Genomic DNA, 72089 nt, shown 5'->3' on the forward strand with positions numbered 1-72089 from the left:
TGAGAAAGTATTTGACAAGATTATAGTTGAAAATTTCCCTAATATGGGAAAGGAAATAGTCAATCAACTCCAAGAAGCACAGAGAGTCCCATACAGGATAAATACAAGGAGAAACACGCCAAGACACATATTAATCAAACTATCAACAATTAAACACAAGAAAAAAATATTAAAAGCAGTAAGGGAAAAACAACAAATAACATACAAGGGAATCCCCATAAGGTAACAGCTGATCTTTCAGTAGAAACTATGCAAGCCAGAGGGACTGCCAGGACATATTTAAAGTGATGAAACGGAAAACCAACAACCAAGATTACTCTACCCAGCAAGGATTTCATTCAGATTCAACAGGGAAATTAAAAGCTTTACAGAAAAGCAAAAGCTAAGAAAATTCAGCACCACCAAGCCAGCTTTACAATAAATGCTAAAGGAACTTCTCTAGGCAGGAAACACAAGAGAAGGAAAAGACCTACAATAACAAACCCAAAACATTGAGAAAATGGTAACAGGAACATAAATATCGATAATTACCTTAAGTATAAATGGATTAAACGCTCCAACCAAAAGACATGGACTGGCTGAATGGATACAAAAACAAGACCCATATATATTACATGCTGTCTACAAGAGACACACTTCAGACCTAGGGACACGTACAGACTGAAAGCGAGGGGATGGAAAAAGATATTCCATGCAAATGGAAATCAAAAGAAAGCTGGAGATGCAATACTCATATCAGGTAAAATAGACTTTAAAATAAAGAATGTTACAAGAGACAAAGAAGGACACTACATAATGATTAGGGGATCAATCCAAGAAGAAGATATAACAATTGTAAGTATTTATGTACCCAACATAGGAGAACCGCAATACATAAGGCAAATGCTAACAGCCATAAAAGGGGAAATTGACAGTAACACCGTAATAACAGACATTAACACTGCACTTACACCAATGGACAGATCATCCAAAATGAAAATAAATACGGAACACAAGCTTTAAATGACACATTAAAAATATGTACTTAATTGATATTATTAGGGCATTCCATCCAAAAACAACAAAATACACTATCTTCTCAAGTGCTCATGGAACATTCTCCCGGATTGATCATATCTTTGGTCACAAATCAAGCCTTGGAAAATTTAAGAAAATTGAAACTGTATCAAATATCCTGCCGACCACAACGCTAAGAGACTATATATCAATTACAGGAAAAAAACTGTAAAAAATACAAACACCTGGAGGCTAAACAATACACTAGTAAATAACCAAAAGATTACTAAAGAAATCAAAGAGGAAATCAAAAAATACCTAGAAACAAATGACAGTGAAAACACAATGACCAAAAAACCTAAGGGATGCAGCAAAAGCAGTTCTAACAGGGAAGTTTATAGCAATACAACGCTACCTCAAGAAACAAGAAACATCTAAAATAAACAACCTTACCTTATACCTAAAGAAGTTAGAGAAAGAAGAGCAAAAAAGAACACAAAGTTAGCAGAAGGAAAGAAATGGTAAAAATCAGATCAGAAATAAATAAAAAAGAAATGAAAGAAACAATGACAAAGACCAATAAAACTAAAAGCTGGTTCTTTGAGAAGATAAACAAAATGGATAAACCATTAGCCAGACTCATCAAGAAAAAAAGGGAAGAGATTCAGATCAACAGAATTAGAAATTAAAAAGGAGAAGTAGGGCTTCCCTGGTGGCACAGTGGTTGAGAGTCTGCCTGCCAATGCAGGGAACACGGGTTCATGTCCCGGTCCAGGAAGATCCCACATGCCGTGGAGTGGCTGGGCCCGTGAGCCATGGCCGCTGAGCCTGCACATCCGGAGCCTGTGCTCCACAACAGGAGAGGCCACAACAGTGAGAGGCCCGCGTACCGTAAAAAAAAAAAAAAGAGAAGTAACAACTGACAAAGCAGAAATACAGAGAATCAGGAAAGACTACTATAAGCAACTATATGCCAATAAAATGGACAACCTGGAAGAAATGGACAAACTCTTAGAAAACCACAGCCTTCTGAGACTGAACCAGGAACAAAGAGAAAATATAAACAGACCAAATCACAAGCACTGAAATTGAAACTGTGATTAAAAATCTTACAACAAACAAAAGCCCAAGACCAGATGGCTTCACAGGTGAATTCTATCAAACATTTTGAGAAGAGCTAACACCCATCCTTCTCAAACTCTTTCAAAATATAGAAGAGGGAGGAACACTCCCAAACTCACTCTACGAGGCCACCATCACCCTGGTACCAAAACCAGACAGAAGTCACAAAAAAGGAAAACTACAGGCCAATATCACTGATGAACACAGATGCAAAAATCCTCAACAAAATACTAGCAAAAATCCAACAGCATATTAAAAGGATCATACAACATGATCAAGTGGGGTTTATCCCAGGAATGCAAGGATTCTTTAATATATGCAAATTGATCAATGTAATACACCATATTAAAAAATTGGAGAAAACATATATGATCACCTCAATAGAAGCAGAAAAAGCTTTTGACAAAATTCAACACTCATCTATGATAAAAAACCCTCCAGAAATAAGGCATACAGGGAACTTACTTCAACATAATAAAGGCCATATATGACAAACACACAGCCAACATCATTCTCAGTGGGGAAAAACTGAAACCATTTCCACTAAGATCAGGAACAAGACAATGGTACCCACTCTCACCACTATTATTCAATATAGTTTTGGAAGTTTTAGCCACAGCAATCAGAGAAGAAAAAGAAATAAAAGGAATCCAAATCGGAAAAGAAGAAGTAAAACTGTCACTGTTTGCAGATGACATAATACTATACACAGAGAATCCTACAGATTCCACCAGAAGACTACTAAAGCTAATCAATGAATTTGGTAATGTGGCAAGATACAAAATTAATGCATAAAATCTCTTACATACCTATACACTAATGATGAAAAATCTGAAAGAGAAATTAAGGAAACACTCCCATTTACTACTGCAACAAAAAGAATAAAATACATAGTAATAAACCTACCTAAAGAGACAAAAGACCTGTATGCAGAAAACTCTAAGACACTGATGAAAGAAATTAAAAATGATACAAAAAGATAGAGAGATATACCATGTTCTTGGATTGGAAGGATCAACATTTTGAAAATGACTATACTACCCAAAGCAATCTACAGATTCAATGCAATCCCTATCAAGCTACCAAGGGCATTTTTCACAGAACTAGAACAAAAAGTTTCACAATTTGTATGGAAACACAAAAGAGCCTGAACAGCCAAAGCAATCTTGAGAAAGAAAAACAGAGCTGAAGGAATCAGGTGCCCTGACTTCAGACTACACTACAAAGCTACAGTAATCAAGACAATATGGTACTGACACAAAAAAAGATATATAGATCAATGGAACAGGATGGAAAGCCCAGAGATAAACCCACATACAGATGGGCACCTTATCTTTGATAAAGGAGGCAAGAATATACAATGAAGAAAAGACAACCTCTTCAATAAGTGGTGCTGAGAAAACTGGACAGCTACATGTAAAAGAGGAAATTAGAACACTCTCTAACACCATACACAAAAATAAACTTAAAATGGATCAAAGACCTATATGTAAGGCCAGATAATATAAAACTCTTAGAGGAAAACATAGGCAGAACACTCTATGACATAAATCACAGCAAGATACTTTTTGACCCACCGCCTGGAGAAAGGGAAATAAAAACAAAAATAAACAAATGGGACCTAATGAAACATAAAAGCTTTTGCACAGCAAAGGAAACCATAACCAAGACGAAAAGACAACCCTCAGAATGCAAGAAGATATTTGCAAATGAAGCAACTTACAAAGGATTAATCTCCAAAATATACAAGCAGCTCATGCAGCTCAATATCAGAAAAACAAACAACCCAAACCAAAAATGGGCAGAAGACCTTAATAGGCATTTCTCCAAAGAAGATATACAGATTGCCAACAAACATATGCAAGGATGCTCAACATCACTAATCATTAGAGAAATGAAAATCAAAACTACAATGAGCTATCACCTCACACGGGTCAGAATGGACATCATCAAAATATCTACAAACAATAAATGCTGGAGAGGGTGTGCAGAAAAGGGAACTCTCTTGCACTACCTGTGGGAAAGTAAATTGATACAGTCACCATGGAGAACAGTATGGAGGTTCCTTACAAAACTAAAAATAGAACTACCATATGACCCAGCCATCCCACTACTGGACATATATCCTGAGAAAACCATAATTCAAAAAGTGACATGTATCACAGTAATCACTGCAGCAGTAATTACAATAGCCAGGACATGGAAGCAACCTAAATGTCCACTGACAGATGAATGGATAAAGAAGATGTGGCACATACATACAATGGAATATTACTAAGCCATAAAAGGAAACAAAATTGAGTTATTTGTAGTGAGGTAGATGGACCTAGAGTCTGTCATACAGAGTGAAGTAAGTCAGAAAGAGAAAAACAAATACTGTATGCTAACACATACATATGGAATCTAAAAAGAAAACAAAAAAAACTGGTCTGAAGAACCTAGGTGCAGGAAGGAATAAAGATGTCGACGTAGAGAATGGACTTGAGGACATGGGGACGGGGACGTGGAAGCTAGGATGAAGTGAGAGAGTGGCATGGACATATATGTACTACCAAATGTAAAATAAATAGCTAGTGGGAAGCAGCCACATAGCACAGGCTGATAAGCTCCATGCTTTTTGACCACCTAGAGGGGTGGGATAGGGAGGGTGGGAGGGAAACACAAGAGGCAGGGGATATGGGGATATATGTATACGTATAGCTGATTCACGTTGTTATACAGCAGAAACTAACACACCATCGTAAAGCAATTATACTCCAATAAGGACGTTAAAAAAAAATTTTAAATACATATTGAAATTATACATCATAATGCATTCCATAAATTCTCAGCAAAATTCCAAGACACGTAATTAGATAGATGGCTATGAACACCTAGAAAAGGAAATGGCAATCACCAAGAGCCACTTTAAGTTCACTAACTTAAATTATAATAAATTATACCAAATTAATTAAATTATTTAGACATAGTGAATCTGCATTACAATGAGGCATTTAATGCAGTGTTTTCTTGATGTTTTTTGGACAAGACAGAGGTGGAGAGGATGTTTGTAAATTATGTGGATATGTGTTAGCTGAACAATTATTCTTAAACCATGATTATTACATGGCTTATTTTTTTAAACTGTTGTGATCCTTATTCACAATTTTGAGCTAAAAAAATGTATGTATACACAGAAAAGTTATGCATCAATTTGCATAAACAGCCAAATATTGAATAAAAGAATATGACTGAAAAATCAGTACTTCTATTTCATTTTAAGGGTTGGAACAATGGATCAAACTGAGCGAGAAGGAATTCTAGAATATGAAGTATAATACTACAGTTTAAAAAGTAAACCTTGCTCCCCCACAACTAGGGCACTTGCCGACTGCTGGTGGGGACCCTCATGCCCCCAAGAGATGGCAGGAACCCCCAAGTGAACCGGTAGGGATGTGGGGAGACTGAGGGGGAAGGAGAAGTGGAGGCCAGACAAGATTAGTGCCCCTGAGGCCGGGGAGATCATGAGAGGCAGGTGGGAGGGACTCTCCAGGAAGAGCGGAGGGCAATCGCACAGACCACTCGGGCCCAGGGAGCCCTAGGCTGGTACCCCCCTCCAAAGACCCTCCAGGCCGGTACCCCCCCTCCAAAGACCCTCCAGGCCACGTGGGTCCTGGGGACATAGGAGGGAGGTAGAGAGATCAGGAGAGGTAGGCAGGAGTGGTGATCCAGGAGTAGTGGAAGAGGAGCGGAAGGCATCTGCCCCGCCCAATCAGGCAGGGGAGACTGCTGAGCTCCCAGGTGAGGTCCCCCACCCTCTGAAACCAGGGGTGGGGGGCACACCTGGGCCTTTCTATTCTGTTGAGCCTAATCCTCACGATCCACAACCCCCAGGGCCTTTTCTAGCCCTGTAGTTCCTAAGCATATGCCCCGCCCTCTGCCCAAACCTCACCCTTGCTTAGGCCCCGCCCTCCACAGCCAAGGCCTTTTCCCCTTTTTTTTTTTTTTCTTCTTTTCTTTCCTCCTTTTTTTACTAGCGTGGTACCATTGTACCTTTCGGTTGTTGATTCATCTATATTTTTATTTTTATATTCTTTCTAACATATCTGTTAGTTTCCTAGTCTAATTTTATGTTTTACTTTGTAATTGTTCTCTTTTTTTCTTTCGCCACCCCACGTGGCTTGTCAGATCTTGGTTCATGAGCCAGGGGTCAGGCCAAAGCTCCTCTGGTGGGAGCTCTGAGTCTGAACCACTGGACTAACAGAGAACCTCAGACACCAAGGAATGTGCATTGGAGTGAGGTCTCACGGAGGTACTCATCCCAGCACCAAGGCCCAGCTTACAAACTATAGTGCTTGAAGCTTCACGCCACACAATCAGTAAGACAGGAACAGAATCTCACTCATTAAAAAAAAAATAAAAAAAAACAGCAAAAAAAATATGTCACAGATGAAGGAGCAAGGTAAAAACATACAAGACCAAATAAATGAAGAGAAAATAGGCAATCTACCTGAAAAAGAATTCAGAGTAACAATAGTAAAGATGACCCAGAATCTCGGAAATGGAATGGAGGCACAGATTGAGAAAATACAAGAAGTGTTTAACAAAGATCTAGAAGAACTAAAGAACAAACGAAGAGAGATGAACATACAATAATTGAAATGAAAAATACACTAGAAGAAAACAATAACAGAATAACTGAGGCAGAAGAACGAATAAGTGAGATGGAAGAAAAATGGTGAAAATAACTGCTGAGGAGCAGAATAAAGATAAAAGAATGAAAAGAATTGAAAACAATCTCAGAGACAACACTAAATGCACGAACATTCAAACTATAGTGGTCCCAGAAGAAGAAGAGAAAAAGACAGGGTCTGAGAAAATATTTGAAGAGATTATAGTTGAAAACTTCCCTAACAAGGGAAAGGAAATAGTAACCAAAGTCCACGAAGCACAGAGAGTCCCATACAGGATAAACCCTAGGAGAAACACACCAATACACATATTAATCAAACTAACAAAAATTAAATTCAAAGAGAAAATATTAAAAGCAGCAAGGGAAAAAAAACAAAAAATAACATACAAAGAAATCCCCATAAGATTATCAGCTGGTTTTTCAGCAGAAACTCTGCAGGCCAGTAGGAACTGGCAGGATATACTTAAAGTGATGAAAGACAAAAACCTACAACCAAGATCACTCTACCCAGCAAGGATCTCATTCATGTTTGATGGAGAAATTGAAAGCTTTTCAGAAAAGCAAAAGCTAAGAGAATTCAGCTCCACCAAACCAGCTTTATAACAAATGCTAAAGGAACTTCCCTAAACAGGAAACACAAGAGAAGGAAAAGACCTACAATAACAAACGCAAAACAATTAAGAAAATGGTCAGAGGAACATACATATGGATAATTACCTTAAATGTAAATGGATTAAATGTCCCAACCAAAAGACACAGACTGGCTGAATGGATACAAAAACAAAACCCATATATATGCTGTCTACAAGAGACCCACTTCAGACCTAGGGACACATACAGACTGAAAGTGAGGGAATAGAAAATGATATTCCGTGAAAATGGAAATCAAAAGAAAGCTGGAGTAGCAATACTCATATCAGATAAAATAGACTTTAGAATAAAGACTGTTTCAAGGGCTTCCATGGTGGCTCAGTGGTTATGAATCCACCTGCCAATGCAGGGAACACGGGTTCGGGCCTGGGTCCGGGAAGATCCCACATGCCGCGGAGCAACTAAGCCCGTGTGCCACAACTACTGAGCCTGCGCTCTAGAACCTGCAAGCCACAGCTACTGAGCCCGCATGACACAATTACTGAAGCCCACGTGCTTACAGCCCGTGCTCTGCAACAAGAGAAGCCACCGCAATGAGAAGCCCGCGCACCACAACAAAGAGTAGCCCCCGTTGCCGCAACTAGAGGAAAGCCCGCGTGTAACAAGGACCCAACGCGGTCAAAAATAAAATAAATAAATAAATAATTTTTTTAAAAAAAAGACTGTTACAAGAGATAAGGAGGGACACTACATAATGATCAAAGTATCAATCCAAGAAGAAGATATAGGAATTTTAAATATTTATGCACCCAAAATAGGGGCACCTCAATACATAAGGCAAATGCTAACAACCATGTAAGGAGAAACAGTAACAGAGTAATAGTAGAGGACTATAACACGCCACTTTCACCAATGGACAGATCATCCAAAAAGAAAATAAATACGGAAACACAAGCTTTAAATGACACAAGAGACCAATAGATTTAATTGATATTTAGAGAACATTCCACCCCAAAGTGGCAGAACACATTTTCTTCTCAAGTGCACAAGGAACATTCTCCAGGGTAGATCACATCTTGGCTCACAAATCAAGCTTCGGAAAATTTTTAAAAATTGAAATCATATCAAGTATCTTTTCTGACCATGATGCTATAAGACTGGAAATCAATATCAGGAAAACAACTGTAAAAAACACAAATACATGGAGACTAAACAGTGAGCTACTAAATAACCAAGAGATCACTGAAGAAATCAAATAAGAAATTTAAAAGTACATAGAAACAAAATGACAATGAAAACATGATGACCCAAAATCTATGGGACACAGCAAAGGCAGTTCTAAGAGGGAAGTTTATAGCAATTTGATCTCACCTCAAGAAACAAGAAAAATCTCAAATAAACAATCTAACACTACACTTACAACCACTAGAGAAAGAAGAACAAAGAAAACTCAAAGTCAGTAGAAGGGAAGAATCATAAAGATCAGAACAGAAATAAATGAAATAAACAACAGCAAAGATCAATAAAACTGAAAGCTGGTTCTTTGAGATGATAAAATTGATAAACCCTTAGCAAGACTCATCAAGAAAAAAAGGGAGAGGACTCAAATCAATAAAATTAGAAATGAAAAAGGAGAAATCACAACTGACATTGAAGAAATACAAAGCATTAAAAGAGACTACTACAAACAACTATATGCCAATAAAATGGACAACCACGAAGAAATTGACAAATTCTTGGAAAGGTACAATTTTCCAAAACAGAACCAGGAAGAATTAGAAAATATAAACAGACCAATCACAAGTAATGAAATTGAAACCATAATTAAAAAGCTTCCAACAAAAAAGGTCCAGGACCAGATGGCTTCACAGGTGAATTCTATCAAACATTTAGAGAAGAGCTAACAGCAATCCTTCTCAAACTCTTCCAAACAACTGCAGAGGGAGAAACACTCCCAAATTCATTCTACAAAGCCACCATCACCCTGATCCCAAAACCAGAAGATATCACAAAAAAAGAATCAGGCTCCCCGACTTCACACTAACCCACAAAGTACAGTAGTCAAGAAAGTATGGTACTGGCACAAAACAGAAATATAGATCAATGGTACACGATAGAATGCCCAGAGATAAATCCACGCACATATGGTCACCTAATTTACGAAAAAGGATGCAAGAACGTACAATGGAGAAAAGACAGTCTCTTCAATAAGGGGTGCTGGGAAAAATGGACAGCTACATGTAAAAGAATGAATTTAGAACACTTCCTAACACCATACACAAAAATAAACTCCAAATGGATTAAATATCTAAATGTAAGACCACACACTATAAAACTATGACCCAGCAATCCCACTACTGGGCATATACCCTGAGAAAACCATAATTCAAAAAGAGTCATGTACCAAAATGTTCGTTGCAGCTCTATTTACAATAGCCCAGAGATGGAAACAACCTAAGTGTCCATCATTGGATGAATGCATAAAGAAGATGTGGCACATATATACAATGGAATATTACTCAGCCATAAAAAGAAACGAAATTGAGTTATTTGTAGTGAGGTGGATGGACCTAGAGTCTGTCATACAGAGTGAAGTAAGTCAGAAAGAGAAAAACAAGTACCATATGCTAACATATATATATGGAATTCAAAAAAAATGGTACTGATGAACCTAGGTGCCGGGCAGGAATAAAGATGTAGACAAAGAGAATGGACTTGAGGAAACGGGGTAGGTAGGGGAAGCTGGGGCAAAGTGAGAGTAGCATGGACATATATACACTACCAAATGTAAAACAACTAGTGGGAAGCAGCAGCATAGCACGGAGAGATCAGGTCAGTGCTTTGCAATGACCTAGAAGGGTGGAATAGGGAGGATTTGAGGGAGGCTCAAGAGGGAGGGAATATGGGGACATATGTATGCATATAGCTGATTCACTTTGGTGTACAACAGAAACTAACACAATATTGTGAAGCTATTATACTCCAAATAAGATTTATTAGAAAAATAATTTAAAAAATTTGAAAATTAAAAGTATATCTCACAGCAAAGACTGTGAATAGGAAAGAAATATCCATGTCCTTTAAGGATTGGGACTATATCTCTTAGTTCAATATTCATAGTTTCTAAGATAATTCCTGGAACAAAAAAGATGCTAAAGTTAGACAATTTTTTAATTAATGAGAGATTTAATATGAGCCAGTAAATAAGTGCTCACTTATATTTACATAAATGCAGTATTTAACAAGGGATTCAACAACATCCTTGTACCTTACTTTGATTAGAACATAAGTGGAGCACTGTGTTTGCTTAGAAGCCATATATTAAGTGGAACACTGATAAATAGTAGTGATTCTGTAAGAAAATAAACAGTACAATAAACAACAACAAGATTCCTGTGTTAGTCAAAGTTCTCCAGAGAAACAGAATGAATAGGATGTATGTAACTATATCTATACCTATACCTATATCCATATCTAATCTATATACAGAGAGAGAGGAAGAGATTTTAAGAAACTGGCTCATACAATCACATGATTGTGGAAACTGCCAAAATCTGCAGAGTAGGCTGGGACTCAGGGCAGAGTTGATGTTGCAGTTCAAGGTGAAGTAAGTCTTCTGGTAGAATTCCCTCTTCCTTGGTGGAGGTCAGTCTTTTTCTTAAGTCCTTCAACTGATTAGATGAGGCCCACCCACTTTATGAAAGGCAATCTGTTTCACTCAAAGTCTACAGACTTAAATGTTAATATCATCTAAAAAATATCTTTAAGCACATGTAGATTAATGTTTGACCAAATATTTAGGTACCATGCCCTAGCAATGTTGACAGATAAAAATAACCAAGCATAATTTCACTGTCATATGACAAATTGTTAAAAGGAAAAGAAAAATTTAACACTGAAAAGAGAAAATTTAGGAAGCTATGTGGCACCTGATTTAAAATATTTCAAATTTTAAAATAAAGTGGGGAATAAATTCAGCCTTTATAATTCTAAAGTGTTATCTTAAGATGCAGGTTAAAAATTACATACAAATCTAGAGAAGAATACTTTTAACAGCTAGACTATCTAATTTAGATGAGAATTAGGATACACATAAAAAATATGTGGCAAGGTCTCAATCCTCAAGGAAATGTATAGTTTAATTGCGAAGAAAAAAATGCAGATATTAATAACACTAATTCTTTCATTGAACGATTTGTTAATTACTTGTGCCAGGTAGTTTTCTACACATTAGCAATACAACAGCAAACAAGAAAATTCCCATGCCCTCATGAAGCTTATTCTGTAGTTAAAATATACAGAAAAATAATTAAAATATATAGTTGTAACCTACAGCATATTAAAAGTGGTAACTTCTAGGGAGATCAAGGAGCTTGGCTCCTGGTTAAAAACCTATGTGCAATTTTTCAGGCCTGACCATAGGCAATTATAAAGGCTTTATCTGGCAGGCCTCAGGGGGAAATCTGCCCTCCCCACCCCAGACTTGGTGTACAGCCAATGCACTGCAATCAGAAAGGAGTTGTAGTCAAGGTCTCAGGTTCCCTTGGCCAGCCATTCTCTTATGCATATTCCCATTCCTAGCCCAGGCACCTTCCTTCAAGGCTTTTTTTTTTGGGAGCCTGCTGCCCAGGCTTTCTCCAGGCTCCTCTGTCTCCTTATGGGAAATGGAGGTAGGTGACTTCAAAGACAATTTTCTTCTCTCTGAATTGGTACTCAGTACTTTTCCAGCCTTAATCTTTTTCTCCCTCACCCCATCTAACCCTCGGGTCCATAAAACTGCAGGAACCTTTTGTTCAGGACTCCCTTAGCAGTGAAACAACCCCCACACATGTGCTGATCTACCTGACCCTAGACTAGTGCATTTTCCATGGGGATGGAACTGGGGGAGTCCATGCTTTCTCCAGTTTAACTTCTTGCTTATGCTATAGCATTAAGTGATTAAAGATTTGACTGTTACTTTCATTTTGGCTTGTAATCTTAGTTGGCTACTCTGCCACCTGACAGCTCAGCTCTCTCCAGATCAGCTGAGCCCCAGAGAGATTATCCAATTTCTATAACAGAATACCATAGACTAGATGGCTTAAATGAAAATATTTATTTCTCATTGTTCTAGAGACTGGAAGTCTGAGATCAGAGTGCCAGCATGATCTGGTGCTTGATAAAGGTCTTCTTCCTCATTTATAGATGGCCATCTTCTTATCGTATCCTAACATGGCAGAGAAAGAAATCACCTCTCCCATGTCTCTTCTTCTAAGGGCACTAATACCATTCATAAGGTCTCCACCCTCATGACCTTATTAACTCCCAAAAGCCACAAAATCTAATATCATCACATTGGAGGTTAGGATTTCAACATATGAATTTTGGAGGGAACACAACATTCAGTCCATAACAGAGACACAATAAAATAATAAAGGAAGATAGGCATGGACAGGGGCTGGGGTACAATAATGTGGTCAAGGACCTAAGAAGGTAATACTTGAAGGTAAATACTGGAAGGAGGTGAAGGAGAAAGCTTGGAGGATACCTGGGACAGAGCACTGTGGGCAGGGGCAACAGCAAAGGTGAAGGCCCTGAGGCGGATACAAGCTCTGCTAGATCCTGTACAGATGTAAAATATTCAACTGTAATGGGATAGCAGAGGTCTTGCTTCCATAATTCTTCCAGTATAGTTAGAAAAAAGAAAAAGGATAGTTAGTTAGAAGCTAAAAAGAACATGCTGGGGCTTCCCTCGTGGCACAGTGGTTGAGAGTCTGCCTGCCAATGCAGGGGACACGAGTTCGTGCCCGGGTCCGGGAAGATCCCACATGCCGCAGAGCGGCTGGGCCCGTGAGCCATGGCCGCTGAGACTGTGCGTCCGGAGCCTGTGCTCCGCAATGGGAGAGGCCACAACAGTGAGAGGTCCGCGCACCGCAAAAAATAATAATAATAAATAACGTTAAAATGAACATGCTGGCATTGGGGAACCAATAATCTTCAGCAGAACTAGAGTGGAGAGTGACTCAAGGAGTAAAATGGTGAAATCAAGAGGTAAGCAGTAATTTATAAAAATTGTTTAAAGTCATGAAAATTTTATTTTTTTTATTTTTTATTTTTTTGGCGGTACGCGGGCCTCTCACGGTTGTGGCCTCTCCCGTTGCAGAGCACAGGCTCCGGACACGCAGGCTCAGTGACCATGGCTCACGGGCCCAGCCGCTCCGCGGCATGTGGGATCTTCCCAGACTGGTGCATGAACCTGTGTCCCCTGCATCGGCAGGCAGACTCTCAACCACTGCGCCACCAGGGAAGCCCCATGAAAATATTTTAAACAAGAAATTAATATGACAAAACCTCTGACAGTCATTATGTGATAAGTGATCATAGGGCAGCAAGGAAAACCAGTTATGAGGCTATTGTGAGACATATCTTCTTGTCTAGGACTAAGGTCTTAAAATAGGGTTGGAAAAAGTAAATTCAGAGATAGCAAAGAGGGTTGGGAGATGATGAAATGTGGATGAGAGTGAAAAAAGTTAAGGATGATTGCCAGGTTTTAATTTAGACACCTGAGGGTGACATTTCTGACACAGGGAACAAAGGAGGACAACTAAATACAGTACACAAGATGATTTCCTTAATTTGGAAGTCACGCACTTGAAGTGCCTGCAAGAAATCCAAGTAGAAAAATAAATGGGATGAAATATTAACACATATAACACAAAAGGGTTCCTTGGTCAGATACATCTGGGAAATACTACATATTCTGTCCAGCTCTTGAATATCTATTCAGTTTTTTATTCATGCAACCTATATTTTGTAGTTCCTACTTTGTACCACGGACTATGTTTCACTCTGGAATACAGAAGTAAGGAAGATGAACATGGTACTTGCCTTCAAGGAGCTTACAACCTATGGGGGATACACAAATTAAACAAATAATTATTTAAATTATAACTGGGATAATTCTACAAATGAGTAGAATAAAGTTCCAGGAGTATGTAAACAGGGGGCCTGAGGAGCCTCCATGTTACTGCCACATTAATGTATTTAAATCCTACCATAGTGAAACCTCGCAAAACTATTTAAATAAGAATTTCCAAGGGCTGTTAGATTTTTTTTTTAAAGCACGGAAGTTGTTCTATTTCCACTGCAAAAATGTCTACTCCATGTAAAGAGCAAACCTTGGAATGCAGTTTAGAAAACTCTTAGGAAGGAACCAAAGGCAAATTTAACAAGTAGTTGAGTCTTCATTGCTAAAATGTAGTTTTCTTTTCTGCAAAGAAAGAACGAGACCAAAGGTATGGAGGCTGGACCTACAAGGCAGTTTTGGAACCCAGGAAGTAGAAGAGCCTGATTAGATAAGCAGCAGGCCCAGCTAAAGTAATTCCAATCAGTTGGGCACTAAGAGAAACTGTAGCTTACTTGGACTTGACCACCCAGGTTGCCTCCATTTCCTACTACACACACTAAAAATGAGGCTATTCATTTTTCTATTTTCCTCCCATTCTAGGGACACAGCAAGGCTGTCATAGCTCTGTTTAATGAATGAAATAATGAATGAACTCTGATCTCTTTCGTATTTGTAATGAATAAAATATTGGTATTAATAATGAAATACAGTTATTTAACATCTAACTGGCACAGATTGAGATTTCATTTCTGATGTGTGGAACTGTGCTTTGAGTCATCAAAGGACTTTAAACCAGTTGAATGTTCAGGCTGAATATATTTATATTATATTTTTTCCTTTTTTTGGTGTGTGCCTCAGCAATATTGGAGCTACAAATATACCCTGGGAGGATGTGAGGTTTAGTGTGCTCTCTCAAATTCTTTCCCTTCCCCTACTGCTCTTGTCCTCCCAAATATATTCTTCTAAATTCTTGGCCAAAATTTTTACAAGACAATTTACTTGGGAGAAATTCTAGATACTGACCATTGGTGGATTCACTAAATAAAGTACAGTAATTAGATAATATACAATGATTAAAAATAATATTGCATTTAATGGTTGTAAGACATTAAAATATTACACATAAAAATATGTATAAAAAGTAAATTCAGTGTAAGCTCCCATTTTTGTTTAAAAAATGAGTATATACAGCATATAGTGTTACTTTCTTATGATTAAAAAAGTTTTCTTTTTTTATTCATCTGTATTTTCAAATTTTTCTATTTTTTAATAAAATATTTGAAAATTAAATTACAAATTTCAAATGCTTTTTAGATAAACATAGTTTGAGGTGATACATATATTTTTATCAATATGAGTTGTGTTGGATTTACAAGAATGTTTGAGTTTTATTCAGTTAGCTTTATGTTCACAAAATTTTTTTCTGACATTTGGTAAATATTCTGCTCAATAATCTTTCCACTACTTTTCCAAACACCCTACTCTCACTAATTTTACTATTCACTAGCAAAGAACAAGCAGCATGGGCCACCATTTGCTAAGTTTTTGTGATTCAGGTAGTTAAGTTCATCAAGAATTATCAGCTGCAGGCTGTACATTCAGAAAGAAACGGTCTTGGTGAAGGATCTAGGTGATGAGCCCTGAGCAGTGGAAGCCAGTTTATATGTGCATATCTAGCACTTACCAGCTCTTGAAAAGGGAGTTGATGAACAAAGCCTTTTTTAATGACTAACTCTGCATTTTTTTGCCAACTATACTTGTTCTATATAAAATAATTCATGTTTGAAAAAAGTGAGACATTAAAGTGCCAAACTAACTCTCATGAATCTATGAAGTCTCATAACGTCATAATAACATTCTGGAATTTTTTAATGAACACTATGTACTAACAAAAGAGAGAGAAAAAATATGTGTTAGGTATGTGGTAAAGGATGAAGTGAAGGATACAATTGGGAATAAAATTATTTCTGCTTCAGAAGTATTTACAAAATAAAAATGGTTACAGACAACAAATCATACCGAAGGTGGAATAAACCAATCTAACCCTTTGAGAATTAATGGGTTTTCAGTGACAGGAAAGAAAGTAGGGAAAAGATATTCCAAGTTCATGAGGACCAAAAGTATGAGGATATGAAAGCGCGTGACATGCTTAGAAAAATGGCTAAAAGTTAAGCTTAATGGAAGAATGCTTTGGGAGATGGTCTGAACAAGCACACTGAAATCAGTTATAGCACGCTATGAATGCCATTTTAGGAAATCTGACTGTATTCCATAGGTAACAGACAATCATCTAAGTTTTTTATTTGAAAAGCGATATGCACTCTAACCTACATTTTCAGAAGCTAATTCTGGAATAAGCATAAAAGGTAGAATACTATATTAAAAGGCCAAAAACAGAGATACCAATTGGAAAGCTAGTAGAATACTTTAGGTGTGAAATGCTGTCACTGCCTGCAGTATAAGAGGAACAATGAAATTAAATGACAAACTGATGAAACACTATTGTACAGGTAGAACAAATAGAACTTAGTAATTTATCAGTGGTAAAGGCGAGGACAGTGAAAGACACAAAGATAACTGAAGTTCCTTTTAGGGACTGGGAAGATGAAGTACCAGCTCTACTGGATTGAGTTTACCTTGGCTTTGAGATATCATGAAAATTCTTGGGAATTAAGGTTAGAATTTCAGGAAAAAAAATGAAAAGTTAATAGTTATTGCCCAGAAGCCAAGGCAGGATATTTCTCAGGAAAAAACAGTGTGTTAAACAATAAAAATACCGAAACCAGAAATATAGGGACAGATTACATATTTGAAGGTTAATCACAGGAAGCAGCAAGTCATATATACATACAAGGCATGAGAAGAAAGATAATAAGATGAAAAAGACTACAGACTTTAAAATCAAGAATAAGAAATTAGAATGATATCACCAAGATGGCAACATAGGTTGTTCCTGACTTCACTCCCCTTCCCAAGGATAAGTAACAAGTGTTCAAGAACAAGATACCACTGAGAAAATACTAGAACACGGGAGTGTGGCTGAGGCACCCCACACACACACCACAGAGACTGAGACAGACTGCCTTAGAAGGTACATGAAGCAGATACACTTTGACTACATTACCTCTCACCCAGGCCAGTGCAGCACCATGAAGAGAGGTCTCCTCTAAGTCTTCAGTTCCTCCAGTGGGAAAAGAGAACCCACAAGGGACAACCAGCTCCCCCAGTGTTGTGGGTCACTTTGAAGGAGCCACTACTCTGATCTCACACCACACGGATTGCAGGGGAATCTGCGGGGCACAACCACTGGGAATCTGCCTGTGACAGAGAAGTGGGGAGGGACTTGCAACAACCAGCACATGGATCTTGGCAGACTGAGTTTATAACTCTAGTGCCCAAGTAGTAATCCCAACTGGAGGTTTTGCTCATTCTGCAGAACGAAGTGGGAGGACACACTCTGACCAGTAAACTCAGAGGTGTGCCCATCTGATGATTCAGATCCTCAAACAGGAGTTTTGCTTAACCTAGAGCCTGGTTTGACCATACAGAGGCAAGGAGCTGAATCATAGCCCTACCCACCATCCTACCCACTATGGATGGTGTCTTTAGCCCCTTTGACCAGAAGGACTAGTGACAACTCCAGGAAGCACTGCAGCCCAGGGATGCTCCAGCTGAGAAGAGGGTGAATAGAGCTGATCGCCCCCAGAGCAAAGCCAGTACCAGGTGTGGAGGCTTTCCCTGCTACACACAGGCAGGGGAATTAATTCATACCAAGGCTGAGAGTACCTCCCAGACCCTCCCAACTAGAGAGCCTATTCAGAAAATTCAGAACTGCTTAGAGAGGCCCCTTCCCCTCCCAATCAGGCAAGGGAGCTAAGCTATAGCCTCAACCACTGTGGAAACTGTCTTCCAGCCCCATGGGACCAGAAGGGCTACAAACAACTCCTGAAAGCTGTGCAGCCCAGTGGCACTAGAGTTGAAAGACAGGCAGAGCCACAGTTTGCAAAGTAAAGTCAGTGGCCTTGTTTAGTCAGGGAACTTGGGGCATGGGTCGGCTCGAGTTAAGACAACACACAAAAAGTTTTACTGGCTTTAGAGTGGGTTCTCACTGAGCCTGGGCAGGGAATCTAATTCATAGCCCTCCTCATTATTGAAGACAGTCTTCAGCCTGTCCAACCAGGGAACCTAAGCAGAGAATACAGAAAGGCACATAGCCCAATGGATAGCTTTATGTAAAGTGGCACCAGAACAGAAAGCAGAGCCTGGGGCTTCTGTCTGCAGAGCAAAACAAATGGCCTCACCTGACTGGGGAATTCAGTGCATACTGTAGACTGATTTGAGTCCTCAAACAATGAGCTGTATAGGATCTGGGTCCTGTCCTGCTACCCTTCCAGGGCAGGAAATCTAATTCATAGTCCCATCTACTACTGCATATAGTACCAAGTCCTATCCATGTAGTAAACCTGATCAGAGAATAGAGGCAACTGTGGAGCCCATCCTACAGCCTCACTTGGGGAGGGAACCAAGCCAACAGTCCTATCCAGCTGCTCTCAGTCAGCGGAACATACCTCTCAACCCATGCTCAAATCCTGAAGTGTTCCCTCACCCAAATATAGACCATATAGCAGACTCAGCTGCTCAAGGACATAACCAGCAGACACAGCTGGAAACCCAACCTGAGCTGACGAGTGAAAAACTATCTCTGTCAAAGCAAACCTATGAAGTCTAAAAGAGGAGCCCCATTTCTCAAATGCATAGATACAAATGTAAGAAATCAAGACTCACAAAAAATAAGGTAAATATGACACCACCAAGGAAACTAATAAAACTCCAATAACTGAGGTTGCAGAAATGAAGATATATGAACTGTCAGACAAGAATTTAGAATAATCCTCTTTAGTAAGCTTAATGAATTACAGGAAAACACAAACAAACAACTAAACTAAATTAGGAAAACATGCATGAACAAAAGAAGTCCAACAAGGAAACACCAACCATAAAAAAAAAATTTTTAATAAAAAATAAAACATCAGAAATCCTTGAGGGGAAAAATACAATATTTGAACTGAAGAATTCAATAGACAGTTTCAAAAGTAGACTCAATCATACAGAAGAAAGAATCAGCAACCTGGATGACAGGACACTAGGAAAATACCCAGTGAGAGGAGCAAAAAAGAAAAAAGGATGAAAAAGATTAAAGAAAGCCTGCAGAAATTATGTGACACATTGAAAATAAACAATATTCACATTATGGTAATTCTAGAAGGAGAAGAGAAAGAGAAAGGGACAGAAGGTATATTTAAAGCAATAATGGCTGAGAACTTCCACAACCTGGGGAAAGAAATGGATATCCACATTCATGAGGTCCCAAAAACCCCAAACAGGTTGAACCTGAATAGGGTTACACCCAGACACATTATAAATTAATTGTCAAAAGTCAAATACAAAGAATTTTAAGAGCAGCAAGAGAAAAGAGGGAAGAAGGAAGTTAGATACTAAGGAACTCCCATAAAATGATTGGCAGATTTCTCAACAGAAACATTTCATTGCAGAAGAGAATGGGATGACATACTCAAAGCTTTCAAAGAAAATAATTGTCAAACAAGAATTTTATACCCAGCACACTGTCATTCAGAAACAAAGATGGGATGAAAATATTCCGGAAAGAACAAAATCTGAGGGAGTTCATAACCACCAGACCTGCCTTACAAGAAATGCTCAGGGGATTCTTTGACTGGAAATAAAGGAACATTAATTAACATCATAAAAACATGAAAAGGTAGTGTTAATCCCTTAGTAATGGTAAATATATAGTCATAGTTGGATTCTGCAATATGGTGAAGTAGCACATAATTCACTTAAAACTCTAGTTTAAAAAAAATTTTAGCAGGTAGTAAAAATAACCATAACTACAATAACCTGCTGTTACATAATATAAAAAAGCATGTAAATGATAATAGCAATCACCTAATATGTGTTGGGGGGAGGAGAATTAATAGTATAAAGTTTATGAATTCTACTGAAGTTAAACTGTTATCAGTTTAAAATAGGGTGTTATAACTTGAAGATATTTTATATAAGCCTCATGATAGCCACAAGAGAAAAAACTGTCATAATCACACAAAAGAACACTATAACTAGTGTTCATCAATGAATCTGAGAAAGTTGCAAGATACAAAATTAATACACAGAAATCTCTTGCATTCCTATACACTAAAAATGAAAAATCAGAAAGGGAAATTAAGGAAACAATCCCATTTACCATCATATCAAAAAGAATAAAATACCTAGGAATAAACCTACCAAAGGAGGCAGAAGACCTATACTCAGAAAACTACAGATACTGATGAAAGATATCAAAAATGACACAAACAGATGGAGAGATATTCCATGTACTTGGATTGGAAGAATCAATATTGTGAAAATGACTACACTACCCAAACTAATCTAGATTCAATGCAATCCTTATCAAACTACTAACAGAATTTTTCACATAATTAGAACAAAAAAATTTTTTAATTTGTATGGAAACACAAAAGACCCCAAATAGCCAAGACAATCTTGAGAAAGAAAAACAAAGCTGGAGGAATCAGGCTCCCTGACTTCAAACTATACTACAAAGCTACAGTCATCAAAACAGTATGGTACTGGCACAGAAACAGAAATACAGACCAATGGAACAGGATAGAAAGTTGAGAGATAAACCCACACACCTATGGTCACCTAATCTAGGTGGCAAGAATATACCAGACAGTCTCTTCAATAAGAGGCGCTAGGAAAACGGGAGAGCTACATGTAAAAGAATGAAATTAGGGGCTTCCCTGGTGGTGCAGTGGTTGCGAGTCTGCCTGCCGATGCAGGGGACATGGGTTCATGCCCCGGTCCAGGAAGATCCCACGTGCCGTGGAGTGGCTGGGCCTGTGAGCCATGGCTACTGAGCCTGTGCATCTGGAGCCTCTGCCCCTCAATGGGAGAGGCCACAATAGTGAGAGGCCCACGTACCACAAAAAAAGAAAAAAAACAAAACAAACAAAAAAAGAATGAAATTAGAACATTCTCTAACACCATACACAAAAATAAACACAAAATGAATTAAAGACCTAAATGTAAGACCAGATACTATAAAGCTGTTAGAGTAAAACATAGGCAGAACACTCTCTGACATGAATTGCAGCAAGACCTTTTACGATCCACCTCCAAGAGTAATGAAAATAACAACAAAAATAAAGAAATGGGACCTAATGAAACATAAAAGCTTTTGCACAGCAAAGGAAGCCATCAAAAAGACAACCCACAGAAAGGAAGAAAATATTTGCAAACAAAGCAACAGACAAGGGATTAATCTCCAAAATATAAAAACCAGTCATGCAACTCAATATCCAAAAGCAAAAAATCCAATCAAAAAATGGGGAGAAGATCTAAATAAACATTTCTCCAAATAAGACATACAGATTGCCAAAAAGCACATGAAAAGATACTCAACATCACTAATTATTAAAGAAATGCAAATCAAAACTACAATGAGGTATCACCTCACACCAGTTAGAATGACCATCATCAAAAAAATCTACAAACAATAAATGCTGGAGAGGGTGCGGAGAAAAGGAAACCTCCTACACTGTTGGTAGGAATGTAAATTGGTACAGCCACTATGGAAAGCATTATGGAGGTTCCTTAAAAAACAATCCAGCAATCCCACTCCTGGGCTTATATCTGGAGAAAACCATAATTCGAAAAGATACATGCACCCCAATGTTCATTGCAGCACTATTTACAATAGCCAGGAAATGGAAGCAACCTAAATGTCCATCGACAGAGGAATGGATAAAGAAGATGTGGTAGGTATATACAATGGAATATTACTCAGCCATAAAAAGGAACGAAATAATGCCATTTGCAGTGACATGGATGGACCTCCAGATTGTCATACTTAGAGAAGTGAGATAGAGAAAGACAAATGTCATATGATATCACTTATATGTGGAATCTAAAAAAGTGGTACAAATGAACCTATTTACAAAACAGAAATAGAGTCACAGATGTAGAAAACAAACTTATGGTTACCACGGGGGGAAATGGGGGAAGAGGTAAATTGGGAGATTGGGATTGACATATACACACTACTACATATAAAATAGTTAACTAATAAGAACCTACTGTATAGCACAGGGAGCTCCATTCAATACTGTGTAATGACCTATATGGAAACAGAATCTAAAAAAAGAGTGGATATATGTATATGTATAACTGACTCACTTTCCTGTACAGCAGAAATTAACACAACACTGAAAATCAACTATACTCCAATAAATAAATGTTTTACCCTTGGAGAAAAAGAACACAATAAAATGTCAAAGCATACTGATGTCAAAAGACATCAGAACATACACAGACAACAAAATAAGAAAAAAGGAACAAGGGATCTACAAAACAATCAGAAAACAATTAACAAAATGCAAACAGTAAGTCCTTATCTATCAATAATTACTTTAAAGGTAACCAGATTAAATTAACCAAGTTATTATTATCTAATGGTAAAAAAAAAGACAAAGCAAGTCATTATTCAATGACAAAAGGGTTAATACATCACGAAGGTATACCAATTGTAAATATTCACGTGCCCAACATTGGATCACCTAAATACGGGAAGCAAAAACTAACAGAGCTAAAAGGAGAAATAAACGATAAATCAATAATAGTTGGGGACTCTAATATCTTATTCTCAATAATGAGTAGATCATCCAGACTGAGAATCAATAAGGAAACAGTGATTTTGAATAATGCTATAGACCAACTGGACTTACAGACATATACAGAACATCCTATCCAACAACTACAGAATACACATTCTTATCAAGCATACACGCAACATTTTCTATAATAGACCATATTTTAGGCCAAAAACAAGTCTTAGAAAATTCAGGACTGAAATCATACCATATAGCTACTCTGACAATACTGGCATGAAACTAGACATCAACACAAGAGGAAAGCTGGAAAATTCACAAACATGGAAATTAAACAACACTCTTCTGAGAACCAACAGATCAAAGAAAAATTAAAGGGGAAATAAAAGGTTTCTTGAGACAAAAATGGAAATACAACATACCAAAACTTGTGAGATGTAGCAAAAGCAGTTCTAAGAGGCAAGTTCATAGCAATAAACAGCCACATTAAGAAGCAAGAAAGATCCCAAATACAGTAAGTCCCCTACATACGAACCTCCAACCTGCGAACTTTCAAAGATGCGAACGTACGTTACATCAGCGTCAGGTGTGAGTGAAATTGCAGTTTACCCTCTGTCTCCTATTGCTGATGATCCTTCAGCTCTACCATTTCCCACCTCCTCTCCCTCCTCATTTCAGTAACTCTTATTTCCTGTTCACTCGATGCCAACCCCTGTATGCCAGCTGTTGTACTGTACTACTGTAATTTTCAAGGTACTGTACCGTAAGATTAAAAATGTTGTCTTTATTTTTGGTGTTTTTTTATGTATTATTTGTGTGAAAAGTATGAACCTATTACAGTACAGTACTATGTAGCTGATTGGGTTAATTGAGTACCTAGGTTAACTTTGTTGGACTTACAAAAAAATTGGACTTACAAATGTGCTCTCAGAACAGAACTCATTCATATGTAGGGGACTAACTATAAACAACCTAACTCTTTGCCTTAAAGAGCCAGAAAAAAAAAGAGCAAACTGAACCCAAAATTGGCAGGAAAAAAAGGGAATAATAAATATTACAGCAAACATAAAGCACAGAACAGAAAAATAGAAAAATTAACCAAACTAAGGCTTGATTTTTTGAAAAGGTAAACAAAATTGACAAACCTTTAGCTAGACTAGCCAAAAAAAAAAAAAGAGAGGATGAAATTAACAAAATTATAAATAAAAAAAGACATTATAATGGAAACCACAGAAATTCAAAGGATCATATAAGAAGCTACCATGAGGGGACTTCCCTGGTGGTGCAGTGGTTAAGAATCAGCCTGCCAATGCAGGGGACACGGGTTCGAGCCCTGGTACAGGAAGATCCCAAATGCCAAGGAACAACTAAGCCCATGCACCACAACTAATGAGCCTGCGCTCTAGAGCCCGCAAGCCACAACAACTGAGCCTGCGTGCCATAACTACTGGAGGCCATGTGCCTAGAGCTCATGCTCCACAACAAGAGAAGCCACCGCAATGAGAAGCCCACTCACTGCAACAAAGAGTAGCCCCCACTTGCTGCAACTAGAGATAGCCAGCACACAGCAACAAAGACTCAACACAGCCAAAAACAAAAATTAATTAATTAATTAATTTTTTAAAAAGAAGCTACTATGTAAAACTACATGCCAATAAACTGGACAACAAGAAGAAATGGAAATATTCTTAGAAGAACAAAATTTACCAAGACTGAATCAGGAAAAAATAGAAAATCTGACTAGACCAATTAATAGTAAGGAGACTGAATCAGTAATCAAACATCTCCCAAGAAGAAAATCCCAGGACCAGATGACTGCACTGGTGAATTACACCAAACATTTAAAGAAGAATTAATACCAATGCTTCTTAAACTCTTCCAAAAACGCAAAGAGGAAGAAACACCCCCATACTAATTTAACAAGGCCAGCTTTATCCTGAAACCAAAACCAGAAAAGGACACTACCAGAAAAGAAAACTATAGGCCAATATCTCTGATGAGTACAAATGCAAAACTTCTCAATGACATACTGGCAGACCAAATTCAGTCGCAAATTAAAAGGATCATTAACCATGACCAAGTGGGAATTATCCCTGGGATGCAAGGATGATTCAACATATGCAAATCAATCACTGTGATACATCACATTAATAAAATGAAAAAAATATCATGATCATCTCAATAGATGCAGAAAAAGCATTAGACAAAATTCAACATCCCTTAATGATAAAAAATTAACAGGCACAGAAGGAACATACTTCAACATAATAAAGGCCATATATGACACATGCACAGCTTACATCACACTCAGGGGTGAAAGTTTGAAAGCTTTTCCTATAAGATCAGGAACAAGACAAGGGTACAAGATCAGGAACAAGACTCTCAGCATTCCTATTCAACCTAGTACCAGAAGCCTAGCTAAACAATTGGGCAAGAAAAAGAAATAAAAAATATCACAACTGGAAAGGAAGTAGTAAAACTCTATTTGAAGATACATGATTTTATATATAGAAAATCCTAAAGCTTCAACAAAAAACTCTTAAATCTAATCAGTGAATTCAGTAAAGTTGCAGGATACAAAATTAACATTCAAAAATCAGTACCACTTTTATACACTAACAACAAATTCTGAAAAAGAAATAAAGAAATTGATCCCATTTACAACAGCATCAAAACTACAAGACATTGATGGAAGAAACTGAAGAAGACAAATAAAAGGACAGGTATCCTGTGTTCATGAACTGGGAGATTTAATACCGTTAAAATGTCAATACTGGGCTTCCCTGGTGGCGCAGTGGTTGAGAGCCCGCCTGCTGATGCAGGGACACGGGTTCATGCCCCGGTCCAGGAAGATCCTACATGCCGCGGATCGGCTGGGCCATGAGCCATGGCTGCTGAGCCTGCACATCCAGAGCCTGTGCTCTGCAACAGGAGAGGCCACAACAGTGAGAAGCCCACATACCGCAAAAAAAAAAAAAAAAAGAAAGAAAAAAGTCAATGCTATCAAAAGCCATCTATAAATTCAATGGAATCTCTATCAATGTTCCAATAGCATTTTTTACAGAAATATAGAAAAACACTCTTAAAATTTATATGGAACCACAGAAGACCCAAATAACCAAGAAATCCTAAAAAAGAAGAACAAAGCAGGAAGCATCACATTTCCTGATTTCAAGCTGTACAATAAAGCTATAATCATCAAAACAGTGTGGTATTGGCATTACAAGAAAAATACACCAATGGAACAGAATCAAGAACCCAAAAATAAACCCACACAAACATGGTCAACTAATGTTTAATAAGGGAGCCAAAAATACTCAATGGGGAAATACTTGTCTCTTCAATAAATGTTTTAAGGAAAACTGGATAAACACAGGCAGAAAAATGAAATTGGATCCTTATATCACACACAGAAATTAACTCAAAATGGATTAAAGACTTAAATGTATGACCTGACATGAGGAAAACTGGATAACCACAGGCAGAAAAATTAAATTGGATCCTTATCTTACATCACCCCCAGAAATTAACTCAAAATGGATTAAAGAATTAAATGTAAGATATGAAACTCCTAGTAAAAAAAAAAACAAAAAAAAAACAGGAATTAAGCTCCTTGACATGGGTCTTGGTAATGATCTTTTGGATATGATGCCTAAAGCATAAGAAACAAAATAAAAAATAAACAAGTGGGATTACATCAATCTAAAACCTTCCATACAGCAAAAGAAACCATCAACAAAATGAAAAGACCACCTAGACAATGGAACAAATGCAAACAATATATATGTCTGATAAGGAGTTAATATCTAAGATACAGAAAGAATTCATACAATTCAATTGCAAAAAAATCAAATAACACAAATAAAAAATGAACAAAGGACTTAGAAACTAAGAGCACTTTTTCTTTAAAGAAAGGACAATAACCAAGACATCACTGAGGAAATCAAAAAATACCTAAAAACAAATGACAATGAAAACACAATGACCCCAAAACCATGGGATACAGCAAATGCAGTTCTAAGAGGGAAGTTTATAGGAATACAATCCTACCTCTAGAAACAAGAACAACCTAATCTTACACATAAAGCAACTAGATAAAGAACAAAAAAAAAACCCCAAAGGTAGCAGAAGGAAAGAAATCATAAAGATCAGATCAGAAATAAATGAAAAACAAATGAGGGAAACAGGAGAAAAGATCAATAAAACTAAAAGCTGGTTCTTTGAGAAGATAAACAAAATTGACAAACCATTAGCCAGACTCATCAAGAAATAAAGGGAGAAGACTCAAATCAACAGAATTAGAAATGAAAAAGGAGAAGTAATAACTGGCACTGCAGAAATACAAAGGATCATGAGAGACTACAACAAGCAACTACATGCCAATAAAATGGACAACTTGGAAGAAATGGACAAATTCTTATAAAAGTACAACCTTCCAAGACTGAACCAGGAAGAAGTAGAAAATATGAACTGACCAATAACAAGCCCTGAAATTGAAACTGTGATTAAAAATCTTCCAAAAAACAAAAGCTCAGGGCCAGATGGCTTCACAGGCAAATTCTATCAAACATTTAGAGAAGAGCTAACACCTATCCTTCTCAAACTCTTCCAAAATATAGCAGAAGGAGGAACACTCCCAAACTTATTCTACAAGGCCACCATCACCCTGATACCAAAACCAGACAAAGATGCCACAAAAAAAGAAAACTACAGGCCAATATCACTGATGAACATAGACATAAATATCCTCAACAAAATACTAACAAACAGAATCCAACAGCACATTAATAGGATCATACACCATGATCAAGTGGGGTTTATCCCAGGAATGCAAGGATCTTCAATATATGCAAATCAATCAATGTGATACACCGTATTAACTAATTGAAGAAGAAAAACCATATGATAATCTCAATAGATGTAAAAAAAAGGTTTTGACAAAATTCAACACCCATTTATGATAAACTCTCCAGAACATGGGCACAGAAGGAACCTACCTCAACATAATAAAGGTCATATATGACAAACCCACAGCCAAATTCATTCTCAGTAGTGAAAAACTGAAACAATTTCTTCTAAGATCAGGAACAAGACAAGGTTGCCCACTCTCACTACTATTATTGAACATAGTTTTGGAAGTTTTCACCAGGGCATTCTGAGAAGAAAAATAAATAAAAGGAATCCAAGTCGGAAAAGAGGAAGTAAAACTGTCACTGTTTACAGATGACATGATACTATACATAGAGAATCCTAAAGATGTTACCAGAAAACTACTAGAGCTAATCAATGAATCTGGTAAATTAGCAGGATACAAAATTAATGCACAGAAATCTCTGTCATTCCTATACACTAACAATGAAAAATCTAAAAGAGAAATTAAGGAAACACTCCTATTTACCACTGCAACAAAAATAATAAAATACCTAGGAATAAACCTACCTAAGGAGACAAAAGACCTGTACTCAGAAAACTATAAGACACTGATGAAAGAAATCAAAGATGTTACAAACAGATGGAGAGATATATACTATGCTCTTGGATTGGAAGAATCAACATTGTGAAAATAACTATACTACCCAAAGCAATCCACAGATTCAATGCAATCCCTATCAAACTACCACTGGCATTTTTCACAGAACTAGAACAAAAAATTTCACAATCTGTATGGAAACACAGAAGACCCCCAAATAGCCAAAGCAGTCTTGAGAAAGAAAAACAGAGCTGGAGGAATCAGGCTCCCTGACTTCAGACTATACTACAAAGTTACAGTCATCAAAACAGTGTGGTACTGGCACAAAAACAGAAAGATAGATCAATGGAACAGGATAGAAAGCCCAGAGATAAACCCATGCACCTATGGTCACCTTATCTTTGATAAAGGAGGCAAGAATATGCAATTGAGAAAAGAGAGCCTCTTCAATAAGTGGTACTGGGAAAACTGGACAGCTACATGTAAAAGAATGAAATTAGAACACTCCATAACAGCATACACAAAAATAGTCATAATGGATTAAAGACCTAAATGTAAGGCCAGATACTGTAAAACTCTTAGAGGAAAACATATGCAGAACACTCTACGACATAAGTCACAGCAAGATCCTTTTTGACCCACGTCCTAGAGTAATGGAAAAAAAAATAAACAAATGGGACCTAATGAAACCAAATCTTTTGCACAGCCACGGAAACCATAAACAAGACAAAAAGACAACCCTCAGAATGGGAGAAAATATTTGCAAATGAAGCAACTGACAAAGGATTAATCTCCAAAATATGCAAGCAGCACATGTAGCTCAATATCAAAAAAACAAACAGCCCAATCCAAAAGTGGGTGGAAGACATAAATTGACATTTCTCCAAAGAAGACGTAGATTGCCAGCAAACATATGAAAGAATGCTCAACATCACTAAACATTAGAGAAATGCAAATCCAAACCAGAAGACGCAGACGTAGAGCATGGATGGACTTGAGGACATGGGGAGGGGGAAGGGTAAGCTGGGTCGAAGTGAGAGAGTAGCACTGACATATATACACTACCAAATGGAAAAGATATAGGTAGTGGGAAGCAGCTGTATCACACAGGGATATCAACTCAGTGCTTTGTGACCACCTAGATGGGATAGAAGGGTGGGAGGGAGACACAAAATGGAGGGGATATGGAGATATATGTATACATATAGCTGATTCACTTTGTTGTACAGCAGAAACTAATACAACAATGTAAAGCAATTATACTCCAATAAAGATTCAAAAAAAAAAAAAGAAGGACAAATTATGTGGAAACCCAGAAACAAATTAGTTTATTGCAAGGGAAGGAAGTTGAGGGCATTATGTTGGGCTGTTTCTTTACTACCAAAGCATACAGCAACCCTATGGCTTAAGATAATACATGGATTTATTTACAACAATTTTGAAACCTCAGAAAGCTTTCGGTGGAGTAACATCTGACATAAATGGGCAGGAAGGGTACAGCTCACAGACGCAGAAGATATATGGAGCCCTAGAAGAACAATTACTGCCACTGCAATTAGGTTTCCTTTGGAAACACCTTTTCATTAAGAAAGTAAAATGAATGTATTTAGTGCCTGAAAAATCTAATGCTACACATGGCTCAGTGAACTGCACAACATTATACCACTACTTTTATGTAAAAACACCAACTGTCTTAGAAAAAGATGGCATCATTTTCTAAGTGAGATGAGCAGCTAGGGAAAATGCCACAGTCTTTCTACTCAGAATGGGACACAACTGGCTAGACTGTGGTCATACTGCCTGGATTCAAAATCCAACTCTGCCACCTTAGGTGTGACCATAAGCACGAGCAAATTAAACAAACTTCTGTGCGTCTTTTTCTTCAACGAGACTAATCTATAGGTTTGTTGTGAGGATGGAAAAACAGTGCATAGTAAGAACCCATAAAACTAGTGCCATTGTCCTCCTCCTCTAGCTGTCTTCTTCCTTCAGCTCCCCTTTCTCTACTTTCTGCTCTGCCTCCTTCTCCTTTATCCTCATCTTTCTTCTACTTCACTCTAAGTATTAATTCCTTCAACATATGTTCACTGAATATTCACTCTGTGTCAGATACTATGGCCTGGAATTACACTGATGAACAAAATACTGGCATACCTCATTTTATTTTACTTCAATTTGTTGTGCTTTGCAGCTAATGCATTTTTCACAAATCGCAGGTCTGTGGCAACCCTGCATCAAGCAAGTCTACTGGCACCATTTTTCCAACAGCATTTGTATACTTCACATCTCTGTGTCACATTTTGGTAACTGCTGCAATATTTCAAACTTTTTCATTATTATTATATTTGCTACGGTGCTCTATGATCAGTGACCTTTGATGTTAATATTGCAAAAAGATTAGGACTTGCTGAAGGCTCAAGTTATGGTTAGCAGTTTTTAGCAATAAAGTATTTTTTAATTAAGGTATGTACATTGCTTTGTTAGACATAATGCTACTGCACACTTAGACTACAATACAGGGTAAACATAACTTTTATATGCACTGAGAAACCAAAAGATTCACGTGACTTGCTTTATTGGGATATTCACTTTACTGAAGTGGTTTAGAAACAGACCACCGCGATATCTCCAAGATACGCCTGTATACATGATTCCTGATCTCTCTGAGTATACTAAAGCACCAAGTTTTGCACAGCTCAAAAGCTCAAAGCTCTAGTTTAGAAGGAAAATGTTGAATAAAAAATATAAATATCTGACAACAAATTGTGAAAATTTTATTGAAAGAAAATAACAAGGGGCAATAAAATAGAATGATGTGAATAATTATTCCAATGTGGTGGTAGGCAAAGGACTCTCTGAAGAACCAACATATAAGCAGAGTTATAAAAATCCCAAAATTTTGAAAGCACAAATATTATTTAATTTTCCAAAAATTGTCATCCAAAATATATTTATTCCCAATCAATTCAAACATTACTATTTTAAGTGCTTACAAATTATATACTTATCAGGATTTCTGTGCTGAAAACAGAAAAATCTTTGCTTGGAGTCTAAGATTGTTTCTATGGGGAAAAAAAGTTAATCAAATAAAAAGTAGTAAATTCCAATTTAAAAAGTCAACAAAATCGAAAAATGGGCAGAAGACCTACAGACATTTCTCCAAAGAAGACATACAGATGGCAAATAGTCACATGAAAATATGCTCATCACCGCTAATTATTAGAGAAACACAAATCAAAACTAAAATGAGGTATCACTTCACACTGGTCAGAATGGTCATCATTAAAAAGTCTACAGATAAGTGTTGGAGAGGGTGTGGAGAAAATGGAACCCTCTTACACTGTTGGTGCAAATGTAAATTGGTGCAGCCATTATGGAAAACAGTATGTAGGTTCCTCAAAACACTAAAAATAGAGTTAATATATGACCCAGCAATCCCACTCCTGGGCATATATCCAGAAAAAAACTATAATTCAAAAAGATACATGCACCCCTATGTTCATAGCAGCACTATTCACAATAGCCAAGACATGGAAACAACCTAAATGTCCATCAACAGATGAATGGATAAAGAAGATGTAGTGTTTATATATACAATGGAATATTACTCAACCATAAAAAAGAATGAGATAATGCCATTTGCAGCAACATGGACTGATCTAGAGCTTATCATACTAAGTGAAGTAAGTCAGAAAGAGAAAGACAAGTACCATATGATATCACTTATATGTGGAATCTAAAATACGACACAAATGAATATATCTACACAACAGAAACAAACTCACAGTCATAGAGAACAGATTTGTGGTTGCCAAGGGGATGAGGGGGTGGGAGGGAAGGATTGGGAGCTTGGGATTAGCAGAAGCAAACTAGTAAATATAGGATGGCTAAACAACAAGGTTCAACTGTACAGCGCAGGGAACTATATTCAATATCCTGTGATAAACCAGAATGGAAAAGAATACAGAAAAGAATATATATATATTGTGTAATTGAGTCACCTTGCTCTACAGCAGAAATTAGCACAACACTATAAATTAACTACACTTCAATAATTTTTTAAAGTCAACCAAAAATTAAAACAGACCTTTAAATGAGTATTACATGTTCTAACCAAATTTGAACTAGTCTGTGAAGAAAATACAACCTAAAGCTAAATTAACCAAATCCTTAACCTTAAGGAAAAAAGATATTATATGAGAATCAAAAGGACAACTAATTATAGTTAATCTGTATAACGTCTGTCGTATAGATAATGTTGTCTGAAATGTCAGGAAAAGGTTCTTAGCAATTCCTGCTGATATAATATGGGGAGGTTAATTATAATTAGTCTATAAGACCTATAGAAACATCATTGTTAAAACATTCAAAGAGAAGAGTTGGAAGACTATGGTGGTTTGAGAACAAGAGGTGAAACAGAAACCAGTAAAAGAAAACAAGTTTGGACAAAACTAGTGGTCAAAATCAATAAAATAAAAAGCAGAGATGTGAGTCTGATAGTTAAGTCAAAAGGACTGATTTCCTTTTACTTAATCAGATTGTCAAAATGTAGGAGTTGGGAGAAGTAAAGCAATAAGCCATGGTTCAGACTCACAGCTTAGACTAGGAAAAGAAGAGATACTTTAGGACCTAACTCTACTTGGTGGATGTCTCCATTGCCATATGACTTGAAATATGCAAGTAAATGCCAACATCATTGGCCTCACCTCACCTGACATTCATGATTACTGGTATATCAAGTTTATGAGATCTCATAAGAGTTAATCTGCTTTTATAAACCTCTTACTTTGATTTTCTAGCAGCTAACATCATTTCATAGAAAACAGTGAAATAGTAAAATTTTGATGGGTATGTTACAGCTAACAATGGAACCGAGGCCACTATCCACAGCAAAGAAAAATATAATTAGGTAATTAATGACTGAGGTCACTTATGATTATGTCATTTATGTATTATCATGTGTAGTTTAAACAAGACACATATTAGCTGTAAAAAGAATATATAAAAATATGCAAGATACTTTTTTCCCTACTATAAAAAGAAAAATATATGCAGTTGAGGTATTCTTGGGGAAACAAATATAAAGACAAGAACCAGTTGCTCTAATCAAAGTAGATATTAGCTTCCAAGTAAAAATGGTTAGCTAAGCAACAAATGTGTGAGGTAGATATACTGAAAATCTCCTTTTCATAAGCTTATAACATTAGCTTGAATTCAATATTCACATGTGATATGCATTTTTCTACAATACAACTATTATCAGTTTATGATTGCCATATGAAAGAAGTAATTTTGGAGTTTTTTTACCTGTACCTACCACCCCTCTTTGCAGGTACTGATTTTTAAATCATGACATCATTTCTTTGGAAAATTTTTAATTACAATTCATAGCTTTAAACAATTTCTATGCACTCCATGAATATTTCACTATGAAAAATTAAGTTGGTGAGAGTTCACTTTGGATGTTGCCATTTTAAACAAGTTATAGGGGATATTTTTTGCTTTTACTAAATGGTATGAGAAACAAAAATTGTTAAAATATTTAACAGATCTAAACTTTTTTCTTTGGGACCTTATACAAACCATATAAAGTTAGTAGAAGGTAAGATTCTCAGGAAAGAAACAATAAATTCAAGATTATAACATTTCTATGTTGAAATTTAGTCTACAGTGATACTACACACATACTGACTTCTCATGGAGATGAATATCAATAAACTGATTGGCCTGGGAGATAAATATTGATTTTTATCAAGCCCAAGGTCTACACTCATATCAGACCATTATTCTTGATATTTCCTAGGATGCAAAATCAATAAATGAATTGAGCTTTTTATATTCTGAATAGTTTCCCAAGTCTGCAGGAAAGTTAGCTTTTCACACTGTTATGGAGAAGTGCTGACCAATTTACATCTATATTCTGTGAGTAATTCCTAAAAATATCCAAATGAAATATCTCTCATATTGTTGCTCTAACATTTGACTCCTTTTAATAACACTGAATATTATTCCAATTCAGTGCTATTTCTCATATTCAATATCTTTTCCATTTTCTAGATTTCTTTTTATATGTCACTACTATATTCAGGCTTCTTTGACAGGAGTCCAGTACATACAGCCTCTGAAGTTAGACCAACAAAAAGTAAAATTAGTTCCTGGAGGATGAAATATTCTGTGCTGATTGTTTGGCAGTAATTAAAATAAGCATACAGATGTTTGCATGATTTGTTTTTAACTTAAGTGAATCAAGGTTCTGGAATTCTATACATAAGCATAAGATTCCTTTCTGCATTAGTGATATTGCATCGTCCTCCATATCACCTAAGTTTTACGGCTTTGGTCTAGTCCAAAGGGACTGACAGCAGCACTAGGAATATGCCTACGTTTTAAAGAGGCATCAAGGCATCTGCTTAAAAGTAAATTCAGAGCCCCGATGATGATAGCCTGAATTTCTAAACCAGGAATTTGTTACTATCAACAGCAAGTCAGCATAGATAGTTAACCTAATATGTGTTTTGAACAGTGCTCCAAAATATTATCCTTTTGTTTCCACCCTAAGTCTTGATTCCAAGGAAGGCAATATACTATATAGTATATATAATATATAGATCTTTCTATCTCAACCTCCTGGAAGAATGTGGTGGTGTAACTGAAGATATATGAAGCTACTACAAATATAGCATATCTTTCTGGAATATCGTTTTACCAGATGGTAGATATATTATATATCTATATATACTTGCTAGGGCTGCCATAACAAAATACCACACACTGGATGACTTAACAGAAATTTATTTCCTCATAATTCTGTAAGCTAGAAGTCTGAGATCAAGCTACCAACAGAGTTAGTTCCTTCTAAGCACCCCTCTCCTTGGCTTGGAGATGACCACTATATTCTTCCAATATTTTCACATGATCATCCCTCTGTGTATCTGCCTATGTCCTAATCTCCTCTTCTTATAAGGACATCAAACTCTATCAAATTAAAGTCCACATCAATGACCTCATTTAACCTTAATTACCTCTTTAAAAACATATCTCCAAATACAGTCACATTCTGAGGAGATTAGAACTTCAACATATGAATTTTGAGGGGGCACAATTCAGCCCATACCAGTAGGTAAGGAAAATAATTGTTTTTGTTTAAAATTAATATGCAAATACTATGAATAGAATACAAAATTTGCATGATTTAAAGGTATACAAGTACTACACTTCTTCAGACCATGCTCCTAGATCTTCAGGGAATAGTATTCTCTGCACTGGGGATGTTGCAATGGAAATATTAAAGGAGTACTAGTAGTGATAAAATAATGAGATTTAAAATTAATTCTTTGTTCAAATACTGACTTCACCACTTGCCCATCTCATATTGTGGCAAATTATTTGTGATATCTAAGCCTCAGTTTTTCCTCTTATAAACATGAATAACGATAAATGATAACAACACCTACTTCATAGAGGTGGTATGATTAAGGGAGATAATATTATAAAAAATAATGAGCATAGTTAGGTAGTTATATAAACATTAAATTTCCGTTCAAAAGTACTTCTATGTCTTTATTCAAAAATAAAATCTTAACATATAATCTTGACCTAAAAGACATTAAGAGGGAAGCTGTATTTGATAACATAGTAAAAGCTGTAAGCATATAAGAACATCTAAAGATGCTTGCTTTAAATCTACATCTATCACAGAACTGCACCTCTGGAAGAAACAATACAGATGAGTGATGACTTATACTATTTTCCTAGCTCCCAATCCAATACGCTTTCCACAAGAGCAAGGTGCTTAGTGAACTGAAATAACTAATTGTACAGATCAAATGTGTTTTTGATGGCTCTCGAATTTCTGAAAAATTATTTGCAAAGATGCTTAATTACTATTTGTGAAACCTATATGCTGTTCTGAGTTCTGAACTCTACCATTTTTCAAGTTTTGTTCCTCTCTTTTTTTTCTGTTTACTTACACTGCCTGCTTTACTTCAGTATGCACAAATATTCCTGAATCTCAAATTAAAGACTATATAACAGATTCCCTGAACCTTTCTTGGAAAGATATTAATGAAAAATAGGATGTCAGTTTAATATAATTTGTCACTATTCACCCCAAATCCTCCTTGGTGGATTCTCATAAGCAATCTTTCATGCACATTTACACATTTTTTTGTCTGGTCTGCTCACCTAACCTTTAGAGAACTTAATTAAGTACTTTTAAAAGTAACAGCATATACTTCACAGAAGTAGAATTTTCTATTAAGAGTTACCAAAACAAATGGTTAAGAACTTGCATAGCTGTAAAGAAAGACAAAGTAAAGATGTCAGCTAAACGGAGATAAAAGATGAAAAGAAAATTACTGTGTCATCAAAAAGATAATGATGTTTAAAAGATGAGACATTTTGTAGGACGTATAAAACAGTTTGACTAGAGCCAATAAAAAAGAAAGAAACTTTGGTGAAGGAAATGTCACTAATTAGATATTGTTAAAGCTGAAATGAACATTTTATGCTTTTATAGGCTAACAAATAAAAAAAGGGTACTTAAACAAGCAATATCAGATTTTTCCACAGATCAGGGTACAGATTGTATAACATTAACTCTACAGGAATACAACCTAATCATGTGGCGCTATGACACCATGAGGCGATGTGAAAACACATTTTGGAAAAGACCTTGAACTTGTGCGCCACATACAGAAGGAAGCAAATGCATTTTTGAATCCCTGGAAAGGATGAAAAGGAAACTGCTAGGATATATGCCTTTGAAAGTAATCTACAAAGAAACAAAAAAAACAATTCTATCCCAGCACTCTAACCCAAGATGAGTCTCATTATCGGCTAAAGTTAAAATAATTGTCATAAGTATATCACCTTATATTTTCAAAACATAATCTTATACTTCAAACAAGTGTAATAACAAGTAATGGTGAGATACCACTGTCATAATCAGAGTGACAAAGGTGAAAATATTACCAATATCTAGAGTAGCTAAGGGTGTGGAGGATACTGTAAGGCAGAGTTGGTGATAGTGCAAAATACGAACATCTTTGTGACAACATGAGTGAAATGTTAAATGTAAATTTACTTTGACCCAACAGCCTTATTCTGAGGAGTTCTTTCTAAGTAGAAATTATATTAAGGATAAAGATATATTTACAGCAGTGTTGTGTCATGTTTCCTGTCTGGCGCCTAGTTTCCAAGCTGTACTCTCAGGCAGGGTTTCTCACCCTTGACACTATTTACATTTTGAGCCAGATAATTCCGTGTTATGGGGCTGTTCCGTGAATTACAGAATGTTTAGAAGCATCCCTGGTCTCTACCCACCAGAAAAGTAGCACTCTTCCAGTTATGACAATGAAAAATGTCTCCAAACATCGCCAAATGTCCTGTAGAGAACAAAATCTGCCCCAGCTGAGAACCACTGTCCTGCTACTTGTAAATATTTTCTCTCATTAATTTTATGTGGTTAATATGCCAAAGTAATACAGAGTGAAGACGTGAAGAGCAGTGTCTGAAGTCAGAGTACCTGGATGAAATCTCCTCTCTTTACCACCTAGAATTTACTTTTGACAACTTATTTAACTCATTTGTAAAATGAGAATGGTAATACCTACCTCAAAGTGTTCATGAGGGAATTCATGTATATGAAGTACCAAGAACAGCATCGTGCTCATTGCACACAATTTTGTAAGGGTACCTCTGTTAATTATTATAGCCCTAATCCCACACCTGGGACATTGAGCTGGTTCTTTGTTGATATATAGAGGACTCTTTTGATTTGCTTCACCAGGTTAACTACATATCAAATCTGAGTATACATATATAATATGAATAGCTATCCTTTGGAGGAAATTGTGGCTGTTTGTAAGCACCATGAGAACAGGAACCAGTTGCATGCGTTCATTCTCCATATCTTCAAGACCCCAGCAGGAGACCTGGTATATAGCAGGCACTCAAGAAAAAGGTGCTGATGTTTAGATCAACTAATGGAGGAATGATGTAGCACATTGGTAATTTCAGGTGTACTGCCTGAGATTCCAAAAAAGCCTAAAATGGGCTCTAGGTCCATCTATCTTGCTGCAAATGGGAAAGACTTATTATATATCTAATACTATCTAATACTTTTATGACAAAAGATACAGAAATTGTATATTAAAAATCATATCCATGCTTGAGAGTTTTACAAGCAAGTGTCTCTGATATCAGTAGTTATGAAAACAACTCCTTAGCCATATTTCTTGCATCACTGAGGAATAAATAAAAGGAATAAAAAATTAATTTGTCTGCTTCTTCAGCCTGCGTCCAACTCTCCACTGTTGACATTAGATGCTTAAACTCCAGTGGAGCTATTCAAATATTCCCTCTCTCTCTTTCTCGCTCTCTCTATCCGTGTGTTGTGTGTGTATGTGTTGTGTATCCTTACCAAACAGCTCAACAAAGGAAAATGGAAAAGCTGAGAGAAGAAACTTGTGAAATATAATTCTCCCAGCAATAAGGATTTTTATTGTCAATCTAAAAACAGCTGACACTCCCTGAAAGTAGGACCATAAAAATAAAATACAGCACACATCCTCCATTTGCCTACACTTGAAGGAAATGAGAAGTTCTCACAATTGTTATGGTAACTAATGTTACCACATTTGGTAGTTTTCAACAAAGGTAAAAGGGGGAAAAAAGATCTCCTGAGCCTTAGGATACTGCCTTGCTTTTCAAATTGAAACAGTCTGAGAAGCTGTACACTGAAAATACATCTTCATGATGAAAATGCAGTTCATATTCTTCACAGTTCTTATTTGACAATCATTTTCTCCTAATTATAGGACCAGAAAACCAATTCCTTCACTAAAATTGTTGGAGTCATTTTCTTTTCTACTTTCAAAACTCAAATTCTTCAGAGCCAAAACTTTTGATTCCCTCTCCTATTGGTCTCCCCAAACATTCCAAACCTTTACCACTCTTCTCAAGACTTCTACTCCTACCTCTGGAGAAACCTTTCTTCCTACTTCCCTGAAAAATACAGTCAACCAGGCATTAAGTGTCTCAATGTTCCTCTTAAAATGTATCTGTATTAAAGATCTTCCCATATTAGCTATATCTGGTCTCATCCCTTTCTTAGGGACAGTGATTCATCAAGTCTTTTTCCTACCCAAACATACATTCTCTCCTTTCTCAATGGACTCTTTTCTTCAGAATACAAATCTGCTCAAATTTTTCTAATCATAAAAAACGTGTACCCTACAGTACCTCTGGCTTCCCTGTGGCTACTGTTCTATTTGTGCATCCCTCTGTAGTTACTATATTAAAAGAATAACCTGTGCTCTTTTTCACTGTTTCAGCTCCAATATGGCTCTACCCATTCTAATGTAGCCTTTGATCCTATTCACTAAATCTATTCTTGGGAAGATCAGCAACAAATCCCACATTTCCACAATCTATATTCCTCATGTGAAAAATCCAAAACAATTAATTTGTAATTAGTTTCAGGCTTTCTTCCTCCCCAAGCAAAGCTTTCTGGTTCTGCCCTCTCTTTTCTCTTACCTTTCCTTTAAAGACAGTTTTCTCTTGCCAAATGGGTTTCTTTGGAATTTTATGATGGAGGGTCAGGAAGAAAGAGGCAAGTGTATAAGGATAAAAAGCAAAGAGCTAAAGATGTTGGAAGAAATTAGGGAGGACGATTTTTAAAAACGTGTCCAAAGAGTTGTTATACTGAGGGAAGTAAATGAGATAGAAAGTGAGAAAGTTAAGAAATTTGAATGTGGTTATAAGTTTCCTCCATAATATTAGACAAAAAAAGGGAAAATTAAGTTGTTTAGAAATTACTATAATACTGCCTAAAAATATGCTTTTTATTATGACATTTCTCAGAGAATAGACAATTGTTACACTTAGTTTACGTGACTTATCATTTTACATGGCTAATTAAACCTTCTTGAAGGTCTCTATTTGCTTCACTCCTATAGCTTTCTTGGACCTCGTTTTATATCTCCAGCACCCTTATTAATATCACACATGAACTTCTCTTTCCTATCCAAGAAAGTCTATGATTGGAGCCTAACCTCAATTCTTTCCTCTCTCTACCAAAGCCATCCCCACCTTGCACTGAGAAGATACTTATGGGCTGAATTGTGTCCCCGCAAAGTTCATATGTTAAGGTCTTAACTCCCAGTACCTCAGAATGTGACTGCATTTGGAGATAAGGTCTTTAAAGAGCTGATTAAGTTAAAATGAGGTCTTCAGGATGCACCTTAATCCAATGTTACTGGTGTTATAAGAAGAGGAAATTAAGACACACAGAGAGACACTAGGACCATGTAACCAGAGGAAAGACCATGGGAGGACACAGCAAGCCAAACAGAGAGGTCTCAGAATGAAACCAAACCTGTTGACAACTTGATCTTGGACTAGCTAGCCTCCAAACTGTGAGAAAATAACATCCGTTGTTTAAGCCACCCAGGCTGTGGCATTTTGTTATAGCAGTCCTAGCAATACAATATTTATTTGTTTTGGTATTAGATCAAATAAAGATTAAGTCCTATTGAAGTCTGGTTCTAATTCTGTATTCTGAAACAGAATCATAGGATATTAAAGCTGGAAATGTCTTAGATATCATTTAGTTGAGTTTTTCATTTTTGTGAGGGTCACCAAATTCCTTTATAAAATTCATGAAGGCCAGAGTCCCTTCCTCAGCAAGGCGAACATGAGAACACATACATAACTTTTGCATATATTTTATTTTATTTCACTAAGAACTGATTTTCTTCACACAGGCAGAATATGTTTTGTTTTTATTTTTAAAAAACCCCTTTGTGAATAAATAATTCTCACCCATTTTTCAGAAAAAAATTAAAAGTCACTTTCTAAAATAAAATAGAAATGAATGGTACTGTGGAAAGAAAAAGAAAACTAATCTAAACTAAATTTACTATTTACTCAATAGTAAATTTCAATGAGAAACATGATTTAAAAGTTTTAACTTACTTTAACATATCAGTATCTTGGATGTTCAATAGATTTGTGACTCTTGTCATTTGGGGCAAGAGGTAGTGAAAAAATCTAGCTTGCTTTATAAGATGGTATTGCCATATTGTACAGAATTAGAATAACCATTACTCTCTTTACCAGTCAAGGATAAGATTGTGTGAAGAAACAAACATTCTCCTAGACCTTTTGGAGAAATTCTAGTCACGTCATTTCCTCCAGTCAATAAGGTCACTTTTGGCAAGTACTGCATCACTGATCCTGCCTATTTCAGCAAGAAAATAAAATAAATCCATATTTCAATGTTAAGGTCATCGTTGCAAACTTAACTTTCAAAAAGTTTTTCACTACTTTGATATAGCCAAAGATTTCTGCCAATGGATAAAATGACAAGAGTGTCATTCTCAACTCTGGGCTTTAGAAGCACTTTGCCTGGAACTGGAATGTGTGTATATTTGTCAGCTCACATCCTCCTCTCACAGAATGAAAACTTGGCCAAAAGAGCTCCTTCTTTTCAACAGCATTCACAGGCAATGGAAGGGCCTTAAATCAGAAGATTTGTCTTATTCATTGGAGCAAAGTACCTGCCAAGTGAGCCAATCCATAAATGGATTTCTCCCTGTCAAGTTTTTCTGTGACCGGGCTTTCCTAGTCTCTCAAAAGAAGTGAAACTTCTGCTTTACAGTGTAGTCAACACTTAAAAAGGCGGCAAAATTCTTGGTATTCAAAAAGTTTGTTACGCTGGAATTTGTGCCAAAACTTCTTGAAAAGACAATGATTTTAAAACCTGACCCTGAGGAAGTTGGTATGTTTCATAACAGGAAACAAAATTCTTTTCAAGATTGCTAGCTAGGTCTCTGACACCAGTGCATCCTCGTGTCAAAAGCAATGAGAAGTCATAATAATGTGACTTCCCTAAAGCAGGAAATCCAGATGGATAGCCATGCCTGTTTATGTTTTATTGGGACACAATAAACTAAGTTGTCGCTTTTCGTCCTCCCAGCCAAAGGCTTCCTCGGTGAAGAAAATTTTCTCCATTTTTAAAGTATCTATGGTCACTGGCATTTCTAAAAGTGACTCAGATATTAAAACATTACTTTTGATAGCTTTAGTGTGCACATAAACCAGGAAAACCAAGGTTTGGCAGCACAGAAAGATAACAGTAGTGTCATCTAGTTGTGTACTGGAAGGAAAATGACACAGTTGTGAATTCCTCCTACTTCAGGGTATTAGAAGAAATGTCAGCAAGTCTGATATATGTGATGTCATTTCTTAAAGACATTGTTTCTATTTTCTTCTGTGGCTTCAATCACAAACTAGCTTAATATTTAATATCCAAAGAATAAGAGGGTGCCAAGTGTCTTCAACTTTATGTAACTTCTTGTGCTTAGCAGTTTAGTAAGTGAAATTTTATCTATAGAAGAAAGCCACAAACCTCATTCCCACATCAAAGAATCGCCAGGAAAGTATCATCAGGAAAGAGACAGCACGTGCTCATTAACAATCTCTTCTCAACCACCATGCAGTATTGGCCATTTTTCCCTCTCTAGATCAGACTCCTGCAGTGTTCAGTGGTAACGGTGTGATAGTGTGGCTTATGCTTATCCAAGTCACGATGCCATTGCCCACACTGTGTGTGATGTCTGCCAGTATGTGCCAATGTGTCTCCTTCCAATCTCAAGGGAAATGATACCTGTACTAACTGGGTTTTTCTGCTGCTGCTGCCACCATATCTTCTGGAGCTTCTCTCCCCCTCACTGCAGAAGCTACTGGCACAGCCAGCAAGCACCAAAAGCAATCCAGGGCAGGGCTGTTTTCTCTGCCAAGGTGAATGAATCCCTTACACCCTTGTTCTAAGTTACATATGTGCTCTCAATACTCAGTATAAGGTGAAGTATATACAGCCTTTCAGCTTTACCTGAACCTCTGGGACTGAGACATAAATACTTGGGGTTGAGATTAGAGAACTATATTCAGTAATACATTACAACATACACAAAATTTGTGCCTCACTCTGCACACATCTGTTCCTCTCCATATAATCTCTCCATATACCTGTCTAGTCCTACGGGCAATACAATTTAGACTCAATAAGGGGTCATGTTATGTTGTTAACCTGGTTTACAGTTTATTCCCTAGTTGACTCCTTCCACGTACCGCTCACAGCTTTTAGTTTAACACTATCAGAAAAATATTCTATAAGGAGCTAGACTTTACTGAACTTAGACAAATGCTTCAGCAATCTCCAAAAACTGACATTAAATAACACAGAATTAGTTCACTGTGTCTGCTATTCACATACACACACACACACACGCACACAGAATCACAGAGGTATCTGCTCTCACAATACCTGTAATTGAACTCAATTCCATATTCTTTAATCACTTTCACCACAATCATTACCTGCTCTACCTCCTAAGGCAATCTTTCAAGGAATGACACCACATCTACTCAGTCAGGAAATTAAAATCCTAGAGCCCCTTGAACAGTATTAGTGGCAGCTTGCATACGATTTTTTTTGAAGTGTAGTAGGTTTCAGCATACAAAGAGATTAAGAGGTCAACTTGGAAAGACTTAAGGCTCCTGGACCCACAGCTTCTATCTGCTAAGTGCCAGAAAACGCAGATCATTCCTCAGTGACTCTAATCAAATTACAGTGCTCCCCACATCCTACACATACACACCACCCCAGCCACCACCATCGCCTCTACACTGTCATGTGGCGCACGGAGATCTCTGCAGGCTGCCCAGGAAGGCACTGTAGGCCTCCATGTATATCATAGGTAACTTCAGGAGAATATTCTGGATAAGCCCCAATAACCTAAAGTGGCTCTTGGAGCAGCAGCAAGTAGTTTTCGAGAGCTTGCACTTCCTGCCAGTGACTTGAGTCAAGTTTTGGAACACCTCCCAAGGGCTTAGAAACCTCTAAGAAAAACCTCCTTGGCATTTGCCAGCTTTGCTTACAATGCATCAATACGCCGTGTATCAATCCACTGTGAATTTGGAGGATACATGTTCATTTTCCATCTTGTTAGTCATTAAATATGCCTTCATTTTGGTTACAAGTTTATATGGCTTCCAGGTTCCAGCCCTGAATAAATTATTGGCTTTATTAACCTTTTTTTTTTTTTTTGGCCATACCACGCGGCATGCGGGATCTTAGTTTCCCCACCAGGGATCGAACCCTCACCCCCTGAAGTGGAAGCGTGGAGTCTTAACCACTGGACCGCCAGGGAAGTCCCTTTATTAACCTATTATTTAGAGCAAATATTTATATCTGTATGTATTACTCAGGGTTCTCACACCTGTACAACACTGATATATTTCTAAGACCTAAGGATTAAAATTCACTTTCATCCAGAATAAATGCACACAGTGCGTTATGTTATTTTACAACATGATGGCATGAGGCAAGAAGAAATTTTGACACTTGACATAATTTATTCCATTGTTTTGCATCCAATCTAGTACTATCAAAAAAGGTATGGTTTCATTTTTCCAAAAAATGTCAATTTCCCTGCCTTTATTTTACTTTTTTTAAACTTAAAAAATTAAATTGACAGAAAAGTTGCAGGAACTGCCATATATCCTTCACCCAGAAGCCCCATTCAACTTTCATCAACTGTTCCCAATAATATCCTCTGTGAAATGGTCCAGTACAAAATCACACAATGCACCCAACTGTCATGTCTCTTCAATCTCCTTCAGTCCAGCATGGCTGGTGTGGGCTGCTTCCCTAGTCAGTCACCTTCCTCATGAGGGTCCCTGTTGTGTCATGCCCTTCAATCACCTTCTTCCTCTGAAGGAAGACCTGACATGGGACCACCTCTTTGTTCAAGCCCTGATTCCTCCTGGTTCCACAGCTACCTTCCTCACTCCAAACAACCTCATGAATTTGGATTGAACTGTTTGTATTATATTATCTCCCTTTAAAGGGTATTGAGTTCTGATCTGGCTGCCAGTTAAACTAATGGCAAGGCTTCTTGATCCTTTAGGGTTTCTTTTATGCTTTATTAAAGAGGGTCTATTTTGATATTGTCCTTGGTTCTAGAATGTGGCCCTTACTTTATTTCCTAGCACTTATTCCTAAAACATGACCTTCCTGGAGAACCAGCTAAAAGGCTGAGTTATTCATCAAGGCCTCCCTGTCCTACCTGGCCCTGAACACAAACATCCCCAGCACTGCGTGACCTCTGATACCTCCCTTTAGCTATCAGCCTTGCAGCAGGTGCTCTCTGCTAGGCCTCACAGTCTTGCCCTGCACAAGAGGCAGCAGTGTCCCCACAGAGAAACCCATGCAGATTTCTGGAGCTTCCCTCCATAAAGCTCCTCTTCTCCTAACAAATGCCAGCCACTTGAGCCATCCTAACTCTGCTCTCTACCTATTCAGCTTAGTGGTACTGTGGCTCTGCTAGGGGAACCTGTCCCTGCTCTGCAGTGCCCAAGGCACAGTGAAACTGGGGTGCACTTTGCAGATTCCCCTTCTTTCAAAGATCTGCATAGTCTTTGGTCCAATCCCAGAAAACAGGTGCATTATATATTTTGTTCAGTTTTGTGGTTGTTTACAACAGAAGAGTAATTTTGCCACCAGTTATTCTGTCATGGCTGGAAGAGGAATCAAGTCTGTTTTTAAAGGTAAGATTAATTTAACGTGTGAAAATACAGTCAGATACACTGAACATAAATTAAATTGAAGTGCACGTTTGGAATTTTTTAAAGGGTCTTAGAAAGCAAAATGGATGAGAAAAGTTTTTTTTTTAATAATTTAGCACAGCTACCTAGTTATGGTTCTTTATAACACTGATCGTCCAGTAGGGCAGAATTTGCTCTCCTGCAAATAAATGTTTAGCCCCTTTACTGCACTTTCCTCCATTTTCTCTTTATTTTGTTTACCCCAGAAAGGTCCCTTTCAGTGTTATTACATCCTGTTACCTGAAGAAACTGATTATTTTACAAAGAATTAGCAATCATGGGTTACAGTATGGGTTGTACTAAAATGCCAGTTTTACTATGAGTCTAGCAAGTGAATTCTCAGATTGAGGTAAATCATATGCCAACCCTAGCAAAATCTACCATTAGAACAGTTCTAAAGCATATGGAAACATAAAGTCACCAACCAATAAACACCTTATTGTATGCCGATTAATTTGAATAAATGATGTTGGGGATGCAATCCCTAGGGACTGTGCCAAGTTGACTGTGATAGCATTGATTCATTTAACACTGCCATCTCCTGGAAGGCATTCACAGTGCTAAGCTTGGTACAAATGGATTATTAGTAACGTATATGTTACTCTAAAATAATATAATCTTTAAAGTCTATTCGATTTTTACTTGAAGTGTGCTTAAGAAAGATAGTACAACTTATGGAGATTGATCACAATATCAGATTGTTATATACCTTATAATACATGCACAATTAGCGGTTTTTAAACATCAGTTTAATCCTATGCCATAACTGAAATGAATATTCTTGAGGCCTACCATTAGAAGAGAGTGCTAAGGACTGGAAAAGTGATGCTGGGTGGTTGCCCTAATTTAGCAAGGGGTGAGACATATATGTCCTCTTGCATACATATCCCCTGAGATTTTTCACAATGCAAGAAGAAATTCTCCATCTACAGCTCTGATTACCCACATACTAGAGAAAACAGAAAACATTAAGGCAGGAAGGTCACTTTTCCCACATAACCACTTAGGACTCTCAACTAATTGCAAGTTTTCAGTAGGATGAAAGGGATCAAAACCACTGTTCTTTCAAGAAACACAGATATTACTACAGGCTTTTCACTGAGACCTAGATTGGCAAAGAAATCTTTGTCACTCAGCAGTGTACAATGTAAGCAAAACGCAAAGAAGTCTCCTTAGAGACTTGAGAGGACATCTCAGTTGGGAATTACGTTCAGCAGTATTTAATGAAAATCTGATTAAGGTGACTTACCAAAATACAGAATGATTTTTCTCATGTAACTGAGGTACATAAAAAGGAAATACAGTGTTGATTCAGCTGCTCAAGAAAGTGTTCATGACTTGTAGTAACGATGTTTATAAGAGAATTCCTGTGTGCTATAAAGAGAGGGGTTTTTGTAAGTGAAGGGATATGGTTGCCATTCTGTAATTCATTTAGAGAAGTGTTTAAAAACACATGGAATATTATTCAGGGATAAAAAGAAATAAAGTACTGATCAACGGTTCAAAATGGATTTAAAAAAAAAGAAAAGGGGCTTTCCTGGTGGAGCAGTGGCTGAGAGTCTGCCTGCCGATGCAGGGGACACGGGTTCGAGCCCTGGTCTGGGAGGCTCCCACATGCCGCGGAGCAACTAGGCCGTGAGCCACAACTACTGAGCCTGCACATCTGGAGCCTGTGCTCCGCAACGAGAGGCCGCGATAGTGAGAGGCCCACACACCGCAATGAAGAGGGGCCCCTGCTTGCCGCAACTGGAGAAAGCCCTCGCACAGAAACGAAGACCCAACACAGCCAAAAATAAATAAATAAATTTAAAAATATATATATATTAAAAAAAAGAAAGAAAAAAAGAAACAATTACAAAAACACATGTATTAACAATGGTTATATGATTGTCCTGTGCAAGGTACTTTGACAACAGTGTTATTTCAGGGAATAGATGTGATAGCTCTTCTATAATGTATTTAGAGTAGTATTTTAAAACACATGTAGTAAAGATGTTTATAAGAGTTGTATGTGCAAGATATTTGAGAAGTGTCTTATTTCAGGGAATGAATGTGATAGCTCTTCTGTAATGCATTTAGAGAAGTGTTTAAAACCACATTAAAGTTTCTATAAAGAAAATATTCCTTGCCCTAGGGTCTCTTCTCATACGAAAATATGGCTACTCCACTTCCCAGGATATGTGTTTTCTAAGCTGGAAGAAAGTGGAAGAATAAAGGCCAAAAAAGCAAGCAGACCTGTCCCTTTTAAAGCACTTCCTCAGAAACCTCTTCTCCTAAACACAGAAACTTCTGAATGTATCTCACTGTCAGAATTATATCATGTCAACACCCCTAATGGCAAGGGAAGTTGAACGATAAGTATTTAATTATATTGGATTCTGTTATTAAGCACTGGGAGAATAGTTATTGGATAGAAAACAAGCAATGTCTGTCCAAAGGTCTTTTAAATTGTTTTGCATTCCATTGGCTGTGTCTGGTTTAATCTTACTTATCTCTGCAAGATCAATTGAGATCTTGAATTTTATTGACTCCCTATATACTTCAAATGAAATCTTGAATTTTACTGACTCCCTATCTACCTCAAGTTCCAAACTGGATATTACTTTGCCTCCTTACTTGGCAGACTAGAAAATAAAGATAAATTAAAAGCTATATATGACACAAAGTTTTATATTTAAATAGGTCTGACAATTATTAATAATAATAGTATTATTATTACTATTAGAACACTAATCATTAATGGTTTAATGATTATTAAAAGAATACTGTTGGTTTTTAAAACTATAGACTTTGTACATTAGCTATAAAATCATCGAAGCAAGATAAGCCTTAAAAGAGTGGTTCAAAACTTATAGATACCCATATTGAACAAAGTAAAATCATAGTATCCATTCCACTGTTATAATACAGTGTATGTGAGCACTGCCACAGGAATTAAAAACTCCATGACATAAAAGATTAATGAGATTGTTCTGAGGAGAGCATGCCCAAGACTTTAACTAGACAAGAAACAACTAACTATGGCTGGATCCTCTGAGGAAGCTCCTCTGTATTGCATCAAATTATTTTTGGAAAGGATTACTGCAAGCGAAAGAGATGAGAAATACTGGTTCCTGAGTTTATGGAAGCCTATATCTCTCAATTCATGTTGACCAATAGCTGTAGACCCTACACTACACGTCGTAGACACTGGATTATTTGCTTACTCCTTTCTCTTACTCCAGTGATTTTAAAGCTACCTGTCTCATGTCTTTTTCTAGTGAAATGTAGGTGTTAAGTGACCGGCAGTAAATTTTAAGCAATTAAAATAAAATAAAATAAAACAGTTTGTGACATGATGGCACATGATGGTAAAAGTCTATTCTCAAAGAGTATCATCTAGCACCACAATTCTATTGATGCATTTCAGCTACAGAGTTTATTCAGGCTAAGGACTGTTTAAGAGTTCTTAAGAAAAACATCTGGAAATTATATAAAAAATTACACTTATCCAATTAAAATACTATTAAATCTGGACAATAAGTACTTACTCACTTGTCTAAATTCTAAAATGAATCCAAACATACCCAGAGGAATTCAGATGGGACAGGTAGCTAAAATGTAAGTCTACTTTGCTTTTTTTTTTTTTGCACTACGTGGGCCTCTCACTGTTGTGGCCTCTCCCATTGCAGAGCATAGGCTCAGCGAGCGGGCTCCGCAGCATGTGGGATCTTCCCGGACCGGGGCACGAACCCATGTCCCCTGCATCGGCAGGCAGACTCTCAACCACTGTGCCACCAGGGAAGCCCTACTTTGCTTTATTTTTAATTTAATTTCCAAGGGAGTCTGTGGTGAGAAGTATAAAAGTCTTGATTTATTAACCACATATAAAAACTTATGATACATTTATAGATGGGGAAAAAAGATTAAAACTGTCTGTGAAAGGATGATACCAATGAGAATCAACTTGATTCTTATTTTGATAGAAAATCTCATTTTGATAGCAAAATCCTGGAAAAGCTCATGATTTTGAAGCACTAGATATCTCTGAAAGCCAGACTGAAGTGTGAGTTTGAAACCAAGAGGTGTGATTTGTTTCAGAAGTTCGAAACTAGATCCCCTCTCTCTTTCTGAAACTGCTGCTCCCTCACCTAGGAGGAACAGATCAGAGCTACGGACCTAGAGACATAGGGAAAAATTGCAGGCCAACGTGTGACCATACTCAAAGCAAAGGAATTCATGGAATCCTCCATTCTGAACAAGAGACCCCACTGTGAGGTCCCAATCTACTGACAGCCAAACAAACCCCCAGAAGAAAGAATGGAAGCTTTGTCTATAAAAAATAATCAACCCAAGAGAAAAGACATACACGTACTAACATTTAGAGATTCCCCAACGTGAGAGTCTACTTTTCACCCAATAACCCTATATTGCAGCTATATAATGACAAGCCTCAGCCATACACACAAATTGCAAACAACTCTTCAGTGCCTCACTCTTAAAATTAAAATTATCAATTTAGTATCATTAGATATTCAAGGAAAAACTCTAACATGAAAAAACAGACTAAAATAAACAAAAGGCAAAAGGAACTTTAAGGAAGAAATAAAAATATAAGCAACTAATGACATCAGAGAGATCATAAAAACACTGAATCAAGAAAATGATATCAGGAGGATATAAGAAAAGAAAATATAAAAGATCAACAAAATAAGAGCTGCTAGAAATTACCACTATCAAAAAAAGAAATTTTAAAAATTTACTAGAAGAGCTTGAAGATGAATTCAAGCTAATCTCCTGGAAAATAAAAAAAGAGAGAGATTTTTGTTTTTAAACAAAAAGATTCAAAAAATGGAAAATAAGAAAGAAATTATAAGAAAAACAGAAGGTCAGTTCAGGAAATCTAACCTCCCTCTCATGGAAGTTCCACAAAGAGAACAGATAAAACAAAGAAAAAAGAATTTTTGAAGAAACAATACAAGAAAATGATTTAGAACTAAGAAAATAAAGTTTCTGAGTGAAAAAATGAGATAAGAAAAAAACAATGAAAAAAGATGCATAAAGCACAGTGCTGTAAAATTTCTAAATAAAAAGGAGATAGAAAAGACACTAAAAGTTTGTAGAGGTAACAAGGTCACATACAAAGACTCAGCCTTCAGAATAAAATCACTCTCAGCAGCAGCAATATTGAAGATTGAAGACATTGGAACAATGCCTTCAAAATTCTAAGGCAAAATTATTCCTAACCTATAATTAGTTACCTAGCTGAAATATCACATAAAAACAGAAGTCAGAATTATCATGTTTAGCCATGCAAGATATAAAAAATTGCTATCTTTATGTACCTACCCATTCTTTTCTTTTCCTTTTGCAGCTAATGCATTTTGCTTTACAAAAATTTTTCTATATTTCCAGTAGCTCTGAAGCATAAATTCTGCAATGCTCAACAGGCTTTAAGGAATACAAGGGGTAGGGGTAGAGACAGAGTTGATGTCAAAATTCCTATCAGGATAATTTCCCCAAACAAGATTCCTAAGACAAGTAGAAAAATAGAAAAAGGCATAGGCTCCAGGAAAAAGATGATGCAAACCAGAAATTAGGCAAAGGGAATTCAATGTAAGATGGTAAATGAAATCCAAGGATAATGGTTGTGCAACAAGCCCAAAAAACAACAGTCCAAATTGGAGCAAAAGCCACAAGCTTCCAGGAAGTTTTTCTCAAAACAGGAAACAGTAGGAGGACTGATGTACTTAACAGGGTAAAAGAAGCGTTCTATTGATTAGTATGGGTTGAATGTGTGCCTGAAAAGGAATAAAACAAAGAGATTATTATGTGGCAGACTTTAAGGTGGCCCCCATGATCCCTGCCTCCTGGTATTTATACCTTTGTGTAATTCCCTCCCCTTGAGTTTGGGTGGGACATGTAACCTGCGTCTCACCAAAAGAATATGGCAAAGACGTTGGGATGTCACTCCTGTCATTACATTTTGTAAGATTCTGTCTTGCTAGCTGACTTGCTCTCCCTCTCCTGCTGGCCTTAAAGAAGCAATAGAAAACATATAATAGAAAAACATAAAATAGAAATTAAAAAACAGTGATAGGAAACATTAACTCTAGGGGGAAAAAAGTTGCACAAGACAATAAATGTATAGTACACTATGCAACTTAGCCATGAATAATATTTATCATCATAATAATGTACGTTCTGAACGTTGACTCTACAAAAATTCTGAACTGAAAATGAGGGGAAAAGCATGTATTGGTAGAAAGGAGATTTATTTAAAAACCTAATTCCTCATCTTCGTTGTATAGTAATAACAAAATCAATTTTGAGATTTCCATACACTGTGCCAAGCACAAGATACATTATTGCATACATTGATCAGCAGCTTTATTCACGCTTCTCAGCTTTCTGAGCAGTCCTTCCTCTGGCTCTCTTCCCTACCTTCCCATCCACCATTCCTGACACTCTCTTACCCACTCCAGTCCTTTTTAACTACTCAGCTCCTGTAACTCCCCTGACCACACCCCTATCTTCCTTTACGAAAAACGCTGTACATGGACATGCTAAGTGAAGCCCTCTGGAGAGAACTAATCTCCCCAGTGAGAAGGAAAGGATTTAGACCACAGGTAACACCAACCCTCCTGGGTTATCTGAAAGAGAAATCAAAACTGCTGCTATTTAGAGCAGAGTATAAAGCAAAGGGCTTTTCCTGAGGTGGAGGTGTACAAAGTTCTACACAGGGCAGTTCAACACAGTTGCAGCTGCTGAAATTCTCCCCCATATTCCAGCCATATCAAAATTAATTCTAAAGACATGATTGGAGGGGGAAGAGAGGAGAGAGCTGAAATCAAAGAATGTCATAGGAACATAGGGAGCAGAGATACATTTTATAAAATATATATGGATATTGATACTTAAAGTGTTTTACTTTCATTCATTAATCTTAGTTTATAAAGTCTGAACATTTTTACCAGTTTTATTTTTTCAAAAACATGCTCAGGCTTCACGGACTGAAATACTAAGCAAAATAAATATTGAAATGCCAGTATTGTCATTGTGCTTAAGGAGTGTAATCAATACATAGCAGGAAGCCAATAGATACTATCTAAAATTTTATAATAAAGAAATAGCCACAGAAACACATTATTTCATATAGAGGCAAATACCAGAAGGATTTGGAAATTACCTCTTTATTCTACAGACTACTGATGTCATAGTTCTATATAATATGGACACATATCATTCTTTTAATATGCATTTTGAAATTATAATTATATGCATTTTGAAATTATAATAATTTATTGACCTAGGAGTCAATAAACAGATTGATGTGCCACTGAAGAAATTCAAACATTTTTAGAAATGAAGTTTGTGATAAAGCAGGCTTTTCAAAGAAGCTAGGAAAGACTTGAGTAAATAACTGGCATACTAGATAGATAATGTTGTGCAGATAACCACAAGCCTCATCTAGAAAACTAAGGCAAGATGATGCCTTATTGTAGAAAATAAAAATCACATATGTTTAGTAAGTGGTGAGTACTGTTTTGGTGATTTTCAAATTTACCATTGCATTTTTAGTGAAGAAAGCCTGCTCACAGCACTAACATAAAAGCTACATATCCCTCACAAAGTATAATCTCTTCTTCCTTGAAAAAAGTAAACTTCTTTAAACCTCTTCTAGCAGTTAGATTCTGAGTCAGAGGTCCAACTTGAAGTCCCATCTCTGCACACCAGCTTTGGAACTTTGGGGAAACAACATAACCCCTGAAATTCTGCTTCTCTATTTTTTTAAAAAAAGGGAGAATAGCTGCTGATAAAAACAGACTGTCTCATTTAATTCCATGGCAACCCTATGTAGACATGCTTTGAAAATGATAAAGCACCTACATAAGTAATTGATATTAGAGTGATTGTTGCTTAATAGGACAAATTCACATAAAACTCTTAGGAGAAAAAGAATATTTCCAGGACTTCGAAATAGATATATATATATTTTTTCCTACTAAGGGTCAATGTTCCTAATTAGACTTTTTTTATACTTCTATTTAGAAATAACACATTCAGGGACTTCCCTGGTGGTGCAGTGGTTGAGAATCCGCCTGCCAATGCAGCGGACACGGGTTCGAGTCCTGGTCTGGGAAGATCCCATATGCTGCGGAGCAACTAAGCCCGTGCGCCACAACTACTGAGCGTGAGCTCTAGGAGAAGGCTGCACACCCCAACGAAGAGTAGCCCCAGCTCGCCACAACTACAGAAAGCCTGCATGCGGCAACAAAGACCCAATGCAGCCAAAAATAAATAAATAAATAAACAAATTTAAAAATAAAAAGAAAGAAAGAACACATTCCAAGAATGAATTACTGTATTTTACTGCTAAGAAGTACCTGAACTCGACTATTAAAAAAATTAAAAATAGGGCTTCCCTGGTGGCGCAGTGGTTGAGAGTCCGCCTGCCGATGCAGGGGACGCAGGTTCGTGCCCCAGTCCGGGAGGATCCCACATGCCACGGAGCGGCTAGGCCCGTGGGCCATGGTCGCTGAGCCTGCGCGTCTGGAGCCTGTGCTCCGCAGCAGGAGAGTCCACAACAGTGAGAGGCCCATGTAACACAAAAAAACAAAACAAAACAAAACAAAATTAAAAATGGCAAAAGATCTAAACAGACACTTCACCAAAGAAGATATACTGATGGCAAATAAGCATATGACAAGATGTTCGACATCATATGTCATTAGGGAATTGTAAATTAAAACAATGAGATACAACTATGCACTTATTATTAGAATGAGGAAAATCCAAAACCCAACACCAAATTCTGGTAAGATGTGAAATAACAGGAATTCTCATTCACTGCTGGTGAGACTGTAAAATGGTACTGCCACTTTGGAAGACAAATTAGCAGTTTCTTACAAAACTAACATACTCTTACCATATGATACAGACATTTTCCTTATTAGTATTTACTAAAGAGAGCTGAAAATGTGCGTCCACACAAAAACCTGCATGTGAATGTTTACAGCGGTTTGATTCTTAATTCTCAAAACTTGTAAACAATCAAGATGCCCTTCGGTAAGTGCATGGATAAACTGGTACAGCCAATGAAATATTATTCAGCACTAAAAAGAAATGAGTTATCCAGCTCTGAAAAGACATAGAGAAAACTTAAATGTATATTACTAAGTGAAAGAAGCCAACTGAAAAGGCTATATACTGCATGATTCCAACTATATGACATTCTGGAAAAGGCAAAGCTATGGAGATAGTAAAAGGATCAATAGTTAACAGGGATTAGGAGGGAGGGAGGGATTAATACACGGAGCATAGAGGATTTTTAGGGCAATGAAGCTACTCTGGGAGAGCGGCCAAGATGGTGGAGTAGAAAGACTTTGACTTCACCTCCTCTCACAAGCACCCCAAAATCACAACTATCTGCAGAAGAACCATCCATAAAAAAGACTGGAACATAGCAGAAAAGCTCTTCTACAACTAAAGACGTAAAGAAGGAACCACAGCCAAGATAGACAGGAGGGGTGGACCTGCAATATAAGCAACTCCCCTACCCTCAGGTAGGCAACCCACAAACTGAAGAATAATTATATTGCAGAGGTTCTCCCACAGGAGTGAGAGTTTTGAGCCCTACTTTAGGCTCCCCAGCCCAGAGGTCCTGCAGTGGGAAGACAAGCCCCAAAGAATTTGTCTTTGAAGGCCAGCAGGGCTTAATTTCAGGAGCCCCACAGGACTGGGGGAAACAGAGACTTCGCTCTTAAATGGTGCACACAAAATCTCATATGCACCAAGGCCCAAAGAAAAAGCAGTAATTTGTTCCCTATATATATATATTTTTTGGCCACACCACACAGCATGCAGGTTCCCTGACCAGAGATCAAATTTGTGCCCCCTGCTGTGGAAGCATGGAGTCTTAACCACTGGACCGCCAGGGAAGTCCCGAAAAAGCAGTAATTTGATAGGAGCCTGGGCCAGACCTACCTGCTGGTCTTGGAGAGTCTCCTGGAGAGGAGGTGGGGGGGGGTGCCTGTGGCTCACGCTGGGGACATAGACATGTGGTAGCAGACAATGGGGAATGTTCTACCATGTGAACACTGCTGTTAGCAGCTGCCATCTTGGTTTATTAGCACCAAACCTGGCCCCACCCACAGCCTGTAGGCACCAGTGCTGGGACGCCTCAGGGCCAAACAAAAAACTGGGTGGGGACACAGCCCCACGCATCAGCAGACAGGCCGCCTAAAGACTTCCTGAGGGCTTCCCTGGTGGCGCAGTGGTTGAGAGTCCACCTGCCGATTCAGGGGACGTGGGTTCGTGCCCCGGTCCAGGAGGATCCCACATGCCACGGAGTGGCTAGGCCCGTGGGCCATGGCCACTGAGCCTGTGTGTCCGGAGCCTGTGCTCCACAACGGGAGAGGCCACAACAGTGAGAGGCCCACGTACTGCAAAAAAAAAAAAAAAAAAAAAAAAAAAAAGACTTCCTGAGTACACAGCAGCCTCTAGACTGCCCCTAGACACAGCTCACCCACCAGAGGTTCAAGACCAATCTCCACCCACCAGTGGGCAGGCACTGGCCCTTCCCTCCAGGAAGCCTGCACTAGCATCTGGACCAGCCTCACCCACCAGGGGGCAGACACCAGACACCAGAAAACTATAATTCTGCAGCCTGTGGATCCAGCCCACCTACAGCAGGCCAAACCCTACTCAGAAACCAGCTGGGTCCTGGCCCTGTCCACTAACAGGCCAGCACAAGCTTTGGGACATCCCAGACCTCATATCCAACTGTGTCAGAAACCAGCCCCCCCACCACAAATGATTTGGAATGAGCTCTGGGATCCCTGAGCCCCACAGCCAGACTCCAGGAAACAGCTGTGCCTGCCAGTAGTCTGGCACAAACCCCAGGACCTGGCTTCACCCTCCAGTAGGTGGGCAACAGCTCCACGGTCTCAGGGGCCCTGAAACCACCCATCAGTGAGGCAGCACTAACCCTGGGGCCCTCTAGAGTTCTTCAACCAGCTGCCTCGTGGCCAGGCCCCACTAAACAGTAGCCAGCAGCATTTGCACAAGTCAGGACCTGACAAACAACCAGGCCAGGGGCCAACCAAGCTTACCAGACCGCACACATGGTCAGCCCACCACAACAGAAGGATATATGCAGCCCTCTTAGGGGAACCCCTAGAGCATATAGCTTGGGTGACGAAAGTGGAGTACACTGCTGGGACACATAAGAAGTCTCCTATAGAAGGCCACTTCTCCAAGGTTGAGAAACGTAACTGACCTGACCTACCACATACATAAAAATACAAATAGCAACTTAGATAAAATGAGATGGCAGAGGAGCATGTTCCAGACAAAGGAACAAGATAAAACCCCAGAAAAAGAACTAAGTGAAGTAAAGATAGGCAATCTATTCGAGAAAGAGTTCTGAGTAATGATTATAGAGATGCTCAAAGAGCTCGGGAGAAGAATAGATGCAGAGAATGAGACGTTAGAAGTTTTTAACAAAGAGTTAGAAAATTTAAAGAATAACCAAACAGACATGAAGAATATAATAAGTGAAATGCAAAATATACTAAAAGGAACAATTCCTATCATTTAGTCAGGAATATCAGACTAAACGATACTGAGAAATGGATCAGTGAGCAGAAAGACAGAGTAGTGGGAATCACTGCCGATGAAAAGAAAAAAGAATGAAAACAAATTAGGACAGTTTAAGAGGTCTCTGAGACAACTTCAAGTGCATTAATATTTGCGTTATAAGGGTCACAGAGGGAGAAGAGAGAGAGAAAGGAACTGAAAAAATATTTGTAGACAAATATAGAGGTAATTACTATTATAATATTATTATAATTATTATATAATAATTTATATTATTATTATTACCATTATTAGCTAAAAACTTTCCTAACCTTGAAAAGGAAACAGTCACCCAAGTCAAGAACATGCTGAGTCCCATAGAGGATGGCCCAAAGAGGAATGCACCAAGACACATTGTAATTAAAGTGACAAAAATTAAAGGTAAAGATAAAATATTAAAAGCAGCAAGGGAAAAGCAACAAATAACATACAAGAGAACTCGCATAAGGCTATCAGCCGATTTTTCACCAGAAACTCTGCAGGCCATAAGGGAATGGCACATTATATTTAAAGTGATGAAAGGAAAAAACCTACAGCGAAGAATACACAGCAAGGTTCTTGTTCAGATTTCATGAAGAAATCAAAAGCATTACAGACAAGCAAAAGCTAAAACAGTTCAGTACCACCAAACCAAGCTTTGCAAAAAATGTTAAAGGAACTTCTCTAAGTGAAAAGGATAAAAGGCCACAATTAGAAACAAGAAAATTATAAAATGAAAAATTGCACGGGTAAAGGCAAACATACAGTAAAGGTAGGAAATCATCCACACACAAAGCTAGTAGGGAGGTTGAAAAACAAAGGTAGTAAAATTGTCTGTCTCCACAACAGACAAGAATACACCAAACAATCAGATGTAAAATATGACATCAAAAACAGTAATAATGAGGGGAGGGTAGTACAAGTTCAAGGTTTTAAAATGCATTTGAAATTAAGAGTTCAGCAACTTAAAACAATTATATATACATTTGTGTGTGTGTGTATATATATATGTGTGTATATATGTATATGTGTGTGTATACATATATATGTATACAAAAACCTCATAGTACTACAAACCAAAGGTAATAGGTATACACACAAAAAAGAAAAAGGAATCCAAACATAATACTAAAAATAGACATCAAATCACAAGAGAACTAAAGAAGAAAAAAAGGGGGGAAAAAAGACCTACAGAAACAAATCCAAAACAATTAACAAAATGGCAATAAGAACATACATATCAATAATTACTTTAAATGTAAACGGACTGAATACTCCAACCAGAAGATAGAGAGCAGCTGAATGGATACAAAGACAAGACCCCTATATATGTTGCCTACGAGACTCACTTGAGATCTAGAGACACATACAGACTGAAAGTGAAGGGACGGAAAAAGTTATTCCATGCAATGGAAATCAAAAGAGAGCTGGAGGAGCAATACTTACATCAGACAAAATAGACTTTAAAATGAAGACTGTTATTAGAGATACAGAAAGACACTACATAATGATCAAGGGATCAATCCAAGAAGAAGATATAACAACTGTAAATATATATGCACTCAAAATAGGAGCACCTCAATATATAAGAAAATTATTAACAAACATAAAAGGAGAAATCGACAGTAACACGATAATAGTGGGAACTTTTACACCCCATTTACATCAATGGATGGATCATCCAGACAAAAAATCAAAAGGGAAACACAGGCCTTAAATACCACATTAGACTAAATGGCCTTAGTTGATATTTATAGAGCATTCCATCAGAAAACAGCTGAATACACGTTCTTTTCACATGCACATGGAACATTCTCCAAGATAGATCACATGCTAGGCCATAAAACAAGTCTCAGTAAATTTAAGAAAATTGAAATTGTATCAAGCACGTTTTCTGACCACAGTGTTATGAGACTAGAAATCAACTACAAGAAAAAAATTGCAAAAAATAGAAACACATGGAATCTAAACAATATGCTATTAAACAATAAATGGATCATTGAAGAAACTAAAAAGAAAATAAAAAATATCTAGAGACAAATGAACATGAAAACTCCATGATCCAAAACCTATGGGATGCAGCAAAAGCAGTTGTAAAAGGGAAGTTGATAGCGATAAAAGCTTACCTCAGGAAACAAGAAACACCTCAAATAAACAACTTAACCTTATACAAAGAAGAACAAACAAAACCCAAAGTTAGTGGATGGAAAAAAATCATAAACATCAGAGCAGAAATAAATGGAATAGAGATTAAGCTAAAAGTTGGTTCTTTGAAAAGATAAATAAAATAGATAATCCTTTAGCCAAACTCATCAAGAAAGAAAGGGAGAGGGCCCAGATCAATAAAATCAGAAATGAAAACAGAGAAATTACAGTCAACACCAGAAATATACAAAGCATAATAAGAGACTACTACAAACAACTATAAACCCATAAAATGGACAACCTAGAAGAAATGGACAAATTCTTAGAAAGGTATTGATACAATGTTATAAGACTGAACTGGGAAGAAATAGAAAATATGAATAGACCAATTACCATTAACAAAATTGCATCAGTAATTTAAAAACTCCCAACAAAACAAAAGTCCAGGACCAGATGGCTTCACAAGTGAACTCTACCAAATATTTAGAGAAGAGTTAACACCTATCCTTCTGAAACTATTCCAAATAACTTGCACAGGGAGGAACACTCCCAAACTCATTCTATAAGGTAGCATTACTTTGATACCTAAACCAGACAAATATATCACAAAAAAAAGAAAATTACAAGCCAATATCAATGATGAACATAAATGTAAAAATCCTCAAAATACTAGCAAACCGAATACAACAATACATTAAAAAAGATCATATACCATGATTAAGTGGGATTTAATAAAAGGAGGCAAGTATTTTTTAATATCTGCAAATCAATCAAGGTGATAAACTACCTTAACAAATTGAAGAATAAAAACCATATGAAGATCTCAATAGATACAGAAAAAACTTTTGACAGAATTCAACATCCATTTAAGATAGAAATTCTCTATAAAGTGGGCACAGAGAGAACATCCTGAACATAATAAAGGCCATATGTGGCAAACCCATAGCTAACTTCATACTCAACGGTGAAAAGCTGAAAACATTTCCTCTACGATGAGGAAAAAGATAAGGATGTCCACTCTCACCACTTTTATTCAACATAGTTTTGGAAGACCCAGCCATGGTAATCAAAGAAGAAAAAGAAATAAAAGGAATACAAATTGGAAAGGGAGAAGTAAAATTGTCACTGTTTGCAGATAACATACTATACATAGAAAATCCTAAAGATGCCACCAGAAAACTATTAGAGCTCACTGAGGAATTCAGTAAAGTTGCAGAATACAAAATTAATATACAGAAGTATGTTGCATTTCTATACTCTAACAACAAAAGATCAGAAAGGGAAATTAAGGAAACAATTCCCTATACCATCACATCAAAAACAATAAAATACCTAGGAATAAACCTACCTAAGGAGGCAAAAGACCTGTACTCCAAAAACCATAAGACACTGATGAAAGAAATTATAGATGACACAAACAGATGGAAAGATATACCATGTTCTTAGATTGGAAGAATCAATATTGTCAGAATGAACATACTACCAAGGCAATCTACAGATTCAATGCAATCCCTCTCAAATTACCAGTGGCATTTTTCACAGAACTAGAACAAATATTCTTAAAATTTGTATGGAACACATAAGACCTCAAATAGCCAAAACAATCTTGACAAAGAACAGAGATGAAGGAATCACACTCCTTGACTTCAGACTACAGTACAAAGCTACAGTCATCTAAACAGTATGGTACTGGCACAAAAACAGACACATAGATCAAGAGAACAAAATAGAGAGCCTGTAATTAAACCCACACAATTATGGTCAATTAATCTACAACAACGGAGGCAAGAATATACAATGAAGAAAAGACAGTCTCTTCAATAAGTGGTTCTGGGAAAACTGGACAGCTAAATGTAAAAGAATGAAATTAGAACATTCTCTAACACCTTGTACAAAAATAAACACAAAACAGATTAAAGACCTAAATGCAAGACTGGATACCATTAAACTCCTAGAGGAAAATATAGGCAGAACACACTTTGACATAAATCACAGCAATATTTTTTTGGATCTGTCTCCTAAAGGAAATAAAAGCAAATAATAAACAAATGGGACCTAATTAAACTTAAAAGCTTTTGCACAGCAAAGGAAACCATCAACAAAACAAAAAAAACAGCCTACTGAATGGGAGAAAATGGGTTGGCCAAAAAGTTCGTTCAGGTTTAACCCAAACGAACTTTTTGGCCAACCCAATATAAGCAAATGTTATGATCAATAAGGGATTAATATCCAACATATAAAAATAGCTCATTCAACTCAAGATAAGCGAAACAAACAACCCAATTTAAATATAGGCAGAAGAATTGAATGGACCTTTTCCAAAGAGGAAATGCAGATGGCCAACAGGCACATGAAAAGATGCTCAACGCTGCTAATCACTAGGGAAATGCTTAATCAAAACCACAATGAGATATCTCCTCATATTTGTCAGAATGTCTGTCATCAAAAAGAAAACAACAAATGTTGGTGAGGATGTGGAGAAAAGGGATACTGTTCTTGAGAATGTAAATTGGTGCAGCCACTGTGGAAAACAATATGGAGGTTTCTCAAAAAACTAAAAATAGAACTACCATATGACCCAGCAAATTCATTTTTAGGTACACATCCAAAAAAAAAGAAAACGCTAATTTGAGAAGAGACATACTCCTTAATTTTCATAGCTGCACTATTTATAATTGCCAAGATATGGAAGCAACCTAAGTGTCCATCAACAGATGAATGGATAAAGAAGATGGAATACTACTCAGTCATGAAAAAGAACAAAATTTTGCCATTTGTAGCAACATGGATGGAATTGTAGGGCATTATGCTAACTGAAATAAGTCAAACACAGAAAGATAAATACTGTATGATATCACTTATATGTGGAATTTTAGAAATATAACTAGTGAATATAACAAAAAAATAAGCAGACTCACAGATATAGAGAACAAATTAGCAGTTACCAGTGGGGGGAGGGGCAAAATATGGCTGGAGGAGAGGGAGGTACAAATTATTGGGTGTAAGATAGGCTCAAGGATATATTGTACAACATGAGGAATACAGCAAATATTTTGTAATAACTGTAAATGGAAAGTAATCTTTAAAAATTGTATTACAAATTTAAATGTAAAATAATTTTAATTAAAAATTAAAAAAGAAACTATCTGTATGATACTATAATAGAGAATACTACTATTATACATTTGGCAAACGCATAGAATGTACAGCACCCAAGAACGAACCCAAATGTAAACTATGGACTTTGAGTTATAGTGATATGTCACTTTTGGTTTCATCGATTTTAACATATGTACAACTCTGGGGCAGGATCTTGATACTAAGGGATGCTGGGTATACTTGGGGGCAGCAGGTATATGAGAAATCTCTGTACTTTCTGCTCAATTTTGCTGTGATACTAAAACATGGTCTAAAAATAAAATTTTTTTTTAAAGTACTTGATTTCCGAACATATACATGATTTCATTTGCTAGAAACAGATGCACAGTTATATCATAAAAATTAAAATTGAGTTGAAACATAGGCTAGGCCAGGTTTTTGAGGAGGTTAATTTTTTTTTAATAACACTATATTTAGAATTCTAAACATCTGATTTTTTATTTATTCTTTGCAAAGTTCGATATTACAACAAATCTTTGAATGAATTTTGGAGACCACAGAAACCATTTGAATGGAGATAATAGGTTTAAAGTATTTATATTAGTTCAGTTCCAAAATTTGAAAATAATGACTTTGAAAGAGTTAAACTTGGTATGTTATCAACAGCATTATTTGTTTAAATTAATTTCTGAAAAGCACAGATCTTAAAGTTAAGCCAACCAGTTCACGTAAGTTTTTTCATCAAACACCAAAAACTTGGAAAGTTGGTAAAACCTATGCACACTTCCTACATGGGAAATATCTATTAGAAAAGTATATTAGAGGAGTCTGAACCAAGATGGTGGAGTAGAGAACATGCTTTCACTCCCTCTTTTGAGAACACCAGAATCACAACTAGCTGCTAGACAATAAACGACAGGAAGACACTAGAACTCACCAAAAAAGATACCCCACATCCAAAGGCAAAGGAGAGGCCACAATGAGACGGTAGGAGGCATGCAATCACAGCAAAATCAAATCCCATAACTGCTGGGCGGGTGACTCACAGACTGGAGAACACTTACACCACAGAAGTCCACCCACTGGAGTGAAGGTTCGGAGCCCCATGTCAAGCTTCCCAACCTGGGGACCCAGCAACGGGAGGAGGAATTCCAAGAGAATCAGACTTTGAAGGCTAGTGGGATTTGATTGCAGGACTTCGACAAGACTGGGGGAAACAGAGACTCCACTCTTGGAGGACACACACAAAGTTGTGCACGCAATGGGACCCAGGGGAAGGAGCAGTGAACTCAGGAGAGACTGAACTAGACCTACCTGCTAGTGTTGGAGGGTCTCCTGCAGAGGACGGGGGTGGCTGTAGCTCACCGTGGGGACAAGGACACTGGCAGCAGAAGTTCTGGGAAGTACTCCTTGGTGTGAGCCCTCCCAAAGTCCGCCATTAGCCCGACCAAAGAGCCCAGGTAGGCTCCAGTGTTGGGTTGCCTCAGGCCAAACAACGAACAGGGAGAAAACCCAGCCACAGCCATCAGCAGTCAAGCGGATTAAACTCTTATTGAGCTCAGCCCACCAGAGCAATAACCAGTTCTACCCACCACCATTCCCTCCCATCAGGACACCTGCACAAGCCCCTCAGATAGCCTCATCCACCAGAGGGCACACAGCAGAAGCAAGAAGACCTACAATCCTGCAGCCAGTGGAATGAAAAGCACATTCAAAGAAAGACAGACAAGATGAAAAGGCATAGGGCTATATACCAGATGAAGGAAAAAGATAGAATCCCAGAAAAACAACTAAATGAAGTGGAAATAGGCAACCTTCCAGAAAAAGAATTCAGAATAATGATAGTGAAGATGATCCAAGACCTCGGAAAAAGAATGGAGGCAAAGATCAAGAAGATGGAAGAAATGTTTAACAAAGACCTAGAAGAATTAAAGAACAAACAAGCAGAGATGAACAATACAAAAACTGAAATGAAAACTACACTAGAAGGAATCAAGAGCAGAATAACTGAGGCAAAAGAATGGATAAGTAACCTGGAAGACAGAATGGTGGAATTCAGTGTTTGGAACACAATAAAGAAAAAAGAATGAAAAGGAATGAAGATTGCTTAAGAGACCTCTGAGACAATAAATGCAACAACATTTGTATTATAGGGGTCCCAGAAGGAGAAGACAGAGAAAGGACCAGAGAAAATATTTGAAGGGATTATAGTTGAATTTCCCTAACTGGAAAGGAAATAGCCACCCAAGTCCACAAAGCGCAGAGAGTCCCACACAAGATAAACCCAAGGAGAAACATGCCGAGACACAGTAATCAAACTGGCAAAAATTAAAGACAAGGAAAAATTACTGAGAACAGCAAGGGCAAAATCGCAAATAACATACAAGGGAACTCCCATACAGTTAACAGCTCATTTCTCAGCAGAAACTCTACAAGCCAGAAAGAAGTGGCATGATATACTTAAAGTGATGAAAAGGAAGAACCTACAACCAAGATTACTCTGCCCAGCAAGCATCTCATTCAGATTCGATGGAGAAATCAAAAGCTTTACAAACAAGCAAAAGCTAAGAGAATTCAGCACCACCAAACCAGCTGTACAACAAATGCTAAAGGAACTTCTCTAAGTTGGAAACACAACAGAAGAAAAGGACCTACAAAAAAACCCACAAAACAATTAAGAAAATGGTCAAGGAACATACATATCGATAATTACCTTAAACGTGAATGGAATAAATGCTCCAACCAAAAGACACAGGCTTCCTGAATGGATACAAAAACAAGACCCATATATATACACTGTCTACAAGAAACCCACATCAGACCTAGGGAGAAATACAGACTGAACGTGAGGTGATGGAAAAAGGTATTCCATGCAAATGGAAGTCAAAAGAAAGCTGGAGTAGCAATACTCATATCAGATAAAATAGACTTTATAATAAAGAATGTTGTAAGAGACAAGGAAGGACACTACATAATCATCAAAGGATCAAACCAAGAAGACGACATAACAATTATAAATATATATGCACCCAACATAGGAGCACCTCAATACATAAGGCAACTGCTAACAGCTGTAAAAAAGAAATCGACAGTAACACAGTAATAGTGGGGGACTTTAACACCTCACTTACACCAATGGACAGATCATCCAAAATGAAAATAAATAAGGAAACAGAAGCTTTAAATGGCACAATAGACCAGATAGATTAAAGTGATATTTATAGGACATTCCATCCAGAAACAGCAGATTACACTTTCTTCTCTAGTGTGCACGGAACATTCTCCAGGATAGATCATATCTTGGGTCACAAATCAAGCCTCAGTAAACTTAAGAAAATTGAAATCACATCAAGCATCTTTTCTGACCACAATGCTAAGAGATTAGAAATCAATTACAGGGGAAAAACGTAAAAAACACAAACACATGGAGGCTAAACACTACATTACTAAATAACCAAGAGATCACTGAAGAAATCAAAGAGGAAATCAAAAAATACCTAGAGACAAATGACAATGAAAACACGACAATCCAAAACCTATGGGATTCAGCAAAACCAGTTCTAAGAGGGAAGCTTATAGCAATACAATCCTACCTCAAGAAACAATAAAAAACTCAAATAAATAATCTAACATTACAGCTAAAGGAATCAGAGGAAGAAGAACAAACAAAACCCAAAATTAGTAGAAGGAAAGAAATCATAAAGATCCGAGCAGAAATAACTGAAATAGAAAAAAAGAAAACAACAGCAAAGATGAGTAAAACTAAAACCTGGTTCTTTAAGAAGATAAATAAAATTGATAAAACATTAGCCAGACTCATCAAGAAAAAGAGGGAAAGGACTCAAATCAATAAAATTAGAAATGAAGAAGGAGGAGTGACAACAGACACCACAGAAATACAAAGCATCCTAAGAGACTACTACAAGCAACTCTATGCCTATAAAATGGACAACCTGGAAGAAATAGACAAATTCTTAGACAGGTATAACCTTCTAACACTGAACCAGGAAGAAATAGAAAATATGAACAGACCAATCACAAGTAATGAAATTGAAACTGTAATTAAAAATCTTCCAACAAACAAAAGTCCAGGACCAGATGGCTTCACAGGTGTATTCTATCAAACATTTAGAGAAGAGCTAACACCCATCCTTCTCAAACTCTTCCAAAAAATTGCAGAGGAAGGAACACTCCCAAACTCATACTATGAGGCCACCATCACCCTGATACCAAAAGCAAAGATACTACAAAAAAAGAAAATTACAGACCAATATCACTGATGAATATAGATGCAAAAATCTTCAACAAAATCCTAGCAAACAGAATCCAACAACACATTAAAAGGATCATACACCATGATCAAGTGGGATTTATCCCAGGGATGCAAGGATTCTTCAGTATACACAAATCAATCAATATGAAACACCATATTAACAAATTGAAGAAGAAAAACCATATCATCATCTCAATAGATGCAGAAAAAGCTTTTGACAAAATTCAACACTCATTTATGATAAAAAGTCTCCAGAAAGTGGGCCTAGAGGCAACCTACCTCAACATAATAAAGGTCATATATGACAAACCCACAGCAAACATGATTCTCAATATTGAAAAACTGAAAGCATTTCCTCTAAGATCAGTAACAAGACAAGGATGTCCACTCACCACTACTATTCAACATAGTTTTGGAAGTCCTAGCCATGGCAATCAGAGAAGAAAAAGAAATAAAAGGAGTCCAAATTGGAAAAGAAGAAGTAAAACTGCCACTGTCTGCAAATGACATGATACTATACACAGAAAATCCTAAAGATGCTACCAGAAAACTACTAAAGCTAATCAATGTATCTGGTAAAGTTGCAGGATACAAAATTAATGCACAGAAATCTCTTGCATTCCTGTACACTGACAACAAAAGATCAGAAAGAGAAATTAAGGAAACAATCCCATTCACCACTGCAACAAAAAGAATAAAATACCTAGGAATAAACCTACCTAGGGAGACAAAAGACCCGTATGAAGAAAACTATAATACACTGATAAAAGAAACTAAAGATGATACAAACAGATGGAGAGATATACCATGCTCTTGGATTGGAAGAATCAATATTATGAAAATAACAATAACTACCCAAAGCAATCTACAGATTCAATGCAACCCCTATCGAATTACCAATGGTATCCTTTATGGAACTAGAAAAAAAATCTTAAAATTTTTATGGAGACACAAAAGACCCCAAATAGCCAAAGCAGTCTTGAGGGAAAAAAATGGAGCTGGATGAATCAGACTCCCTGTCTTCAGACTATACTACAAAGCTACAGTAATCAAGACAATATGGCACTGGCACAAAAACAGAAACACAGATCAATGGAACAAGTTAGAAAGCCCAGAGGTGAACTCATGCCCCTATGGTCAACTAATCTATTACAAAGGAGGCAAGCATATACAATGGAGAAAAGACAGTCTCTTCAATAAGTGGTGCTGGGAAAACTGGACAGCTACATGTAAAAGAATGAAATTAGAACACTCCCTAACACCATACACAAAAATAAACTCAAAATGGATTAGAGGCCTAAATGTAAGACCGGACACTATAAACCTCTTAGAGGAAAACACAGGAAGAACACTCTTTGACATAAATCATAGCAAGATCTTTTTTGATCCACCTCCTAGAGTAATGGAAATAAAAACAAAAATAAACAAATGGGACCTAATGAAACTTCAAAGCTTTTGCACAGCAAAGGAAACCATAAACAAGACGAAAAGACAACCCTCAGAATGGGAGAAAATATTTGCAAACGAATCAACGGACAAAGGATTAATCTCCAAAATATATAAACAGCTCATGCAGCTCAATATTAAAAAAACAAACAACCCAATCCAAAAATGGGCAGAAGACTCAAATAGACATTTCTCCAAAGAGGACATACAAATGGCCATGAAGCACATGAAAAGCTGCTCAACACCACTAATTATTAGAGAAATGCAAATCAAAACTACAACGTGGTATCACCTCACACAAGTTAGAATGGGCTTCATCAGAAAATCTACAAACAACAAATGCTGGCGAGGGTGTGGAGAACAGTATGGAGGTTCCTTAAAAAACTAAAAATAGAATTACTGTATGATGCAGCAATCCCACTACCGGGCATATACCCAGAGAAAACCACAATTCAAAAAGACACATGCACCCCAATATTCATTGCAGCCGTATTTACAATAGCCAGGTCATGGAAGTAACGTAAATGCCCATCGACAGACGAATGCATAAAGAATTAGTGGTACATATATACAATGGAATATTACTCAGCCCTAAAACGGAACGAAATTGGGTCATTTGGTGAAATGTGGATGTGTCTAGAGACTGTCATACAGAGTGAAGTCAGAAAGAGAAAAACAAATATCGTATATTAACACATATATGTGGAACCTAGAAAAATGGTACAGATAAACCAGTTTTTAGGGAAGAAATTGAGACACAGATGTAGAGAGCAAACATATGGACACCAAGGGGGGAAAGCACGGGGGGTGGGGGTGGGATGAATTGGGCGATTGGGATTGACATGTATACACTGATGTATATAAAATTGATGACCAGTAAGAACGTGCTGCATATAAAAAAAAATGTGATCAACTGTGTTCTATTGGAAAGAAGCAAAAATAGACCATATTTAATGTCTAAAAAATATATATATATATGTGATCTTTGAAAAAAAGAAATCAACAGAAATTAAAAATTCACCTTTGACCTTACTCAAACCTAGATCCCTCTCCTGAGTTAACTACTGGTTTATTATGTAGCTTTTAAAGACCTTTTCTAATGCATTCATATGCTTCTGAATATTTGAAATATTAAATGTTATTTTGTTTTATTGAGGTAGGTCTTTTCATAGGTATGTATACTATATGTATTTTTGGTAATTGTTGAACACAGTTTTACTCTGTCTCAGATTGTATTTTAATCAATGCAAAAAGTTGAAATATTATAAGGAACAATGCTTGGAATACCATATACTTTTCTTTGATTTTTTTTAATTGAACTTTTTACATGTAAAAGTGATTCCCAAAGTCACTTAAAAATGTTAGTGCCAGTTTGTACCAGCTTTCTAGCGGACAACTGGGTAATTGCAAGCACTGATGTCCAGACTCTGTAATTCTCAAAATCCTGGTTGTTTTGGGAATGTTTGGACTTAATATATTAAGTTGACGACAAGATAAACTGTTATTCACTGCATATTATTATACAGACACATTACTGACTTTATTACTCTATTATTAATAGTAGAATTGGCATTTTTACAATAAATATTATAGGAATTCATGTTAAGTAATAAGAATTTTCTTTTGGAATCAAGATTTTTGAAGCAAATTCTGATGTTATAGAGAGAAGTTATGTAAATCATTATATCCTATCTTAGAATACTGAGGTGCTGAAAGGTGACTGTAAATAGTCTCGTAAATAAAACTGTTCACACACAAAAAAAAGTATATTAGTTGGGACACTTCAAATTTCAAATGACAGAATTCCAAATCAAAATAATTTAAGGAAAGCAAAAGGAGTTGGGAGATTTATACTGTTTGCTAGGAAGAACAGGAGTAAGTCCAGATACTAGATTAAGTCTCCCTCTTTCTCCTTCCTTTGTCCTCAGCCTTAATGTGTCCCCAGATAAGGAAAGCAGAGAAAGAAAAAAAGAAGTGGGGAGGGAAACTGGGAAGAGAACAGTTCAATTAATATATTTAATTTGGTTAACGTTGATTAATATACTTAATAGAAAAAATGCTGTTTTAAAACCAAAAGTCCAGGACTAAAATTATATTTTAATTCGCAAATCCAGAAAGAAGTTATTTCTAAGGATAATCTGGAATCTGATAATAAAGATGTAGAGTAGTTCAGCAAATCAGTGACACTAAGTACTTCAGGAACTAGTTTCTTGAAAGCTAAATGTGGCAGACATTGTCTTTTCTTATTAACTATACTTTCTCCTGACAAGGTGAGGTTCATTCGGCATTTGTCTGTTTAAATTTTTTTAATATTTTTTTCCTTTTGAGGCTATAATCATTCTGTAGAGCTTTGACTAATTGGTTTATAAGGCAATCGACCATGGGCTAGATCAAAGTATTAAGAGTAAAGTGTATTAAAAATGTTGTTCATGTAAATAACATAAAAGAAAATGGTTTCATCTTATTTCTGAGATGAAACTTGAAATGAAATGCTAAATAGTTACCATCCATTCCATGGATAATTCAGGTTTTTAAAACCTTTCTTTCCACAACTGGATATCTTAAAGATGCAGCAGTTGGCTCAAATTAATTAACATTCCTTGCCTTATGTAGCAATTCAAAACTCAACATTATAGTAAATATTTAGATTTTAACAAAACCTTCATCTTCTTTAGAGTAGACATTTTCTTTTTTTAAAAAAATTTATTTATTTATTTATTTATTTGCCTGTGCCGGGTATTAGCTGCGGCACGCAGGATCTTCTTTGCCTCCTGCAGGATCTTTGGTGTGAAATGCAGGATTTTTCTTTCTTTTTTTTTTCAATTAACATCTTTATTGTAGTATAATTGCTTTACAATGGTGTGCTACTTTCTGCTGTATAACAAAGTGAATCAGCTATACGTATACATATATCCCCATATCTCCTCTCTCTTGCGTCTCCCTCCCACCCTCCCTATCCCACCCCTCTAGGTGGTCACAAAGCACCAAGCTGATCTCCCTGTGCTATGCGGCTGCTTCCCACTAGCTATTTTACATTTGGTAGTGTATATATGTCTATGCCACTCTCTCACTTCGTCCCAGCTTACCCTTCCCCCTCCCTGTGTCCTCAAGTCCATTCTCTATATCTGTGTCTTTATTCCTGTCCTGCCCCTAGGTTCCTCAGAACAATTTTTTTTTAATTCCATATATATGTGTTAGCACACGGTATTTTTCTCTTTCTGACTTCACTCTGTACAACAGACTCTAGGTCCATCCACCTCACTATAAATAACTCAATTTTGTTTCTTTTTATGGCTGAGTAATATTCCATTGTACATATGTGCCACATCTTCTTTATCCATTCATCTGTCGATATACATTTAGGTTGCTTCCATGTCCTGGCTATTGTAAATAGAGGCACACATGATCTTTAGTTGCAGCATGTGGGATCT

This window comes from Grampus griseus (assembly GCF_964374135.1).
Source record: "Grampus griseus genome assembly, chromosome: 2".
In the NCBI taxonomy this organism is placed as follows: domain Eukaryota; kingdom Metazoa; phylum Chordata; class Mammalia; order Artiodactyla; family Delphinidae; genus Grampus; species Grampus griseus.